The following is a 55,143-nucleotide window of genomic DNA, read 5'->3' on the forward strand; positions in this document are numbered from 1 at the left end:
AATGAAATTAGTATTGTGAAAGCGCTGTTTAGACTACGAACGTCATTTTTTTTTCGCATAAATTCCCTCCATGTTCCTTGTCAGCTTGCTCAAAGAGAAAAAAATTCGGAGTGTGAGAAGACATCACAGCATATAAGGACGATGAAATGAACATCGACTTAAATGTAAGAAACATTCACGAATCATGGCCAAAGGTGAAGATATCACAAATGGATCGATTCGACTGAACCTGATGCCACGGTGATGTATTATCGGGTCTACTTTGCAAGCAACTACGGCTTCCATAGAATCTGCTACGAAGGGCATTTACCTTTAAAGTTCCGATCTTTGGGGGGTGTCCAGCTTTGAGATGAGGTGAGTTGGGCTGATTCAATTTCTCTCTTTGGGTTCCATTTACTGTATATGTATATATAAGGGTCTGGGGTGGGCAACATCCCCTACAAGCCCAAGACACCGACCCATGTAGATTCCAACATGGACAAAGATCTTTATTTATCTTTCCAGTTCGTAATCAACTGCTAGATTCCAAATCCCCTTTTGTATAACATATGGTAAATGTTCTAGTTAACTCATTTTGAAGGGATTAGTACTGAGACATGCATAATACTTGGCCCTTTACAAGCATGATTAAGTGGTAAAGCGAGTTGAACTCTCTGCGCGATTAAGCAATAAACATATATAGGCAATTTCTAAAAATTCGAGATTAGATTAATTGCGAGCGTGCCTATTCTCTAAAGCTAACGTAAAGCATGAAGTGGCTTACAAGAACATAAAAAATCGTAGTAGATGATGTCCCTCACAATCTTACTTCCCCAAGAATTGCTACCTTCACTGGGTTGGATTAATCGCTGAGCTAGAGAGGGACAACAAAGTTAGCGGGAATGCCCAATCATGTTTAGTCTCTAATGATAGGTGATTTGGCAAGTTATTGCCAGCTAATAATCACAAGTTCGCAACCTCGAGTAATTGAAATCGATCATGCAGAAGATTAGCAGTGTAATGAACTCAAATCACAAACTTAATCATGGTTTTTGTGGCATACTGCACATGGTAACTTAAACCTAAAAGTGAGCCATGTGGTTATTTAGGAAAACCATTGTAGCGTCCCATACCGCCACACCTAAGGGTTAAGGCTTGCCAAGGTCTCTTTCTTCTTTAGTCTTTCATTATTTAGAGTAATTAGCGCATGCGGAAGCTTACATATTAGAAAATCAAGCAGAGCGGCCAGAGTGGCCATACGGGCACAAGTATATGAAATACAAAACACCAATTGGCAAGCACGCCTATAAAAGGGTTATGGCCTTTCATGGATTCAATAACTGGATAACATACATAACATTCAACTTTACAAGATCATTCAACAAATCAACTCACATAGCCTTCGTATTCACATATCATTCGATCTTTTTACATTGTTTATTCAACCTCATTGTTCACTTCTTTATTACATATTTACACAACTGCTTTATTTATTTATAACATTTACATGGGATGAGGGTTACAAGTGGTAGTCTACTTGAGAATACTTCAACTACCCACCGATTCATCACGGTTTGAACTGTTACTCATGTCCTCATCCGAATTCTCAGTCACATCCTCCATTGCAAAGAGACTAGAAGCGAACAGATCGAGAAAGAGCTCAATATGAGACAGCGGAGATGGTTAGAATTCCTATGCTTCTAGAGAGTTGAAGCCATATGAGAAAAATTATCCGACTCATGATCTAGAGTTAGTAGCGATCGTGTTTTCCTTGAAAATATGGCGTCACTATCCGTATGGCGAGGGATGTGAAGTCTTTACCGATCACAAGAGTTTAAAGTATATATTTTCTTAGAAAGAGCTCAATATGAGACAGCGTAGATGGTTAGAATTCCTAAAAGATTATGACTTGTCCATTAATTATCACCCGGGTAAGGTGAATGTAGTAAGCGATGCTTTAAGTCGTAAATCTTTTGGAAATATGGCGGTATTACTTACTTCTCAGAAGCCTATTCTCGACGACATGCGAAAACCGGACTTAGAGGTATTGATACATCATCTTGGCACCCGATTAGCTAATCTTAGAGTACAACCCACGTTGATAGAAAGAATTAAAGCAAAACAGAATGATGATCCTCAAGCGAGAAAGATTAGAGAAGGCGTCGAAGCCGAAAGGCGGGAGGGCTTCAGTATTCATGCCAATGAGTCACCGAGATTTCGTGGTCAACTTTGTGTCCCCGACGATTCGGAATTGAAAAAGGAGATATTGCGGGAAGCCCACAGCACCAGATTTTCTATTCATCCAAGAAATACTAAGATGTATATAGACCCGAGAGAAAACTTCTGGTGGATTAACATGAAAAAAGATGTCGTCAAATTTGTCGACCAGTGTCTTGTTTGCCAGCAAGTAAAGATTGAACATCAAAAGCCAGGTGGACAGCTACACCCACTTGAGATACCTAAATGCAAGTGAGAGCATATTACGATGGATTTCATCGTCGATTTACTGAGGACACCAAGTTGTAAGAATGCTATGTGGGTGATTGTCGATTGATTGACTAAGTCTGCTCACTTCTTATCATATAGATTGGGTCTCTCACTTGAAGACATGGCGAAACGGTACGTTAATGAGATAGTGAAACTTCATGGGGTTCCAGTGAGCATTGTTTTCGACAGGGATCCACGGTTCGTGTCCAACTTTTGGAAGAGTATTCAAAGAGCGTTGGGTACTAGACTTAACTTCAGTACAACATTTCATCCATAGACGGACGGCCGGTCAGATAAAACCATTCAAACTCGAGAGGATATGTTGAGAGCATGTGCTATGGATTTTGATGGCTCTTGGGACGAACACCTCAATTTGGCGGAATTCTCTTACAATAATAGCTACCATTCCATCATCAAGATGGCCCCTTTTGAAGTTTTATATAATCAAAAGTACGGGACACCGGTTTGTTGGGACGATATGAGTGAGAAAAGACTAACTGGTCCCAAGTTTATACAAGCAATCGAAGAGAAAGTCAGACTTGTTTGAGAGTGTTTGATGACAGCACAAAGCTGCCGGAAAAGTTATGTAGACCTCAAACGGCGTAAGTTAGAATTCGATGTGGGCGATCATGTATTTCTGAAGGTCTCTCTTATGCGGGGCGTTATGAGATTTGGTACACATGGCAAGCTGAGTCCTAGATATATGGGACCATTCTTGATATTGGAGAAGATTAGCGAGGTTGCTTATAGATTGGCATTGCCGCCAGCGTTATCCGGAGTGCATGGCGTGTTTCGTGTATCTCTATTGCTCAAATATGTGCCAAGTCCCGATCATGTATTGGATTATACTCCTTTGAGGTTAAGGGAAGACTTAACATATGAAGAGCAGCCTTTACGCATTGTGGATAGGAAGGATCAAGTGTTACGGTATCGTATGATTCCTTACGTGAAGATTCAATGGTAAAACCATACGGAGAGGGAGGCCACTTGGGAGCTCAAGGAAGAGGCAAGGCGCAAATATCCTCACTTGTTTGATGACTAAGGTACGTGGAAGCTCGAGGAAGAGGCAAGGCGCAAATATCCTCACTTGTTTGATGACTAAGGTACGTATAAATTTCGAGGACGAAATTTATTTTAAGGAGGGTAGGATGTAATACGTGAGTTTTTTTTTAACTAGGTCAAAATAAGTGGCGGGACCCACTAGTATTAAAAAAAAGAGAGAGCAGTTGGTTTCTCTTAAAGGGGGTTAGGAGCATTCCACGACAGAAAGAAAGGAAAAGAAAATAGAGAAAGGAGAGAAAGAAGAGAAGAAAGAAGGAGAAATGAGAAAGGGAAAAAGAGAAAGAAATAGTCACACGCATGCCACCCTCCACGAACGCCTGGCCGAAGTCATTTCATTACGTGTCACAGCGCTAGGTAAGTGCTCGCACCTCTCGTCCCTCCTATTGAAGTGATTTTTTGGATTTAGTGCTCAATTTCGGATTTTGGAAGAAACTGAGTTGCTATGTCTAATTTCTTGGGTGTTTAGCTGTGTTTTTGCTTGGAAATGAAACTTTAGGATGTTATGAAGCTATAGGATTCGACGGATCTTGATTTGACGTTGTGGTTTGCCTGGAACGAGTAATTCAAATGTGGTGTGCAGACTGTACTGTGCGAACAGTATACTTTGGGGGCTAATTTCTTCAGTTTCTGGTTGTTCTTTGAGGTTGGCCATGTTGGGACTTTTGTAGTACGTCGAATAAGCTTCGTTTTAACTATAATATTGTGTTAATCGGAGTTTGGTAGAGGGAGTTATGGCTCAAAGAAATCTCATGAGTAGGCTGCCCAATGTGCGATCAGTAGCTTTTTAGCCCATAGGTGTCGGATTATCGACGTTTATATGTCGTTTAGTCCCGTTCTTCACTAGCGTAGTATTTTTCTTGCTTTTAATGTTATTTTTCAATTAATTTTTAGGATTTCAAGCTTTGCGATTTGAGTGAGTATTATAGGTTGGATTGCGACTTTTTAACGTGAGATGTACTTTATCTTTTAAGAATTTATAAAATTCATGCTTTAAAGATGAGCACGTGTACTGTAGTTTGATTTTCTTGACAAGGTGAAGAAAGGTGACGTTTAGAGCATTATTTTTGCATAAATAGGATCGAGCTATTACTATCATTTGATTATTTGATATGGCTTGTTGACGATTGTCTTACTGAAATATTGTTTGTGAAATATGTTTTCGAGGAAGGCTATGTATTCGGTTTATAGCCTTCGGTTTGTGAAATTGGATCATTGTGATTTTTCTGGATTTGGTATTGGGGTTAATACTCATGTCCCTATAAAAAGAACCCACTAAGGTGGGGGTGGTATGTCTACTGTCGGGACGTCATTGAGCCAAACCATCGGCTAAAATGGGTGGCAGACCTAACCAATAGAGGTAAACTTGGTTGCCTTGTCACGGCGTTAAACGTGACCATAGTTAATGATGAGTATGAGATTATTCGATGGATGGACCATCGAAAGTTGGTTTAATGAGATTAATAAATGGATTAAGTCATTGATAGGTTGTTATTGCTATGAATTGCTATTTGAATCACTTTGACGATTGCATAGTCATTTCTCGATCCGCTTAGAAGATATTATATTTCTCACCGAGCTGTGGTTGCTCACTCCATTATCTCTTTTACCTTTTAGGTTCTTCGGCAAGCCGCAAGTAGGATCGAGCGTCCGTTAGTCGCAGGACTTTTGGGATAGTGGGGATATATATTTTTGGGATAAGTTGTATAAAGTTGGTGAGTTTCAAGTTGTATGTGGAAAGATATGTATGTATATCGTTTTGGTTATAGTATATGAGCTATGATTTTGTGGACATGTGACCTTTTTATCAAATATATATGGAGGTATATATTTCGATATCAGGTTTTCGTTCAAGCTATGTTTGAGGCTGTGTCCTTTGATTCAAAAGGACGGCCGTGTCATGCCCTTTTTCTCGGAGAATCGAGATGCGATAAAAATAAACATCAAATTAGACGTATGACATAACATTCACGGATCACGGCGAAAGGTGAAGATATCCACAAATGGCTGGATTCGATGATCCTGATGCCATGATGATGTATTATTGGGTTTATTTTGTCAATTGGCTCACTAATTCATTGGGAAGAGTTCCATGCCACACACACACAAAAACCCGTGAGGGTCTCGGCATTCATGCAATTCCCCCGTCCATAGTGTTCAAAAAGTCCTAAACCCATTACATTGGGGCCGATTCAGCCTTAAACTTTTTTTTTTTTGTATCAATTCTTTCTAAATCTTTTGCATTTGTGCCAATTCAGTCATAAACTTTTTATTGATACCAATTGAGTCCTAAAATTTTTAGATTTGTGCCAATTTAGTCCTAAACTTTCTGCATTTATTCAAAATCCGTCAATTTTGATCAAAACGTGGACGTCGGTTATCCTATGTGGAGCGGTTGGCGTTGATGTAGATATTTTTAAATACTATTCTAATATTTAAATAAATTTTAAAAAAGTATTAAAAATATTTAAAATAATTAAAATAATATTAAAAATATCCACGTCGGCGCCAATTGTGCCACATAAGACAATTGAAGTCCACGTTAGGGATTTCGAATCAAAATTGATCGGATTGACTCAATTAGTACAAATGCAAAAAGTTTAGGACTGAATTGGTACCAATGCAAAAAGGTTTAGAATTGAATTGGCATTAATAAAAGATTTAGGATTGAATTGCCACCAATTAAAGGTTTCAACTTGAATTTGCATCGAAAAAAGGTTTAAGACTGAATTGACACCAATGCAATAGGCTTATGACTTTTTTGACACTTTTCCCCGTTGAAATGTGAACGGAAATCCCACAAAACAATAAGAACTCACACACATCAAAACCAAAGTTGTATTATTCCTATGTTGGAAGTAGGAAAAGGCAAAATAGTCCGGATGACAAAAAAAAGAACTTAAATCAAACGGACGATGATATTTTTATTTGGTGCGGCCGGTCTGTTCACGCGAATACAACGTGGTCAAAATTCATGTCATCTAAATCAGTTTCATTTTCCCTTAGTTACCATGAACTTAGTTTGAAAATGCTAGACTTATACCGGTTTACAAAATTGATTCACCGAGAGAGTATTTAAAGGTTCTGACGGTCTAACATACCGGTTAGTAAACTAATTTGGTAAACGAGCACACAGCATATAGCGCACATAGCATGACTTATAAAATAATATAGTATATAACCAGACCAAAAAGAAAAAAGTCACAACCAGTCAACGGTGGACGCGTATTGGTAATTCTCCTGGCAAGGAACATAAGGAGAACAAATACCCACCAAGATTTATGTTTGGTATGACCTGCAGCTATTGAGTGGCAACATGAGTCGCCCCCACAAGTGACGGCAGCTTCATCTTTCCGCAGAATTTTAGCAAATTTGTTGTTACTTCTGTCATCTGTGCGTACAGCATAAGCTGTTGTTTATATGAGAATCGAGCAGCGAGATAGATACTAGTGGCCGCTTAAGAACTTTTCTGGTCCTTCTCTTTTCGATTTTTTTTTCCCGATACTAAGAGAGATTAACGGATGTGCATTGAAAGTAAAGAATTTACTTCTACTGCTTTCTGGGAAAGATGACTCGCCTTCAATTAAGAATGTAAACTAATACCCAGAAGAATTTGACTTGAGAGAATCTGTCAACCCTCCGTCTAGTTTTCCGTTTGCATATGCCTAACGTGTGATGTTTCAAGATGAAAATTATAGCACTTCTCATTTCTTCAGTCAAATTACTCTTTTGCCTCCATACTGGCAAAAAAAAAAAAAACAAATCAAAATTTTATATAACACATGCAGAAGAATCAGAAACAAACGTAATGATCACTAAACAAGATAACAACAAGAACAAGAAGGTAGCACCGGGGGATCTGAGGGTAGTGAATTCAAAGATAAAAGGATTGAAAAGTCTAGAGAACGATAATGATAATGCAAGAAATCATAAAAGCATCATACGATCTTCTGTCTCGTGATGATGGTCCTCTCCTCCAGGGGTCAACAACGGAGAAAGGGGACTGGCAGGGGCCAATATTGTTGAACCAAAAGAAATATAAGGGTGACTTTCGGATTATATGAAATGAGGCACGAAACGGATGGAGAAAATATTCTTATTGGAGAGTACTTGCTTCGGCTTCTGCTATTACAAATCTGAAGTCCCGCACTTTACAGTGAAGTGAATGGGACGTGCCCACAGAAGTCTTGTACCGTTAATAAAGGAAGAAGAGAGAGTTCACAACAAAACGAAAGTACCAAACATTCAAAAAGGACATCATGAAGAAACACGTAGCGGGCCGGAGAAATCCTTTGTCTTCTTGCTGGGAAACAGTATTGCTCATTTGACTTCTTCACTCCATAGCATTTAATGGAGGGGAAGCATCCTCGTCTTCGTTCCAATTTTAATTTCATCGGAACGTTGCTTTTCTTCACAGTTGCACGTAGAGAGCCATGGAGAGCGCCTGACATTTTCTGCACGCGAAGATTAAATGCAGAACACACGCCGACCTCATTATATGTAGCATGGACTCAGCGCATTTTTCTCCTTTTTTGTCGTTTCCAACGATCAATTTTAACAACCCCCTCAAAATTGATTTTGAAATTTAGCCACACCGAACATCTTCTTTAACTTTTCGAATGAATCTGCCTTCAGTGCTTTTGTCAAAATATCTGCAATTTGATCTTTTGATATGCATAAATTAAATTTAACTTCACCATCTTTGACTTGCTCACGAATATAGTGATACTTAATATCGATGTGCTTGCTCCTGTCATGAAATATAGGATTCTTGGCTAATGCAATACCCGACTTATTGTCACGTGTTATTTTGGTAGGATTGCTTGTTCATGCATCAATTCACGCAGCATCCATCGAAGCCAAATGGCTTGACATGTTGTTGAAGCCAACGCCATATATTATGCCTCATTTGTGGAGAGTGCGACAACTTGTCGCTTTTTCGAGGACCAAGAAATTACTCCCAATCCAAGAAATAAAGCATATCCATAAGTAATCTTTCGAGTCTTGATGTCACCTGTACCCCACTAGACTAAAATTGTCAGTACAAGAATATAGAATTCCATGATCACGAGTTCCATTGGACATACTGTAAAATTCTTTTTGCAGCCTGCAAATGTGATTGGTACGATTTTTCCATGAACCCGCTAATAATACCCACTCCATAGATAGTATCTGGCCACGTAGAAGCCAAATATCTCAAACTACCAACAATGCTTTTGAAATAAGTGGGATTTATCAGTTCACCGGTTCCTTCTTTCTTCGGCTCCAACGGTTCTACTGCGGGAGTCCGAGTTGGTTTGAGCGATTCTATTTTCAATTGCTTCAAAATATCATTCCTATTAATTCTACCCCGACAAAATGTAGACTTGCCTGAACATTCCACAATGAAAAAGGGAATATTATTTTAGAATAAATGATTGAATTGGTACCCGAATACGTTCATGTTGTCATATCTTATTGACCCGGTCGTTGGAGAAATTATGCGACTAATATCTTGACATTTAGCATAGATAAGATGTTGGGTGCGCGTAGTAAAAATCCAATATCTTCACCTATAGATATTGTTAAGAGAGAGGTCGAATATGAGCCCGTCAACATATCTAGTTAGACCTTACCTTGCTCACAAGATTAAGCTAACGAGTTCTAAAATTTCTTTCTTACGAGATTTGGGTTAACAAACCAATCTACATCCTCCAATCGGGTTGTTTGCTTAAACTTGAGACATAATTTAAAGCGCCCGAGAAGTTACATTGCGAAGCGAATAACTCTACTCAAATGATCTCAAAATTGGAAGCGGTAGAAACAAATTAGCCAGGAGTAATGCAATGTTGAGGTTCGAGTTTATTTAATTCTCAAGATGCGTCTGAATTATTAGCAATAAACGAAAGGTTTTAGATGTCAATTTTACTGCTCTATCCCCAAGCTGTCTATACTTGGAAAAAATAAAATAAAAATGGGAACAACTGAAACAACGGGCGGCGGGCGCATGTAGCATTTGCATGGCTCTGCTTTTCATGAAAGAAGATTAATTGTGCCCTCTATTCAATTTATCATATCTGTCGATCCTCCGTCTATTTTCATGGCATGTGATCTTCCAAGACGCAAAATTGTAATTCTTCTCGTTTCTTTAGTCAAACCACTCGTTTGACTCCATACAGGCTAAAAGTAAAACAACCCATATAATATAATATATGCAGAAAGTAAGGAACAAAAAGTACTGATAACTAAATAAGATCACAACAGCAACAAGATAGCAGCCCGGGGATATGAAAGTTCTTAGGTAAAAAAAAATATCGATAATGGAAGAAGTCATAAAAAGCGGCGGAGGATCTTCTTTCCCGTGACGGTGGTCTTCTAGGATCAATGACGGACCAAAGGGGACTAGCAGGGGGGCCAGCATATCCCTACGATCTACGAAACTTCAGGCAGAACCTCATCGCTGCTCATCGCCCTACCCTTGATGACATTGTAGGATTGGATGCTAAGATCATGCATCTCCCAGTGACCCTCTATCTGCCAGATAAAGGAGACTCTCGGGTTACGTTCCATCACCTCCTCATAGCACTCTTGCACAACACCCTCCCTCATTCCGCTACTGCTTTGCGGATAGAACGCAAGAGCAAATTCTTCTGGCATCCCAAAGAATTTGAGATCCTTGAGGTTCGTGAGGCTGCGGATAACAACCAGTAATGATTGCCAGTCCAAGTGCCGGCATCCGACAATGGAGAGACTCTCAAGGCAAGGCATTGCCTGACCATTCATCAACACAAAGCTCAGATTTTCCAGATCTTCAAAGTGCAACTTCTTCAGCTTTGGGAACCCTCCATCTCCAAAAACCAATGTTTCCCCATCAAAGGTATTATGTAGATAAAGATCCACCAGATTGGGCAAATTCTGGAGAGCAATTAGGGGGCTCGATTTCAATCTGCTCCATCCCAAACGCAATCCGGTCAGTTTGTTCAGCAGAGGTACCCAATGAGGCAGCTCCTTTAGACATCCTTCCATATATAGACCCCGCAGGAGCAGGGGAGGTGAAGACAGAATATCCAAATCAATAACTTCAGACTCACTTTCTGCAGTCACATCTAGCGATCGAAGATTGGTCATCTTCTCGAGGGAGTGGCATAGTTCCTTTGCATCGTCTGTCTTCAACTCCGTTACGCCCAGCCTCGTTACCTGACTTAGCTCTCCCAGCTCTTGCAAAATATTCTTGCTCCGACCACCTCCAGCTTTCACATAGCACAGTTTTTGCAGTGATTTTAGCGCTCCCATGCCCTGGGGAGCCGAAATTCCCTTTCTAGGACCGAAGGGTAGAGGAAATGTGAGCTCTGAATCACGGTACACCAACAGATTCTGTAATTTCTTGAGCTTGGTTATCTCCACAGGCAGCTCCGAGACCAACGTCTGTCTAAGATCCAGAGTATCCAGACTTTGGAGTTTCCCGATTGAACTAGGAATGATGCGCACTTTGGTCCCTCTCAAACTTAGATACTTCAAGTGGAACAGGACTAGTATTTGTCTGGGGAAGTTGTGAAGGGACGAGCCTCCCAGATCTAACACCCTCAGCAGCTTAGAGCCACTTGGGACGAGTTGCTCATCTGTGGTTGACGATTCTCCAAACTCAAAAACGAGCAGAGAGCGTAGGCGGGGGAGATTTAGCTGGTTTAGTGCATTGTTGTTGGTGGACTGGACTGACAGACGCCGCACTCTTTCGTGCAATTCTTTTTTCTGCCCAGATGCGAATGAAACAAAGTCTTCATCCCTTAACCTAGCAAGGATGCTTTCACGCATTAGGTCATGTACCCTACAACATCTTAGCCTTCCACCTCTTGTTTCTGCAATTTGCACCAAACTCCTGTTTATAAGCTGCTTCAGGTGTCTTTCAGCAACCTCGTCTTGTGTCATCCCTTCTCTTTCCTCAACAAATCCTTCTGCAATCCACAGACGGTAGAGTCTCCTACACTGAATCACATGATCCTCTGGAAATACTCCCAAGTACAAAAAGCAGCTTTTCAAGTTATCAGGCAAATCACTGTAGCTCAAGCTGAGAATTTTCCCGAAAATTTGCATCCTGTCATCGGTTTCTAGTTCTGCAGCAAGGCTGCGGGCAATCATCTCCCATTCTTGGTCATCTTTTGCAAAGAGAAGGCCACCAATTGCCACTATGGCCAGGGGCAAACCCTCACATTTTCTCAAAATCTGTCGAGAAAGGTGTTCTAGGTGAGGAGGACACGGCTTCCCACGGAAGGCTTTCTTGCAGAATAAGGACCATGATTCTTCTGGAGATAAGGGCATACGGGTATAAACTTTTGATGGGTGGGATGAGACAGTAGTAATGTCAGCTTTGCGAGTAGTGATTATTATTCGGCTACAGAAGCTGCTATTAGGCAATGCATTTTTTATAACTTCAAGTGCTTCCAAGTTCCATACATCATCTAGAACAACGACGTACCTCTTTTTCTGTAGAAAGTCTTTCACTATCTGCTTGAGGCTCGTGATATTCATGGACTCTAATCCTCGAGGAACCGGCTGCTGAATTTCTTTATGTAGTTGAGCAATTATGTCCCTCCAGATACTCTGAATATTATAAGTCTGGGAGACACTGATCCATGCATGGCTTTGAAAGTAGGCTTTCACTTGGCGATCGTCGTAGACTCTTTTTGCCAGAGTGGTCTTCCCTGAACCCCCCATCCCTAAGATCGATATAACTTCAAGTCCGGGTTCTCCATCAACAAGCCATCTAATAAGCTTTTCTCTCGGCTGGTCAATCCCCACCAGTTCACCTTCCTCGACAAGAAAAATGTCCTCCCTGAGATCGTGCCAGGAGGTGCCTCTGCTGGATGCCCTCGCACTTTGCTCTGCGTCATATGGCTTCAAATTGTGTCGCTGATACCCTTCGGCGATGGTGCGGACTCTTGACTTGATGTCATCTATCTTGGAGGAGATATGATGGCGTGCTTTCAAGTTATGTATGGATGACTTGATCTTGTGAAAGCACTTCATGAACCCATGTCCATGATCTCTTGACAAGTTGAGCGTGAATTCATCCAGAATATCCTCCACATCGTATGCAACCTCTCTGACTTGTTTCACCCGTACCTTCAACTCAGGATAATCTTCTTGCAACGACTCGGCACGTTCTAAGAAGGCCTTCATGTGCTCAAATTCATCTCTGATGAGTACGATTTCTCCACGTACCCCTTTCAATAGTTTCGCCTCTTTCTCGACGAGCGTAGAAAGCTTCCCAAGCAGAAAAGAAACTGCGGATTCTGCCATTGCTCTTGCTCACTGATCGCACGTGAGCAAAACTCAGGCCAGAAGGAAATAGCTGCAGTGTCGGTGTCGGACACGCTCCTACACGCGTTCAATGCGAGGTCAACGGCAGCGACAGGCCAGGGACACGCGTGTCGGTGAGGAAGGAGAGCAGGGATGGCACAGATCTGGAGGGTAGAGATCGTCGGAGAAGGGGAGGACTGAGGAGTTGTCTGCCTCTTAGGCCATGAAAGCGACGAGGGAGAGAGCCGGCGATCCGCGGCGAGCGCCGGAGGAGAGACGAAGCAGCCAAACCAGGGCGGTCGTTGTTCCCTTCGCGAGACAGAGAGGAGAGAGAGGTGAAGCAAAGAGTGAGACTCTGTGAGTGCGCGACCCATGACTCGTCTGCTCACTATCCAGTCAACAATGGATGCTGGAATTGTGGAACGGGGCGAGCTAAAGTGAGACTGTGAGAGTGAGCGACCCAAAAAAAAAAAAAAAAAAAAGAGGACTGGTTGTTGGTAATTCTCGTGATCATCCTAGCAATTTTCTAAGTTCCTACAAAAATACAGAGAACCAAGAAAACAAAGGAATTTATCGACCACGAAAAACTTCAGCCCAAAACGCAGCATGGTTAATGCTGTTGCTTCCTGAGGGAAGCGTCTTGGGAACCGATTTATGTGCTTCCAACCTTTTAGCCTATCATTTTCTTTTTCCATTTGATTTCATTTGGTATTAAAACATTCCAGCGCCAATGGTGTTGAAAGGTCTTTGCAACTTAAAACCTTTAAGTCTCTTTGCTAGACAAAAAGAACGAGTGGTCATCCTAGCCCAGGGAAGGATGCTCCTTTATCTTTTTGTGCCTCTTATGGTAATCCTATTGCTCTGTTGTTCTTGAGCAGGACGTCCTGGGATCTTGAGTGGCGGGGAGACTCTGGAATCGCCTGATCTGACCTAAGAAAAGCTTCATGCATCTATCAGATGCGCAAAGAGACTGTCAATGTCAAAATTTGCATCTAAAGGTTGTCTATTCATTATGCCACCGATGTGAATAATTTACTCAGAGAGAGAGAGAGAGAGAATGGCCATGACTCCAAACGCCCACCAAGCTTTATATTTGGTACGACTCTGCTGAAAAATTATCTGTGCTTATTGCATAAACTTTGGTTTGTGTGAATCTAAGACAGTAGATACTAGTGGCTTATTACCTCTTTCGATCCTTTTATTTTCGATTTTTTTTTGCTGATTTCTGGAGAGAATAAAGGATGTGAATACAAGGTAAACAATTTACTTCTACTGTTTTTACAAAAAGATTGTTTGCCTTCGATTAATAATGTAAATTAATTTGCAGAAGAGTTGGATTTAGCAACCTTCTTTTTGTGGAGAATCGGTGCCTTGGTGCTTAATGATGGATGGTTGAACGAACTAAAGAAATTGCAGTCTCCTTCACTTGCTGATAAAAGATTTGTCCTGCTTAATGCTTATCACGTGTTTTATTCATTTGCGGTGACCAAGGCAAAATACTCATCAGACCAGATGCTCTGATAGGGTATCTGACTTGTGATGACAAACCCTAATCGACAACATTTCTAGTCTTGCAGAAGTTTACACAATGCAAAAGGGAAAAATTGCAACCCAATAAAATGATTGAATTGCTAACCGAGCAATTTTTAAGTTCAAATTATCGTGACGTTTTCTTATTTAGTGAGCGACTTTAGTAGTCGATGGGAAGGCATGGACAAGACATGAGATGTTAGATCACAAAGCGAATAACATCTATTCAAATGATCGAGAAATTGTTGAGAGGGGGGAAAAAATTAGCTACTAGGAATGAATCTTGAGGTCCGAGTTAATTAAATTCTCGAGATTCATCAGAATTATTTGCTATAAACAAAAGGTTTTAGAAGTCACCTTTGCTGCTCTATCTCCACAGCTGTCTTTTACTTGTGTAAAAGAAAATAGTACAACCAAAATGGAAGGCGCATGTAGCCTTTGCCTGGCTCTGTTTTTGGTAAAAGAAAGTTTTTATGTCCTTTTATTCAACTTTGTAAAGAACGCATATTCATACTGAAATATGGCAAAATCTGAAAGAAGATATAAAAAAAAAAATCCAAATCTTGCAACCACAACACGTACGATTTGAAAATATTATCTTGAATATTTATACAAATCTAGTGAGGCCGCCCTTCGTCCAAGCTGCGCGGGTTGACCCCTCGCCGGATTCGTTGAGGGCGGCCCTTGCTTGTGGGCGGTCCCCGACCATGGCCGTGTATCAACCATTGGCCAAAGGGAAAGGAAAGGGGGAAAAATGGGAAAAGAAAGAAATGAAACAAGGAAAAGAAAAAGAAAAAAAAAAGGAAAAAAATTGCTAAAATTTTCCATGCCAACGCCATCCAGTAGCATCCACGTTAGTTATTTCCGATAAAAAATGACTGGAATGACTAAAGTGGCAAATCGTTAAAAGGTTTAGGACTAAATTGGCAATTCATAAAAAAGTTTAAGACTAAATTGACACAATTGAAATATTTAGGACTAAATATGCAAGTATTGAAAATGTTTAGGATTAAATTGGCACAATTGAAAGGCTTAGGACCGAATTAGCCGCCATACAATTGATTTATGATTTTTTTGTACAATTTTCCCTTTTTGTTTCTAGGCCTGGATTGGACAGAACACAATGCCACCAACTTCCTATGATCCTCCCCAAAACGTGAACCTTTAGGTTAATAAGTTATGTAAAGAGAACTTCTAATGAAAATAATCTGGCCTTCATAGAATCATCCGATCCCATCCTTCAATATCTCAGAATCGCATAGATAACTTACTTGGCCGAAGTATTTTTTGATACAGGAACAACAACCAAGATTTCGGCCCATCCAAGAATTTCAAGGTGGAGGACACCATCAGCCATTGTTCTCCAACTTGTCCAATCATCCACGTATGTGTTCTTTGGGATTTGTTGCATCGCAAGCAAAATCCATGGTCTCCTGGAATCATCACCAAATGCCATAGATTTCCTTGATTCACTAGCCATTGACCGGAAGTATTTGGTGGGTTTACCAAAGTTTGTCAGTTCATCTAAAGAGAGGCTCTTAAAATTCGTTAAAGACGATTCAAAACTAAATATAAGAGCATTAATTTTGAAGCATAGCTGTAAAACATCAACATTAGAGTCAGTTCTATGTCATACAATATTGGCAAAAAGACAGCTCAAGTGTTAATATTTATTTACGGCGCTCATTTTTGTGCTAATATTTTTTTTTTATCACTTAAGTGTCAACTTTTTTGGAAAACGACTATGTGAGTGCCAACTTTAGTGAGGTCATCGGAATTTCTTGCCATTGGCACTAAAGTGATCATTTTTTTCACTGATTTGGTACTAAAATGATCACTTTTTGGATTACTTAAGTGCAAATTTTTTTGGAAAAAAATTATTTAAGCGCCAACTCAAGTGAAGTAGTCGGAATTTCTCGCCGTTGGCATTAAAGTGATCGTTTTTTCTTTGATTTGATACTTAAATAATTCAAAAAAATTAGCATCAAAGTAGCCGCTTTGCACAAATATTGACACTTGAGGTGTCCTTATGCCTCCAATATCTGATTGTATCTGTGGCTGTAACATCTGAGTTCACTCACTAATCAAACATAATAGAAAGCTATGACTACCGTGCACTATTTGTTCCCACCATGTCAAAAACCGGAACTAGTGATCGAACCAACACATGTATCGGCTTCAAAGTGTGCTAAGTTTTCCCTCCTGCCAATTCATTTTGCTTAAGTCTCTCTACGTTCCCAATAGAAACAATGAATTCCAATTTTCATGCTCTGTGACATTGACTTGCTCTTTAGACCCACAAAAAAAAAAAAAAAAAAAGATTGACTTGCTCTGTCGACAGAACACTTCCACATGAAAACATAATACGAAGAGCACTTCCTTTCCGAGAAAGCAACGCGAGCACAAACGGGCTCAACTAGCTTACATATTACATACCACATATTCTGACATATCCGTTAAAACTTGAAACTCTACAGGGAATCAAACATACCATCACTGAAATCGAAACCAAGAACAATGAAATCACTTCGTGTTAGATTTGATTTTATACTTATCTTGTTGAGGATTATCCTTAGGATTGCTGGAAGAATTTAGAGAAGATGAAAATGAGAATGGTTGGAAATCTGTTGGAAAAGATGAGAAAATGGGATTAACTGTCCGAGACGTGCAAATATTGTCCTTAATGATAATTTCACCCATCGGAATGCGAAACTCGGTATGATATGCTCTACCTGTTATCCGATACAACATACTTTTTTCTTTATTACGCATGAAATAATGGAAGGAACACGAACAACTAAATTGTATGTATAACTGAGCAAAAAAAGAAAAGAGAAATGGAATGAGAGTAAAGATATTCGTACTTTTGTATATCTCTTCTCAATTATGTCCAGAATAACAATTCTTTGTACACCGAGTGTAACGGAACCCACATATATTTAATTATGATATATACTACACATAACAACAATGTGTTTATCTATGCGAACCGTTGTTTCGCGGACAATCCACATTTTGGAAAATAATTTTCAAAAAATGATTGCATGCATTGCTTGCAAAGATGTGTGAACAAACTTTTTTCTAATCATCCGTGAAAATATTCAGGCATAAACTATTGTCGATAAAAAAAACATTTCTCATTAACTAATTATTTATAACAATATAATCAATCCAAAATATTTTTCACATCGTTCATTTCCCACGAAACAAAGGGACCCTATATAGATAGAAGAATTTTTTATTCTTATATTTAGTAAACCTCTCAATATTATTTTTCAATAATTTGCGGAAGAAGTATCAACATGGAATTCTTGTACTTATTATGGATAAGGTCTTAGAAAATTATGCTAGAAATCCAGGACGACTTGTCCATTATATCAACCAGCATACACTTCAAAAATAATACTTTCGTTCTGTAAATAAATTATCTCGCGTTACATAACCAGAGGGTCTGGGGTGGGCTACATTTTGCTACAACTACAACCCCAAGACATCGACCCACATAGATCCCAACAAGCACAAAGATGTTTTTTTGTCTTTCCAGTTCCTAATCAAGTTCTAGATTTGGCATCCCTCTTTTGTATAACGTATGGTAAATGTAGTAGTTAATTCAATTTGAAGGGATTAGTACTGTGACCTGTATAATAATTGATGCTTTAAGGCATGACTAAGCGGTAAAGCGAGTCGTATTCTGTGTCTGACTAAACAATAAACATATACATGCAAGTTCTGAAAAATTGAGATTCATATCAATTGCGACCATGCCTATTCTCTAAAACTAACGTACGGCATGAAGTGGCTTATAAGAATATTACAAATCGTAGGATGATGTCTCACACAATCTTATTTCCACAAGGATTGGCTAGGCTTCACCCGGTTGGATTAATTACTGAGCTAGAGGGGGGCAGCAAAGTTAGCTGGAATGCTCAGTCATATTTAGTTCCTGATGACAGGTGATTTTGCTAGTTATTATCACCTAATAATCGCAAAGTTCGCAACCTCGCGTGATTGAAATCGACCGTGCTGAAGATTAGCAATACTCAAATCACTAACTTAATGCTGTACATGGTAACTTAAACCTAAGAGCGAGCCATGTGATTATTTAGAATAACCGTTCTTCCTAAAATGTCGCTGATTTCGACTTACGTCGCAAGCGAACGTTCTAATGAAGCGAACCTAACCATCTTGGCGGGATTACAAAGATGGGGGCGACCACATCTCACCCCCTTTCCGCAGCACGCACCCGCTTTCCCAAAGGGAACAAAAACGATATCAAATTCAGATTTGAATAACAATAACATAGGCATAATGATCGATTACAAATTTGATTGAAGAAGTAATACGCCAGACTTTTCAAATCGTGTTTATTAGGATCCCCATTTAAAATTTTTTGCAAATTGATTTTGTAAAATTGGCTTTCACGTACCTTGTATAGGGGGGTTGAAATGTGAACCTAAATCCCACAAGACAAATTATAACTCATGCACACCAAGCTAGGTCGTGAACAAGAGCCGAAAGACGTTCAAGCTCAAAGCTACTAGTTCTATGGTACTTTATTCTATTTCTTTCTAGTCTCGAGTGACTGGCTTTCCTTTCGAGCAGACTAAAAAGAGGAGACGTTTTTATTCGGTGCTGCCATTTTGTTAACTTAACCTTGTCTTAGTTGGGTCATTTAGGATTTAGTTCGATCGTGCCAAAATTGAATTGAGATATCATTCGAATACGACATGGTTAAAGTTCATGGAGAATGAACGATCTGAAAAATATTTTTGATTGCTTGAAATAATTGGTCAATGAAATATGTTTCATTATGAAAGACAAGTTACGTCTAAATATTTTTGAAGACAATAATTTTTTTTTTTTGCTCATTCGATTTTGTGAGTGGTATATGATATTATATCTAGAAAAATATTTTTCAAATCATTCATGAAGCAAACGCTCTCTAAAACCAGTTTACAAAATTGATTTACTAGGGGAGCGTTTGAATTTTAAAGGGCTTTTGACGGTCTAACATACTGCCTGGTAAAACTAATTCTGTAAATCAATGTCAGTGAGTTTGGAATTGCTTAGGAGGAGCCATTCGGGGATTCGAACCTGTCCCCTTGAGGCATTAAACCACTCGAGAGTGAAGTCTTCCGTCCCTTGTCAATTACTTTTACTAAGTTTGGAGGACAATAGTTTGGAGTCATATGCGTTTTTCAGAGCCAAAAAAGTGGCGGGCCTCTATCAAGGAGCTCCAAGATTGGAACTTTTGCGCAGTTTCGGTGAAGATTGACTCCGAAAATATCTGGTAAGCTCGAAATCCATCCACTTCCCTGGAAAACGAAACATGCCCCCGTTTCTCCAGGAATGGTAGATTTGCCACGTTGCCGTCTTCCTCGTAAGATCCATCTGCTTTTTCCCACACCGTCAAAGACTAAATTTGAGAATGATTTCAGTGGGGTTGAAACTGGATGTCTGAATTTCAAGAAAACAACATGTGAAATTGGTGATTAGGCGTGTTTGCCAATCTCTTTTTCAAATTCATAGTTTCTTCAACGTCAGTTCTAATCCTTTTTTTTTAAGCATATATGAGCAAATTGGGAAGCAAACAGAGATTCGCCAATTAAAGAGGGAGGAGAAAGGAAACAGAACGCCGAACGTAAGAATTAGCAGCTCATCGCAGAAAGTTCGCCCGGCTTCTTTTCCCTGGCTCCCGGGGAAATCTTTCCTTCGGGTTCTCGAGAAAATCACGCAGCCCCGAGAAAACCCAAAGCTTTGTTTTTTCGGAAAGACGAAGAAAAACAGCGATGCAGAGTCGGAACCAGGGGAATTACCGGAACCCGTGTCTGACGATGCACCAGCCATGGGCTTCTTTGCTCGTGTACGGGATCAAGCGCATCGAGGGCAGGTCTTGGCCTGCCCCAATTCGAGGTTTGATTATGGGACCCTTCTTCATACTTCTAATTTCGCGCCGAATTTCCAAACGTTTTTAATTTTTTTTGCTGTTACATGGTCTGAAACGAGAAAGGAGTGGATTTGTTCATGGAGCCCTTTGAGCTAGTAATTTTGATCTGTTCATGTTGTTCCCCTATCTGGGTTCTTGAAATTTTCAGTGATTGTTTAGTTTTCTTTTACCAAGTTCTTTAGTGGATTGTGGAGTTCGAAGGATGAAGTGAATGGTGAGAGAACTTGCAGAGACTGGAAGGGAGAAAAGGTTGAACATTGTTCACTCATAGAACTTGAGAAAGATAGAAGGGCCTACTGTTCGGCGCAAAATCGGTGTTTGACTTTGGTTGACCAGTTTGTGCGGGCCACTGATGTTTTCATGCTTCAGAAGTTTATAGAGAACTGCCTAATTGGTTTGCCGAGAAATAACAGCAAGAACAAATTGAAAACCAATATGTGAACTGACACAAACGAGGTTGTGTGTTTTTTGAAAATGTTTGAACACACAGGTTTTTATCACAAGCAAGTGCACATCAACTGTGTTAGAAGTTGATAAGTGGTGACTTATTGTTGCTGAAAGTTCGTGTAACTGAGAATGGAATGATGTGGCACAAATTTAATACGTAGCACCTACAGTTCGGGGCAGTGAAAGATATGAAGTACAAACGTCTCGCGCATGCATCGAGATAGCCTTGAGAAAGTTAGAATGTTACTCTCAGCTCATATAAACAATTCTTTGTTAACAACATTATGTTAAACTTTGAGTATGGAAGTTCAAAAAGTCTGTGTGCAAAGCTGGGATCTAGCGAGTACTGTCGACGTCTTGTTGAAGAAGTTTTGAATATGCTTTTCCCTTTCCCTTTCCTTTTCCTTTTCAAGGATCTCTGACTGTATAGCACATCCTTTGTGAAGGCCGCCTTTGGATCCACGCTGCTGGCAAAGTTCCAGACGAATCCACAATCAAAGCCATGGAGGAGTTCTATAGGGAGATTTATGCAGTTAATGGGATTACTGAAATTAAGTTCCCTGAGCACTATCCTGTCTCAAGACTACTAGGTATTCAAAGGGGGAGCTATCCATGCTACAATTAGCATACTCGAACATTTTTCTTTAAAGTGCATTTAAGCCTCTTATTTTGAAGTTCTTGAAAATTCAAATCATCTATCGATGGATTTCTCAAATGAATAGCAGTTTTATGTATGTCTTGATAGAAAAAAGTGTGGATATATGGATGCTTTTATCACTCCATCTCACCCGCATGAATTTCTGTTTCATCTAAGCTCTTTGTTGGACAAAGTTTCTAACAGTAGATTCTGCGTCATAGAACTGGTGTTCATCTTTTTCCAAATGTATTGACAATTGTAATTTTTTTGGCTGTGAAAAGGGTGTGTCGAAGTGGTTGGCTGTGTCCGAGGTGAAGAACTAGCCCGCTGGGATGGGGTGCCTGAAGGGGTGGGAGACACCGATCCTTCGCTTGCTTTGTTTCCTGATTACCTATCTGATTTCACAAATAAAGTTGAACATGGAAACATTTGTAATTGCAGGTAAGGCTGGAAGCGCTAACAGATTTTTGCTGGCTCTGTGAACAACCACAGGTGTGTAAATCTGCCTTACACGCAATCGGCAATGTTCTCACATACTTTTGTTCAGCATTTATGTACTTCCTACACTGATTTAACTTTGTTGATATACATTTAAGTAATACAGAAATTAGTCATTCCATTTGAGATGCGAGGGTACCAGAAGATTTACAACTTGGAAAAGAAGGTAAAGGATTTGGCTACATAAATTGTCTTCTCATGTATGAGATTGCACATATGCTGACAAAAAAACAACTTTTCACAGATATATGAAGCTGCAGCCAGAGGACTTATTAAAGTGGAAAGTCCACTGCCTGTAAAGTTTCCGCTTCCAAATCCACGTGATCATTTTTCGTTGAAGCCAGGTTCCCTGTTACTACATGCGTCTGAATCTAAACAAAGTGTACCTGGCAAATCATCGAGTCTCAGTGCCGCCATAGCTGGGGCACGAGCTGCTGCCACTCAGTTTTCAAAGAACCAAAATCACAGTACATCTTTATCACCGAGAACAAGTGCGTTGAATATCGACACCTTGCGGAAGGTTGAGACGGCACCATCTGATTTGGAAGAAGTTTCAGATGACAGTATTCCTAGGGATAATGAGAAAGAGTTTAGCGGCTACAATCAAACTTTAACAAGAGAGCGGAAGCAGCAGGCGGGGCCTTCTTCAAAGGTGCGGCGATTCTCCTTCTAAACTATTGGTACTTCCTTCTTATAAGAATTGCTAGTTTTCCATTTAGGCAGTTACTTCGAGTGGGCAATGTAGTTATTTCACAAAGGTAATGAGAAGATAGTTGACGTTTATAGGTTTGCTGCAAAATTATATAGGGGCTATGGCCATTCACACTCTGATTTTAGTGAAACCAGGACTAGCTACGAGCTTACTGATTAAATGTTGATTACAGGTGCAATTGTTTTGCAGAAAATGAATGATTTGGAAAACATTTTTCTAACCATAATTGTTTGTATTGCTTACAAAAATGAATGAATGAAAAAAAAATTCATCATCCAGGAAAATAGTTAGATATAACTTCTTATTGATAATGAATTAATTTTAGTTGACTAATTATTTCAAGCAATACAAGTGATTATTTTTAGGAAAACGTTTTTCAAATCTTTCATTTTTTGCGAAACAAACAGAGCCTACAATTTGGTCATGAGATAAGCCTGAGAGAGTAAGTCACAGCTGAGGCCGGTCAGAAGGATCTCATATTCGTTCTTGGTGCATGACTGTTGAATTGGGTTCCTGCTTTTGACGTTCATGGAGTGCATCAAACCAATTTTCAACTCCCTTGCTTTCTGTTATGAATCAACCATTTCTGCTGATTTACAGTCTTTTACTTTCTAGATTTTTGCTGAAGCTGTACGGGCATTGAAGTCTCCATGAACATACTGTTCATATTATTCCTAGTGTGTGCTCAAGGTTGAACTTCTGGATGCGGAGAACAAATGTGCATTGACACATGGTTTCGTGGGGATTCGAATACATCTTTTCGGGAAGTCATATAATAAGACTCGGATGCCCTCATGTAAGGCCGCCTCTTTGTTCAATAATCATGTACAGGTCGTCATTTTATCGACCGAGCTTGGTGTATGATAAGTGTTTTTATAGGTGATACTGACAATTGCTTCCTTGGTTGTACAATAGTGTACTAATAACCGTGTGATCGTGGTGATGGATTTCATATTCCTTCTTCGAACTCGTTTTAGATTTTATCTCGAGATGTTCCTTTTTACACTTGACTTGCTCATAAGTATGTCTTAGCATGAACATCATGGATGCCATACAGTAATTGTATGTGTCAGTCAATTACGTCTATGCAGTAATAGATTGGATTACAAAACTAGTACACAAAATGACTTTTTACAATCTATTATTGCGGGCTTATGAACAAGTCACTTTTTTCATACCATTTTATGGTCTGTTGCATCATTTTTTTTTTAATCAGTCTTCCGACACTTAGAACCTGTTTGGTAATAGATTCTGTTTCCGAGAATAATCTCTGAACAGAAATATTTTTTTTTTTTAATTCTGTTTTCAGGAACGGAGAAGTGGATTTTTTTTTTCGCTTCTTGTTTCTGTTTCAAATCTGTTCTTTGGCACTGGTTTATTTTTGGGAATAGAAAAATTAAACGGCATTATCAAATAGATTTCTGTACTTTCTGTTTTGGAGATAAAAGAACAGGAATTAGAGAAACGGGAATCATACGATATAGGCCCTTGGCATTACGACTGCTTCTATGGGTTGACCGAGCAACAACGTGATAATCCAAAGGTAGACGGGGTCAGAATTCCTGGTCTATGTGCATTTTAAAGCGTTTACATCTGCCAGCTGGCTCCGAAACACACGTTGACAATTTTGCCTCAAAGGCCTTGACCAGCTGCAGATTTGGTTCCCATCTGGTCCAGTCTTTCTTCAGACCAGCCACGCTTCTATAAAAACAGCATCATCTGTCTTACCAGTTAAACAAACTTAGGATCCACGAAAAAATGGGTCTCCTCTCAAAGTTGCTTGCTTTCATCTTGATCCACCAATTGCTTGTATCGGCGGTCTTATCGGATGGTTCGATTCGCTCACACCATCTTCCTCATGGGTTGAGGGTGTTGCCTATTAGGGTCACAAGAAGGTCTCCTCCACCACCTCCTAAGGTGAATGCTCCTATGCATTTCAAAAGTCCTCCTCCTAGACCGATGGGTCCGCCACCACCTCTGCTGCCCCCTCCGCCACCGCCACCATGCAGCTAGTCAGATTGATGCCGATCGCTGGACCGATCCCTGCAATTTTTCCTCATACTTGCTGTAGATGTTTGTGACTTGATTTCCAGATTGTTTGGTTTCTATAGTGATTCGTGTATATGAATGTAAGAGAACATTAGACGAATAAAAAGGGCTGAATACAGCAGTTCACTGCCTTGTCATTCTTCGAATTAAATACGATCCCGACATACGTGCATCTGCTTAAATTTTCGGGTACGAAGTTGTTGAAGATATACACAGTATTTTAATCGAGAACCTCTTCAATTGCAGAGCCAAACAAGATCCAAGACCAATTGCGGGTCTAAGATCCTGCATTTGTTTTCTTTTCCCCTTTTGCTGCTGAGCCTTTTGGGTTGTATCTAATTCAGGTTTGATCGATTGGTCCTCCCAAGTGACCCCCAAGAAATCTGCCAGAGGAGCATTAACTTAACTTTTTCAGAACAGTAGGTTCGTACTGAGATTGACATGCAAGACTAGATTAAAGAATGACTGGGCACATTCCTCCCATGGGCTATTTAAAACAGCAATGAATGCTGCTGCATCTGCCTTCATCTAACAGATCCCAACACCATGATCGCCATTCCAAAGCCTCTTGCTCTCATCCTGATACTCCAGTTGCTCGTATCTGCAGCTTCATCCGGTGATGGTTCGACGGATCATCATAAGTTGAATGTGGTGTTGCCAGACCGGGTCACCAGAAGATCTCCTCCACCACCTCCCAAGGTAAATGGCCCTGTCCAGTTCATAAAGCCTCGTACTCCACCAATCGGCCCACCTCCGCCTCCATCGCCGTGCAGCTAGTGATGCCACCCACATCACATTCTTGATTCCTGCTTTCTTTTTCCCCTCAGGCTTTATGTTCCTGAACGTATGAAAATCTTTGAGGGGCCAAAAGCGGAACGAAGAGAAAAAATGTTAGTGCGATGTTAACCTTGTAGTTCTGCAATTTCTTCTGCTTTTTCTCTCATTCGTCTCAAGATTTTGATTTGAGTCATTTTTATTAACTGTCTGGACACCTGTGGATTATGTTAAAAGCTTCATACTTCAGAGGACGAATAGGACTTTTATCTCAACTATCCGACTTGCCCAAATTTTTCTTTTGCTCGCAAAGCTACGCCGATTTGCCCTTCGGATAAGGCGCCACCGAGCCGGACACATGTGGACACCGACGCGATGCCCGTGAAATGAACTCTTTCCAAATTAAAACACCAGTTGGCCTTTTACCCCAATATTAAGACAGCATCAAGAACCAGAGGATTGATGAATTTCCAAAGATGTTATTACATGTCGAATTTCATACGTGTGTGTAAAAGAGGCATACCCACCTCCTGATGAATAAAGGGAAAATACTGAAGTACTACAGGGATGATCTGCCAAATGAGTCTCTCACATTTAAGACAAGAACAGAGGAAACATCAAAAGAGGATCCTCCCTCCCAGTATCCAAAATGGGGCAATTTATAAGAACCCCCACTTCAACCTGAAAAGTTCATGTTCCACCAGAGTCTCAAACCGAACTGAGTTGTAATCTTGATCCGTGTCAACATTTGTAGATCAACAAAACTTCTCATGTTCATGTTGTTGCACTTCACTCCCAATCGTCATCACTCAATCGATCCTCAATCTCTTCTTTTGGTGGCCTCACCACCAGCACCACCGTCCCTAGACTCTCCTCCACCCCCATTTCCTTCAATCTCCGCCCTCGCTCCACCTTCAACCCGTAGCCACCCCCGGCATCATCGGCATCCACCGCCACCATATAGAAGCCTTCGTCCTCGACCACCTCTTTCCTCCCCCTGTCGGCCACGACCAAGATGGCCTCCTCCTTGTACCACCTATTCACCTTCCACGGCAGCGCCCTTGCGTCCGGGAATGCCACCACTACCCCTCCGCTGGACAATCCCAACACCGGCTCCCACCCCGGCAAAACCACCCACCTCGCCCACCCTTTATCCGCCACCACCAACCCGAACTCCCCTTCGCTCTTGCACTGCCACGGAGCCTCCAAGACCTCTCTTTCCCTCTCCTCCACCCGACAGACCGGTAACACTGCCACCGAGCTCGCCTGCGCCACCTCCCCCATCTTCAGCCTCACCACTGGTACCCGAACCCCATCCTGCACTTGCCCTTCTTTTCCATTTCCTTCTCCACCTTTCCATTCCAATTCTTCCAATATCGCGCCTTTTGCTTTCTCCGTCTCTGCCACGCTCATCGCCTGCTCCAATGCCGCCGTCCTCTGCTCCGACGGGTTCCTGTGCTCTCTACTTTTCCTATAATACATGAAAGACAAGCAGTCTCCGGGCGATTTATACTCGAACTTCTCCCACCCCTTATCCCCGCGCCGCCGAGGAAAATCCTTCATGGCGCGGGCGAGATCCTGCGCGCCCCTCGCGTCGAACTTATTCCTAACTATGAATTCCGCCGCAGCAGACCGCTCTGCGGCACTCAAGAGCCGGATTTCATATAGGAGCTCGGCGCCGCCCATATCGAAGGCGGCGACAACATCTGGGTCTGTCTTCGATTGGATTAAGGAGTCCCTGACCTTGGCGGCGACGACGAGGCGGTTCTGCTCGACGCCGGAGATGCCAGTGACCTCCTCGAGGGAGGGAGGGGTGAAGCCTTCCTGGAAGAGGGAAGGGATGAGGGGAGCGTATTCGAACCAAGGGCCGAGGCGGTTGGCGAGGATGTCGAGGCGGCCAGCGATGTCGAGGGAGCGGAATTGGGAGGGAAGCGGGGAGGGGGGAGGGCGGAAGGGCTGGTAGACCCGCTGCTGCTGCGGTGGAGGGTTGAGGCTGGCGGAGATGGGCCTTGGGCCGGCTGAGTGGTGTTGGTGGTGGTGGTGGGGGTGGTGGAGGGAAGGGGAAGTGAGGGGTTTGAGGATGGTGGTGGTGGTGGGATTGAAGAATTGGTGGTGGTGGGCGTGGGTGGTGTTGATGAGGGTTAAAGAGAGCATGGTGGCGGTGGCGGTGGCGGTGGTGCGGTGAGAGTGGAGGGGGTTCACCGTGAGTCTCCCAGTGAAACCTTATCTGCACTGAAATCCAATTATGGCTTTGATTTTTTTTTTTGGAGGGGGGCATTGAAGAGGAAGATTGAAAAGTCAAACTTGATTTGATCTCAATTCTCAAATCAAAGAAACAGGCTTCTGCTTTGGAAGTTAAATGGGCCAAAGCCCAAATTGGGAATTTCCTTGTGAATTTCTCCTTTTCACATTCACTTCTCCTCTCCTTTCCTTTCCTTTCCTATTCTTCCATCCACACTTCCAACTTATTTGGAATCCTAACTTATGTTCAATTGAATCCGTTAAGAATTCAAGCATCGTTTTCACCTCGAGTAGCAAGGGCTAACCCACGGGGGTCGGAGGCCGCTGTCGCCTCATCGAGCACCTGCAGGTTTGAGGTTTAAATTGCAATAATCTTCGAATTTTCACATAAGCTTTAGAGTTCTACCGCGTTCTAGTCTATCATATTTTGTGCAATAATTCTTGCTAGGGATAACAGCGCACCTAAGCTCTTTCTGGGGCGATAGAAGCAATCTTCCTAAGATCGAAGGAATCTAAGAGCTCTTTCTTTTGGAATTATTCTGAGTTTTCTAGGATCTACGGTGTAAACCGAAATGTGATTCCTTTTGACTTGACAAGTAAAGCCCTTCGAAATGAGCTCAAGAAGTATCAAACATGTATGCGCAAGCTAAAATGAGAAATCTATGGCTTAAGTTCGGCGTTCAGACAATGGTACCTTATATTTATTTCGTAAAAAAATGGGTTTACGGAGGACTATTGTGCTCATGTAGTCCACGGGTAGTTTTGTGCCCTTTTTTTTTTTATGTTGATGACATAGGCCGTAAATGACAAGGATTATTCCACTAACACTAACCAATGCAAACTCTGATGGGGATCAAATAGTTATTCATGTACCCTTATCATTGGAGACTTAAGCGAAAGCTCGTTTACATATGTTTTCTCATATGAGTCTGTTGTCTACAACTACTGGGAATCTCAATTCTATGCCCGTGGTTGTCCCCCAATTTTGAGATGAAGACATGGGTGAAGCTAGCTATTTGTTCGGTATTAAGATTGTTAGAGATTGTTATGATTAATGTGGAAAAAATTACGAAATTAAAACTGAGGAGAAGAAACGAACATAAAGATTTATGTGGAAACCCTTGCAACAAAATCACGAGAAGAGGAGAAGCAAAATCCACTGTAGAATCAATGATTACAAAAGATGGTTCTCAAAGACAAAAGACCCTTTTCTGTCTCTGCTTCTTAACATAATAGCTTGAGAAAGAGTAATATTTATATTATTGCCCCTAAAACCTTAACTTTTGCCCAAGCACATAAAAGATTAAAGACATGCTCAAGAGAGATAGGTTTAATAAACTCCTTAATTTGTCTCAAGAGACTTACAACAAGATAGCTGCTTGAACGATATCAAATGCGTCAATTACAAATCTACGGAGGCTCCCCCAGAAAAAGAACGTGAGACTAAGCCTGGACGTGCACATGCAATTCGTATTAGGGCTTTGTGTTGGTGATGTCATTGGTGACATAAGATCCACAGAGCTACCACATGCATGCGTTTGCTCCTAAATCAAAATTTGATTCTTCTCTCCATTCAACCATATGGGGACACCGACACCAAGTGAAGTGAAGACTGTCCGTTTGAAAAAGCTCTTCAAACCCAGCTGAAAGCCCTCACTAGAGAGCTTTCTTACATCACCACCGGTGTCAGCATTGACCAATCCTCTTCTCTTTGAATGTTTGAACTTCTAAAAGACTTTCAATTGCTTCTGGAACTTTTCTGTCGAACCCACTGAAAAATATGTTTTTGGACGACCAACCCTTTTAACCGCAGACGGCCCACATCATATTATTTTTTATAAACTATGGTTTTCATTATTCTATCTAACTCTAGCTGCATAGCATCATTATTATTAGCCCAAGCCCCCACGTACTTCCCTTATTATAAGCATTTCTTTGACCAACTCTTTAGGACCTGAGCACTAGAGGATAGGATAAGAGCCAGTGATTGTCACTGGCATGGAGTTTGAGCAGCCATCATAGATAAGAATCCTTGAGCAAACAAAGTCGCTTGGTGTAATTACCACAAGGAATGTACCATATTCACCTCTTTGAATATCAATTGGGGGATTGGAAATGGATCAAATTTAGTAGTATGGCAAGTGAAAATAGCCTCACCCAAAAATTTATCGTGTGTTTTGAAGTTTCTAGATACATATATCATTTCTTTTCAGCCTTCCCATTTGGGTCCATGATGACTTTACTAGTCTTTCCTACACCTAGATATGAACATTTTAAGTCATTTTTAACTGTGTTAATGCTGTCCTAATGTTAAAAAGTCAGAGTACCAACGTGAAAAAGTAATTGTCCCAAACATGACACCTCTATGTGAAAAAAATAACGGTGGCATTGCCCTTAAATACATACAAGGATGAGCAATGAGATTCGACAAATTAGAACGATACAATATTGCTTTACTCTGGTATCATGAAAACCCGAATCGAAACGAATCGAACTATTGACATTCCTAGTCGGGATGAGTGTGAAAGGGCTTCCAACTTTGTTTGGTCTTCCAATGCGCTTCCAGGTCAAAGTTTGCCATGCATACTATAGCATCATTTGCTCATATTGTCACTATTACTAGTTGCTTTTGGTTAAAGTAGGAGAATCACTGTCTTTCAAGATTTAATAATAGCCTTGTTAGTATAATCGCCAAACGGTGTCTTGCTTGCACCACGTTTCATAAAGAAGGAAACAAAAAGATCAATCGTGATTTGAGTCATTTGATGACAGAAACGTTTGTTTTTTTTATTGCTCGTGATTAAAGAATACAAATGCCACGAGGGCTATACTTTGTAGCTGGAATGTTGAAAATTGAGTGCTTTGCTACTGAACTAATGGCCTCTTTCTATGCTTTATCACAAAAATCAGAGTGGAAAAGCTCGAGTCTAATTAGCAAAGAGATTAGGAAGCTGCTAGCATCTATCAATTATTTCTGATTACATGATCTCCCAATCAACGAGTGTTTTATGCAAAACACGCGATGATGATGAGTGGATCTACAGTTGAGATTGTGCCGTCCCTAACAATACAACTAGGAAAGCATTTCCCAATAAATTATAGTAAAATGGATAATTTCTAGTCCCTGAAAATAAAATTGAAAAAGATTACGAAATTATGTACCTCACAATCATATCTGTTTGAGGATTAATTAGTTGCACGAGATGACGCGCATAAGCTTATGCTGCGGACCTCCGAACAATTCGTGATGCATTACTTGGCTAAGAAATATCTCGCGTGAAGAGATATTCTAGCTGCCAATGTCTTGATGGAGCACTCGCCAACCTCAAATTTACGCATCGAGGGCGATATTAGACTAGTTATGTTTAAAATTGAATATTCTGTAACGGGTGTGAGACACGTATAATAACACTCAAATGAGATTATTAGCCTTGGTCGTCTATCCCCCATATCGCCAATCACAGGCATAAGCGCATGCAACTATTTGTCATGCAAAACACGAGCGCACAAGGGACAAACCGAGAAAGTTGCAATAGAGGAAAAACCTCTCATCATCAAGGGATAAAGAATTGATGGCGCAGGCCGATTCAATGTACCCTTCCGCAAGAGGGCTTAAAAGGACTTGGCCCCATCTGTTTCCCTTTCCTTGTCCTTCCTCAAAAATCTTCCCTCAATTCCTCTTTTGTTTTCCATCTCTCTTTCCCAACTTGCCATCTGTCTTTTTTTCTCTCCTTCATGGACTGCTCGATCCTCTTCAGTGGAAAATATGAGCTCTGATGGGTGATGGCCAATTTGAATATGGTCAAGCACATTTTGTGTTGGCAACAAAAGGAAGAGGCAAAGGCCAAAGGGTGTGGTCACTATTTGTCCCGCATAAACCTTAGTCATCCCTTGCAAATCCCCGAAATGATCTTCTTTTGGACGAGACCGAAGAGGTCATGTTCTTTCGATAGTTGAAATATAGCTCGAGATACCACCTGATCACGATATAGAAAAGAAATTCAAAGTTGAAAAATGAGGCACGACCGCCTATACCAATTGATTGCATAGTTTGAATGTCTAATTGGATTGCTTACAAGATTATAACGTACGGATATCGGCATTCAAATGAAGAGAAATGCTCGAAACTTTGCAACTAATGGTATTCAATCCAAGTTCTATTCAAATCAAGGCCTTTTTTTTTTGCACGAAAGTGAGAAAGAAATGCCTAAACTCAAAATAAGAATATGCCTTCCTTATCCATGTCTATAGATCTTTGACATAAGGATCCAATTCATCAAACCAAGAAAAACCTTCAAAAAGCCATGAAAGATCACAAAAGATTAGCCAAAAGGGGTGATGTCTGTTCACTTCCGAAGACCCATCAAGAGCTTGCCAACTTGTTCCAATCTAAAACTTCAGGCCACTGGCTAACCAGGACATGGCCAAGTGAGCACAGGGCAGCGTGACAAGTGGATCCGAATCCGCACAAAGGCAGAGTCCTTGTCCTAACCATCAAAACAAAATGAAATCATCAAAATGATGTCACTCTTTGAATTCTCATCTGACCAAGGCCGCCATGCCCACGAATGCCTTTGACTCACGTGTGCAAATTTTGATTTTCGGAGGAGGTGGGGTCCTATTAACGACCACACAACTTTCTAAAGAGTGCCCACCAAAGTTCATCCAACCTTGCCCACTTTCCGATTCCCCCCCTATCACCATCTCCATCGATTTTAGCTTTTCCTCCCCTTTGATCATGTGAACTCCACATTTTGTTTATTTTGAATGCCACAGTGTTCACTCCCCCCACCTTCACGCCTATATATACAAATCACACGAAGGCCACAACCTTCAACTTCATGTGACCACAGCAGCTCACTTTCTTGATCTGCTCCTCTTGATTTCTTGGTCAAAAGAACTGATAGAATTCAACGTACACTGCATCATGGATTGGGATTCTTCTCCTTTCCAGTACCCGAGTTTATCGGAGTTCTCCACTGATTGTTCTTCCTTCAATTCTTCAGAATCTCACCACTTCTCGCTCGGTTACGACCCCGGTGCTGCTCTCTTTGCCCCGTCGTCGCTTCCTTTCAACGAGAACGACTCCGAAGAAATGCTCCTCTACGGAGTCATCACCGCGGCAACGCAGGACTACTCCGTGGACACCATCTCTTCCTCGCACGCCGCTAGAGACCACGAGGAAGTGAACTCAAGGTCGGGAGACGTCATCAGCCCGGACGAGAACGAGGGCGAGCCTGCCAGGGAGGCCTCGTACCGTGGGGTGCGGCGCAGGCCGTGGGGGAAGTACGCGGCGGAGATAAGGGACTCGACCAGGAACGGGGTCCGGGTCTGGCTTGGGACGTTCGACACGCCCGAGGAGGCCGCCCTGGCCTACGACCAGGCCGCGATCGCGATGAGGGGCCCGCTGGCCGTGCTCAACTTCCCTCCGGAGGTGGTCTACAAGTCCCTCCGAGAAATGGGGGGCCACCACAACAACGACAGCGCCGTCGTCGGGCTTCAGGAGGGCGGCTCGCCGGTTCTCGCCCTCAAGAAGAGGCACTCCATGAGGAGGAAGTCCGAGATGAAGAAGAAGAAAGAGAAGGAGCTGATGCTGAAGAATGCGGTGGTGCTGGAGGATCTTGGAGCTGCTTACTTGGAGGAGCTCCTCAAGATATCCGAAGACCCTGGCCCTTGGTGATGCAAAACTCCATTCTAACTTTCACTTGCAAGAATCTACGAGTTCTGTGCTGTCAAAGTATTATAGCTGAGGAGCAATTCCTAGATTTTAATCTCTTCCCCATCTTGTAAGCTTGATTGTGAATCCGAGTTCTTCCATGGATAAAGCTGAGATGAAGCTCATGATTGAGAGAGTGGGAGGTAACTTAAAGTGGCATTTACTATTCTTGTAGGTCCTGCAATTTTTGTCGACAAAGACGAGAGTGGGCCACCTTTTCTTTTGTCTTTATATGCTATGTGTGGATGGTTTAATGATAATACAGGCTACTGCATGACATTGATTCTGACCGTTGTGACAGTTATAGGACCATTTCGAGGTGGTGGTATCCTACGATTCTCGCGAGCGGCTCTGGACCAAGGAAAGATGGCTCTGAACTATAGAAATGGATCATTTGTTGTTTAGTAACGGGTGTCACTACAACTATATTAATATGGAAAAAATAGTTCATACATCCGGTGGCGGAGATAGGAAAGCGAGCGGGTTAAAAAAAAGTGTCTTGTCGATTTTTTTTTTTATCATTGTTTGATTTTTCTTTATCAAAAACTGCTAGCTTGACAGATCTGTCAGTAATGTCAGGAATCTTTGACCACACGATCTTCCAATCAACAAGTGATTTATGCAAAACACGCGGTGATGGTACATGCATTTACGGTTAAGATTGTACCGTTCATGACAATACTTGTTAAAAAATATTTCCTTTTTTGAAAGCTGCTAGCGCGATAGTTTAACAGTCTTGTTAGTAAATCGGTTCTCATCTCATGTTCGATAAAAGCTCATTGTGAAATTAGTCGGTTCTTACATTTCACTTTTTTATCTTTCGCTACAAGTTTCGAGACTCGCATAAAAATTTTGGTTTTACTTAAATCGAAATATCTCTAATCCGTTCAATTATATATGGAACCGCATACAGGTCTTTTCTTTTCTTTTTTTTTTTCCACGTTGGGGAGGCGAATATGCCCACTGCCCAAAGCATTTTGGTCCTTTCGTTGGACCTAAAGTCACGAACTTGGACCGGTCAAATGGCTTCTCTCACGCGAGGCATGTGAAGTCAACGTCTGAATCCTCGTCGACGGGAAACATTTTGACCGAGCCGACGAAGAAACCTCAGCTTCGATTGCGAAGGTCCTAAGGCCGCTGAGGTGAAAAGCAACGTCCTTTCTTGTCCCAAGCCATCGAAACTCATCAGACGGATGACTGAAACTGAACCGAGCAAACAGGAATGGTCGAATCTTGGTCGCTCAGGCGAGGGACTAGAAACCCAGATGAAGTTAACACCAGCTGAGTTGGGAAAGAACAATCACAAGTCTTGTTTCTTCTTTTGATTCGAAGAACGATGTTCAATTGTGACAGTGAGGAAGTGTGAAGAAAAGCATTCTGGTGATAATAAAAGATGGATCTTCCATGAAAGCAGCAGCAAAGAGTTGGCTAAATTCAGGGCCGCCTCATGGAAAAAGCGGACACTTGCAGTTTCGGATCGCTCCGTCACTTCTTCAGTGTTGTTCCGCTCAAAGATCTCAGCTTTGCCACGCTCTCTTTTCCACTGTCGAAATCTCCGGCGACTCACAGGCGTACCACCCCCACGATCATTCCATTGCCCTCGACCGGACCGAGCAAGTCCACGCCTTCTGGATCAAGACCCACTTCGCTCGTATTCATAGCCACACCCGCCGTGTTTCCGCGGCAGTTCACCGACCCCAGTCGGATCCTGCGGCTCATGTCAATTTTCTCGTGACGTCTTACATCAAGAACAGCTCCCCTGAAGCTGCAATTAGCGTGTACGCACATGCGCGTGGAGCTGGTTACGAATTAGACTGTTTCACCATACCTTCAGTCCTTAAAGCCTGTGGGCACGTTTCATGCTTGCAGGTGGGAAAGGAGATTCACGGGTTCTCGACAAAATGTGGTTTTGACAGCGATGTTTTCGTGCTTAATTCAATGGTTTCCATGTATGGGGAATGCGGACATGTGGCACTCGCACGGTTTTTGTTCGATGAAATGCCCAACAGGGATGCCGTTACCTGGAGTGTGATGATCCGGTGCTACAGCCACAATGGACTTGTCGAAAAAGCGTTAGAATTGGTTAAGGAGATGCACATTGTGAATGTAAAGCCTAATGAGGCTGCCTTGGTTAATATGGCCAACCTTTTCAAAGATTTGGGTAATGTCGAGATGGCGAAAGCTATGCATGCTTATGCAATAAGAACTGCAACCAGCGGCTGTTCTGATGAGAATATGGGAGTTATGCTAAGCACTGCTTTGATTGATATGCATGCCCAATGCAGAAACTTAGCTTTTGCGCATATGCTCTTTGATAGGTTGACTCAGAAGAACATAGTTGCATGGACTGTGATGATTTCAGGCTACATCCGATGTTGCAAATTTAGAGAAGGAGCTGATCTTTTCAAAACAATGCTTGAAGAAGGCCTTCTCCCAAATGAAGTAACATTGTTGAGTTTGATCATAGAGTGTGGATCTGTTAAAGCTTTGCAACTCGGCATGCAAATACATGCCTATATCTGTAGACACTGTTTGGGCATCTCTTCAGCTGTGTCCGCTGGTCTGATTGACATGTATGGAAAGTGCAGCAACACAAAATATGCTAGGGCGCTCTTTGATCACATAGAGAACAGAGATTTCTTCACATGGTCAGCAATGGTTTCAACTTATGCTCGAGCAGCATTCCTCGATCAAGCTTTCTATTGCTTTGTCCTAATGAGGGCTGAAGGGTTAAGACCAGATAGGGAAACTGTAGTCAACATCCTACTGGCATGCGCAGGCACCGGCACATTTGCCTTGGGAAGGCGGATCCATGCGTACCTGAACAAGTGTGGCATGAATGATGTGATTCTCAAAACTGCGCTTGTCGACATGTATGCCAAGTGTGGTGACGTAGTTGTGGCCCGCATGCTGTTCGCTGCGGCAATAGATCAAGACATATGTATGTGGAATGCCATGATTGGTGGTTATGGAAAGCATGGTTGTGGAAAAGAGGCTCTGGAACTCTTTCGACAAATGGAGGAATTGTGCATGAAGCCGAATGATATGACGTATATTGTAGTTTTGCAGGCTTGCGGTCATGCCGGGTTAGTAGGAGAAGGAAAGAGGGTTTTCCATGAATTGGTCAATAGCCGCGTGTTGGTTCCCAAAATTGAGCACTATGGATGTATGGTCGACCTCCTTGGTCGAGCTGGGTTGCTTGATGAGGCATATGAAGTGATCAAAAGCATGCCAATCAAACCCAACTGTATAGTATGGGGTGCTTTATATGCTGCCTCGAAGCTGTTTAAAAATACTAAAATGGAGAAGTTGGCGTCCAAGCAAATTACGGACATGGGACATCGGAGTTCAGGTTACGAGGTTCTTTTATCGAATATGTTTGCCGCTGCAAACAGATGGAGTGATGTAGAAGAGGGAAGGAGGAGAATGACGAATTCAATAATTAAGAAAGAAGCAGGTGTGAGCATGATCGAAGTTGCCATCAGGGGTTGATCAGGGTGAAATTGGGAAGAAAAGGTGGCTCAAGTTGGGAAGTTGGAACAAACTCCCCCTGATAATAAGATCTATCCTCCAGCAAAAGTTATGGAATGGAAGCATTTGTGAAATTCTCGTTCAAACGGTAGAGTAAATATTTAACTTGTCCCTAGAGTATGAATCTCAACCTGTAAAAAGATGATTTTTGCAGTGCATTTACATAATTTGCACGTGCAGATATCCAAAATAGATACCAATAAACAAGGGAATGAATCTGTAATCTCTCTCTCTCTCTGCTTTTCCACAGTAAAATGTGCGTGCAAATATGCTGTCATGCGGACCTCGTCTTACGGGCATTCATTTCTTTCGACACCTCACCTGGGTCGCAAGCATGTTAAAAAAGGAAAATCAGTTCCGATGAGAGCTCATTGTCTATACAGGTCGCATTGCAAGAAAATTCTCAGTTTGATCAAGAAGTTCCATTCAGTCAATTCAAAGATGTCGAGTGATTTTTGTTTGACACAAGCAAATCCCTATGAACAATTGATGCCAATAATACCAGCAACCACCTTCCCCCATGAAAACTTACTACTAATGATACACAAGGAGGAAGATAGGCCAAGCTTCAACCAAGCCATTGCTGAGCTCGACGATCACCACTACCTCCAACAGCATGCCTAATGCTGATCTTCTCAGTAGCATATTTTTGCTGAAGCCACTCAAAAGCATTCACATCAAGTTTCCCAGAAACAGATTTCCCTTGCTTTCTACGAGTTTGCTGTTCTCGAATGGATGCCCAAAGTTTCGTAATGGCCTCCCTTTGCTTAGATGTGAACCTTGACACATTATCAAAGGCATGCTTTACTAATATGTCTATGACTGTCTGACACCTGCAAAAAGTTTCCGCTTTCAAAATATGGTCAATATTGAACCACAACCAACAATGAAAACATTTCTCAACACAGCTGAAAGCAATTACCATGGAGTTTTGTACCGCCGCGCAGCGATTTCTAAACAGACAATCGAGGCTTCTCTCTGCGACTTGAGAAATCTCTTATGTTCGTCCTCTTCTTCCTTCCTGATCTTGGCGGCCGCATCTTTCTTTCCCTTTGGATTTTCTTCTTTCTTCGCTTTACTCGGGATAAGCGCATCAAGCCCAAATGGGTCAAGCTCTTCCCCATTATTGGCTCCCAAACGATTATCAGGAGGCAGCTCCTGATTCCCTGGCAGGTCAGTTGATGCTTTCTCAGCTTCAAGAGCTGCAGCTTCCTCTATGTCATCAGCCTCTGTAGCAACTGGTAGATTGGATATGATGTCTTTTATTCTTCCAGCAGTTTTGGAGAACTTATGGTATGTCCCAGGAAAGAAAAGGCCATACGAATAAGATAAGATAGTCCATCAGTTTCAACCAAAAACAGACGAAATGGTTTGTCTAAAAGAATGATTTTTTCAGCAATAGCAAGGATATTGAAAGGACCTTCAAAGTTGCAACACTGTATCGAAAGAAAAGAATATTCAGGTGTCCTACGAAACATGCATGCTTACCAGGAAATGCTCTTGAACAACTTAAAAGGAGGCCATTTAAGATAGGAAATAACACCACCGGGATAAAATTATATTACAGCTCACAGTGGAACCGCATAAGAAAACTGCAGTAGTAAAATTTAACGGACCGCAGCATTCCAACATTAGAGTTTACAATGCGGGATACGCACAGGCATATACTGTTAATTTTCTTAAAAGTTACATGTAAACAAATTGGAATTACTTTCGTAATATATGAAAATAAAGTTCATAACAATTGTATTATAATGAGAAAAACTTCTTTACAGAAAGAGGATTAGTCAAATTACTAGATATTGTAAGAATAATCTAACACTGCTACTTCCTGCTATCCAATGAAAAATCAATTATATTTATGTGTTAATATGTCATGATATAATCATAACTTTTGATATTTTGATATACAACTGATAAATGACACATCACGTCATTAATTAACCAATGAAAATACGTTGAGTTAATTGGAAATTGAAGTTCTTTTTTCTGAGTATTATATGGCAAGTAATTTATACATGTATATTACATTATGTTCCCAAAGACCGAGTATTTTTTCGTACATTCAGCAAAGATGCGCATGACAGAAGTTCCATAAAAAATCACGTGATTTACACATATACATGCAAAAGTACGACCTGTTTGCTAACAAAGGGTTTTTTTTTTTTTTTTTTTTTTTTGGTCCAAGTTTGCTAACAAAGGGTTAAAAGGGGTGGAAATGAGCGATCAATGCAGCTACCAACTCTCCGCATTACCATAAGGGCGTTACCAATGATGCTAAACGAAGACAATATTAGCACTACCATAAATCGGACTACTACCATAGAGAGCCAACACAACTGGAAGATTCCTTACTATGGGAGACCATCAATAAGAGACTTAAAGTCATTCCTGAGAAAAACCGAAACTTAAATGGCCACCAACAGATGCTGCACAATTGACAATAACTTGCCTTAGATACAGTGACAAATAACAATGCAAGCATGAACTTTGAACTAGAACGAGATAAATCCAAAGGCAAAGACAAAAGTCGTACCACGAAGCTGTCATCAGTGAACAGATCATTTGCCACCACTGCCTGAATTGTCCATGTAGTCAACTGATTTTTTTGCTCATCACTTAAATGCTGGAAGAAAACAATAAGGTAGTAGCATCTTTAGGGATTTTTTGTCATAATAACCCTGAGATATCAAACTCCATTAATAATAGGAGCCATGTCCATACCTCAGCTGCATCTTGTGCCGCAGAGAACAATGCATGATAATCTGACCGCACTGATTGATCAGTACAAGCAGTTGGCGAAGACATTGCAGCTGCGAGTATTGCAAAGAAGTAATCCCTTGTTCCCGGCTTCACGCTCCCTGCCTGTATCAACTGTATGGCGAGCTTTGACGCCTTGCCGAGCTTTGTGGGATTTCGAATGTGAGATGCTATTTTCTTCATGGCATCTATGACTTGAGCTTCCGAGGCATCAGTATGGGTCTTGAACCTCAAACGTTTCCCCGACTCGGCACCTAAACATGAATGACGAGTCATTCATATCGATCCATGACAACACAAACGCCATTGTCAGCACAAGTACAAATTTTCTCAGATGAAATACCTCCAGATTTTGAAGTCCTTCCAATAACTTGATTACTTGAACAAACACAAAAGTTCTTTCAGCCGCTAGGGCTGGCAAATCAATGGGACCAACGCCAGCACAAGCCAAAACAATTTCAGTCGTGTGACAGGTTCCACCAGAAAAACAATTCACAACCCTCGAAAAGAGAGAGACCCATCAAGGATCAAACTCAAACGGAGCACTTATAATGCATCGACGACAAAATGATGAAGCCTAGAGCACTGAACAAGCGATACCCATAAAAAAAAAAAAAAGAACAACAGATAGTACCGACCATCTACAGGAAACGAGTTATGTAGTTCTTTGAACGCAGGATTTGAGTACCTGGAGGGTTGGTGGGCTCATCGGACTTGGGGCGCTTGAGGGCGCTCTTGAGAGCAGGAGGTGGAGCTGGAACAGGGGATGGGGCGCTGTCCTTTTTGCGAGGAGAAGAAGAGGGAATCTGAAGAACGCCTCGTGCTCCTCCTCCTTGCTGTTCTTGCTCTCGAGCTTGGGCTTCTTGTGGGTTCGAAGAAGGTGGCGGTAACCCTTCGAACAGATCTTCCACCATTTCTCTGCTCTCCCTGCGCGAGCCTAAGCCTGTTGCGATTCTCCGTCCCTCCGAACTGAATCAGGCAGCAATTCGACCGAAGATTGAGCTTTGTCATTAATACGACTCGATCAAGGATCCGGTTCGGGTCACATCATTTTCCATTTAGATCGGGCCGACAGACCAAGCCCGAAAAAGAAAGCCCAGGCCAAGGATTTCCATCCGAGCTCGGCCCACCCGACCCGTTTTCAGCTCATTTAGAACACTTTGAAGCGAGACTGTTCAACGGGCCGGAAGATCACGTAAGATCCGATGAACTTGGTTCTTTTGGGTCGACCCATGGCCCAATTCAATCTTTGGTGTGTCAATTTGGACGAGAATTAATTTTCTTCGGCCTTAAGTTGGACGAGGATTAAGATTGATTTCCAAACATAATTTGTCACCTAACGGATTTGAAAAGGCGTTCATTTATTTTTTTAAAAAAATTTGGAGGGAGAATCATAATTAAAAATTAGAACTTTAATCAGTTGGTATGACATAAAAAAATGAGTATATTCATCTGCACATCGGTCTAAAATTAATCAAAGATTGATTTTTATGGTCGCCATTGCCATAACTCACTTTGAATAAAAATTTCTCATTATCATTATCTATTTATTAAACAATTCATGGTATGTCAAAACTACCATCCTTAATCGACTCGAGTATTATAGTGTGGGGGAAATTACCAAATAGTCCTAAACTTATTGCACTTGTACTAACTTGGTCCTAAACATTTCAATTGTACCAATTCAGTCCTAAATATTTTGACAACTTATCAATTTAATCCTAAACATTTCAATCATGCCAATTTAGTCCTAAATCTTTTGAAATTTTGTCATTTTAGTCCTAAGCCTATTATTTGAGTAATTTGTCGAAAGGACTAAATTGATGATTCGCGAAAAAGTTTAGGACTAGTTTGATAAATCATTAGAAGACTTAGGATCAAATTGGCATAATTGAAAGGTTTAGGACTGAATTGGCAAGTTATCAAAATGTTTAGGATTGAATTGACATAGTTGAAAGGTTTAGAACCGAATTGGCACAATCGTAATAGATTTATGACTTTTTGGACAATTTTCCCTTGTAGTGTGTGTATATGTGTGTCTTGTGTTGGTCGCATTGACCAAAACTTTAGTATTTATCATTTCCATCGCCAAAGTCAACGCCAGGTTTGGTGAGCCCCCTCTGGTCTAATTGTCTCAACATAAGATTTAAAAAAAATATATATCAAAGTAAAACAAGGATTAGGGTTCCCTTACACCTCCTTGCCAGCGAAGTAATCTTGTCCACAAGTAATATATGTCGGGATTGAGACATGCATGCTGATTTATTAGAAGGATTGCATAATTGCATAATTGAATTCAATCAACTCATACCACATTGCTTGTTGAGCGGACAGTTGATTAGTCATTTCTCATGCCGACGACTTTCCGTCTCCGATAATTTGCACGTGACAAGCAGAAACGACCGAGCATTAACAATCTCCTGCTATAGCTTCACGCGTGTGTACGGAATGTTCGGTTTGAAATATAACCTGTTATGCCTCGGAAGGATGAGACCGTCACCGCAAACCACCCCCCGGGACGACACGGTACCCCCGAACCTGCCGCGCCGCAGGATGGTCAATCTTCGAGTACTCTACGAAGCTTCGTGCTTCAATAATTTCGTGCTTATCAACTCCAAAAGAAGACCCAACCATCCCCAATTAACCCCTGCCTAGGTGAACTTCTCTTAAATTAATCATGTTTATGTGTAATTAGTCAAAGTAAAAAGGAAAATTGAGTTTAGTCGTTTATAGAGGCATGGGACCATGCAAGCCCCTCCTTGAAGGCACGGGGGGCCACGGCCACCACGGTTGAACAAACGCACAAATTAACAATTATAATTAGTCCATTTCCTTGGGCAATTAACAAGCTTATCTCTTCCTCAACTTGCCCTAAATTAAGCAGGAAATGTTTCGGACAGTCCAACGCCTTGCGCTGTGTCGTGTTAACTAATCTTCTGCTTTCCGCCGGTCAAAACCTCATTTTCTTCGATTACCTGCGAGCCGGATTCATTGGTTACTTGTGACCCGGATCCATTTTTCTAATCAGGATTAGGTTTTCCCCCCCTTTTGTTTTTGTTTCTTTAATTACGTTGTTGTCCTTTCCTGCTACTATTCAAACCATGACTGATTCGAAGCTGGCATTGCTCCGAACGGTTGTGTCCCTAAAGATTTCGAATTGTGAATGAGTCTGCGATTTTCGATGAGCCAAACTCGAGATCGATCGATGTCGTTTCTTTTATCGATTTTACGGCTTGAACTAGTTGAGTTCAGTACATGTATAATTACATGGGTGATCGAAGAATAGATTGATTTGATCGAAAAAAGATGAATTGGATTTGATGCACCATAGTTGACTTAATCTCAATTCAACGGTTGGTGGCAGGTGGCGGCTCCAACGGTTGGCTAGCTGCTCGGATGAGAGGGTTGGTCTTGAACACAAAAAAGAAAAAGTTACCAAAAAAGTCTATATTATAATTGTGCAAATTCAGTCTTAAACTTTTTTTTGTGCTAATTCATCCATAAATTTTTTGCATTTATGTCAATTCAGTCATAATTTTTTGCATTTGAGCCAATTCGGTCTTAAACCTTTTACATTTGTGTCGATCCAGTCATTCCACCCAATTTTAGCCACAAATCGCTGATGTGGTGCGGCCGGCACTAATGTGGCCAATTTTTAATAATATTTTAGTATATTTTTTTAAAAAAATTCTTTTTCTTTCTTTTATTTCTTCCTCCGATCGGCCGCCGAGCCCAGTGACCGACCAAAGGCGAGATCTCCCTGGCCTTTGGCAAAGCTCTCCCCCTCTAGCTACTAGCGAGGCCGATCTCGCCATCGTAGGATGAGGTAGCGCCATGCCACATTTGGGCGAGTGTGGGCAAGGCTCGCCCTCACCATGCTCGATGGCCAGCTGGAGGAAGAAGGAACAAAAAAGAAAAAGAAAAAAGAAAGTGAAAAAAAGAAGAAGAAAAGAAATAATAAAATAAATAAATAATTCGAACAAATATTAAACTTGGCTACGTCGGTGCCGGCTGTGCCGCATCAGCGATTTTTGATCAAAATTGATTGGAATGATTGAATCGGTATAAATACAAAAGATTTAAGACTGAATTAGCAAAGAAATTGTTTAGAACTGAATTGACACAATTAATAAATTTAAGACTTTTTGGATAATTTTCCCAACACAAAAAGAAGAGGGAAATGGCTGATGGTAGTAGGAATTCTTTGGAATTAAGCATAACAAATCAACTCTAAACTATCGATTTTATGAGAAGATGAGGAAAATCGAAGGTATCAATTTACACTGGGCAGTGGATCTTAGACTCCTAGTTCCGTGCAATGTCGAATGCTCTTGTCGTAATTTTTGTTCCTATTCTAACTTGGTTTACTTATTCAGCATTGAACTTTATACTATAAAACATTACCACCTTCAATGGATGTTTTTTTATAATCTCCTTACGTTTATAATGTCATAGTTATTTTCCTTTCAGACAAGCATATCTTACGTTTTGGAAGTAAACATTATTATCAGCACTTTAGTATTAATTATGTTTAATGGTCCCCTTAGACTTTATATACAAATATAACATTATTACAAAAAACTAGAGACACACGAGTTCATGCATTTCTGGGAAAAGAACACACAAGTTGAAGTTCTCCATAAATTATTTTCCGGAATAGTTAATCCTAATTTAGCAAGAGGCTGTCATTCTTGCACATTCCTGACCATTTTTAAAAGCTTAAGGACATTTAAAAGTATTTTTGTGATGTTTAGATTACTTATTAATTTAAGAGACATGCCATTTTTAGATGTGGAAGGAAATTATCACGGCTTTTGAAGGTGATAGGTGATCATAATTTCTAAACAATCAAGCGGATCAGATCTTTCTGGCCAATGTCAATTCGATTGATCATTTAAAGGGATGGATTTTAAAACTAATGATCCTAAAGCAGTTAATCAATCAACCACTTTACACATATAGGAAAAATTGTCCAAAAAGTCATAAACCTATCATATAGTGACCAATTCAGTCCTAAACTTTTTAATTGTACCAATTTAGTCTTAAACCTTTTGAAAATTTGTCAATTCAGTGCTAAACATTTCAATTGTATCAATTTAGTCTTATACCTTTTGAAATTTTTTGAATTAAGTCCTAAACCTATTATTTAGATGATTGATTGAAAGGACTGTATTGACAAATTGTTAAAACATTCAGGACTAAATATGCAAATCTGCATTGACAAATTGTCAAAATGTTTTGGATCAAATATGCAAATCGTCAAAATGTTTAAGACTAAATTAACACAATTGAAAGGTTTAGGGATGAATTAGTCGCCGTACAATAAGTTTATGTCTTTTTGGACAATTATCCCACATGCAAAAAAAGAAGCAATTTTTGTGAATGAAAGTTCAAGTTTGATCGTCGAGCCACTAATTATTCTATGATCCATGACTAAGCCTACTATGTAGAGCTTCGAGCACATGCATTACATCTTCGAGACCGTTTGTTAATGATAATATCACCTAATTTGCTCGCACGTATCAAATTGAAGCTCGGTGATAACATGGATGAGAGCGAAGTAACATAACATGGAAACCATTAAGGAATGTTATGGCTCAGTGCTTCCAAAATACGTATTAAGCTAAGAAACATTACAATATCTAAATGTACCAATTGTGATTGTAAAACGTGTAATTAATGTTTTAGACATAAAAAGTTTCTTATAAAGTATGTTTAACAAATGTCAAGAAGGCACTCCCAAATGATGTTCAAATAATCGATATTGGTAACATGAAAATGACTAAATGACTTCTTCTACTCTCTCAAAAAAATTGTGTGTTCCTCTTAGCCTTTTAAAAGTACAAACAATTGGTTTTTTCTTTTTCTGTCCGAAAGAAACAGTTACTTCATCGCACCTAGAATTCATTGAAATTTGGACCAACATGTTTTTCAATGAAACAAAAGTGGACAATGTGCAAAATGAACTCTATTTATTTCCTCAATTGGTGAAATTCCGCGAAAAGTACCAAAAAAGTCATAAAATTATTGTATTTGTGTCAATTCAATTATAAACTTTTAATTTAATCAATTGAGTCCTAAATCTCTTCACAATTTGCCAATTGAGTCTATTTTAACCAAAAAGTGCTAACGTGGACGCCGACTGTCTTAGACATGGATATTTTTAATAATGCTTTGATTTTTTTCATATTTGTTATTATTTTAGTTTTTTTTCTATTCTTCTATGTATTTATGTATTTATTTGGGGGCTAAGGGCCGCCTACCCTTACCTAGACCTAGCGAGAGGCGTAATGCCCTCGCCGAGGTCGGCAAAGGCCTCAGCACCCTTGCTTTGATTAGAGAGGGCACCACAATCCTCACGCAATGCTAGGAGGGTCGCTCTCCCTCTCCTCTAGCCGGCCCTTAGCTACAAAATAATAATAATAATAATAATAATAATAATAATAATAAAAAGAAGAAAAGAAAAAAAAATTATAAAAATTATAAAAACTTCAAAAAATTTATTAAACTATAATTAAAAATATCAACATCGGTGCCGATCGTGTCATGTAGGATGGTCGATGTCCACGTTAGCAATTTACTGTCAAAATTGATTGGATGAACACAATTAGTAAATCCTCAAAAGGTTTATGACTCATTTAATACAATTGAAAAGTTTAGGATTGAACCGGTACAAGTGTAATAAATTTAGGACTTTTTTTAAATACTTTTCCCATGGAATAACACATCCTTTATAGTGTTGCAAGCTTGCGACTAATGGAATCCTTGGGTGTACCTCACGTCACCTAGGGGTCATCTGTTCCTAGCCCGGTCCGGTCCGATCCCAACCATAAACCGGGAACCGGACCGGGAGGATCGGTTCCCAATTTCAAGGACCGTTCCCGGGGGGTCCAATCATTGAACCGGTCATTCTTTTTTTTTTATTGTTAAATTTTTCTCATTAACGATATATTTAGCAGATTACCTCTCATTAATTACATCGGATTGTCGCTAAACCTAAAAATCATACTAAGCATCTTAGGTTTAGGTTTACGTTTATGTTTACATTTACGTTTACAATTTAGCAATTTTTTTTTAGAATATTGTTCCTTCTAGTCCAGGAGGTCCGGTTCCCTCCTAGAATCGAGAACTTGATTGACCGGAGCTGATTCCAATTTCATGGAAGTGGGAACCGAACTAGAACCCCTAGGAACCGGACCGGAACCCTCGGGAACTTAACCAAATTGGTTGGTCCGAGCGGTTCTCGATTCGGTCCTTCCATTATGTTCAGCCCGACGTTAACGAATTAGGATAAATAGTTAAAATACTCATTGAACATCTTAACCGGGTCAATACGATTTAATTGTTAGTTTTTATCTGTTCACTCAACTTATTAAACGACTGAAATTGTGTAACTTTAATTCCATAATGTTTTTCATGTTGGGATGCTCATTTAACCGGCCTTTATTATCCACATCATAGCCTTTCTCCAACCCTTAAAAGGATAATCAACATTTTGGTGACTCGAAACTCGACCACACTATAAAAAAAAAAAAAATCAATGTAGTCTTGAACAAGTACGAATAGAAACAATAATAAACGGCCCAAGACACATAATATAACGCAATTATTTTATGACCCTTTTCACTATTAACCCTATACTTGTTTGTGGAACATAGATCTCGTATCGAATTATCTACGATTAATCATAGCGGCACATAGTAAAGTTGTTTCAAGCCGCACGAGGAGAGGTAGCAAAGCGATTGAACGATATTACACAAGTTTCCTCGTTAGAAAAACATTATTAAAAGTAAGGAAAGAAGGGTTAAGATTATCCGGACCACACAATAAAACGAGCCTCCCCACCAAGACAAATAAAATAAAATAAAAAATCATAATAAACAGTCGATATATAAGACGCAGTCGCGAATCGCACGTCTGGAGCCCTAGGAAAATGACCAGAGGAAGGCGACTGGAATTGCGGTCAGGGTCGGAGCTTCCTCCCATTTTTACATTATTATAATCGAAACCCCCGACGATTATTTTTTCAATTTAATTTGGACATAAGGTTCTTGAGAAATGAAGTCAGTTTATTCATAGAATAATGTGAATAAAGATATTGCACGCACCTTTCCTCAACCCGTGTCTCGCATGTGTGTGTATGCTGATGATTTGTGTATGTCGGGACGCGAGAGGGACGAAGAAGAGAGAGAGAGAGAGAGAGAGAGGGACGTGCGACCCACCAGTTCACGCGCACGCGACCCCACAGCGCAAGGCAAACCCTAATTCCCAGCACCATCATCTTCTTCTTCTTCTTCTTCTTCTTCTTCTTCACCTTCTCTCGTAACTTTGTGGGAGAGAGAGACCAGAGGGCAAAAGAGCGGTTCAAAAAGAAAACCCAGAAAAAAAAAAAAAAGAGGGAGAGTAAGAAATTTTTGCTACTTAAGCTGTGGTTTTTCTCTCTCTCTCTCTCTCTCTCACCTTTTTTCTCGTTCTGTTTCTCTCCGTCATCTGCCTTCTTGTTAGGGATCACTAAAGGTAGTAGTCTTTTCTGGGGAGGTCATCTCTTTGTCACATCTCCCTTCCACTTGCTGCAGCGATTAGCTTCTTCTCCTTGCTGAGCTTTTTTGCTTAGAGGGAAGAAGTGAATTGACCCAGATAGATCTGGGGGTCTGTAGGGAATTCCAGTACTGATCAATCCTATAGTTTCAACCACATAGAGTTCGCACAGATTTTTTTCACGAGGAAGAGGAATCATGGCAAATCCATGGTGGACAGGGCAGGTCGGTCTCCCCGGAGTCGAGACCTCGACCAGCTCCTCCCAGGGGAAAAAGCCCGATCTGGGGATCTCCATGAAGGACAACAGTGGAGGAGGCGGGGCCGTGGAGGAAGACGAGAGAGATAACAGCGACGAGCCGAAGGAAGGAGCCATCGAGGTTGCAGCTCGGAGGCCAAGGGGCCGTCCCCCGGGCTCTAAGAACAAGCCGAAGCCGCCGATCTTTGTGACCCGAGATAGCCCTAACGCGCTTCGGAGCCACGTGATGGAGATAGCCAACGGAGCAGACATAGCCGAGAGCGTGGCCCAGTTCGCCAGACGACGACAAAGGGGCGTCTGTGTGCTCAGCGGGAGCGGCACGGTCACCAATGTCACGCTCCGGCAACCCACGGCCCCAGGGGCGGTCATGGCCCTCCACGGCCGCTTCGAGATTCTTTCCCTCACCGGGGCCTTTTTACCTGGTCCTGCCCCGCCAGGGTCAACTGGGCTGACCATATACCTAGCCGGAGGCCAAGGTCAAGTGGTCGGCGGAAGTGTCGTGGGCTCGCTCGTTGCTTCTGGGCCTGTCATGGTGATCGCGGCGACCTTTTCTAATGCTACTTACGAGAGACTGCCCTTGGAGGAGGATGAGGAACAGGGCAACGGGCAAGGGCAAGGGCAGATGGGAAGTGGCTCGCCGCCGGCAATTGGTGGCGGTGGGGGACAGCAACAAGGTGGGATGGTGGACCCTTCATCGATGCCGGTATACAATTTACCTCCGAATTTGCTTCCAAATGGTGGACAATTGAACCACGAGGCTTATGGTTGGACTCATGGCCGGCCACCTTATGGCTAGAAATGGATAATTTAGAGGAGTCATGAGGATAAGAGGAAGAGAAAAGAGACTTTCAGGTCAGCTACTTTATCTTGTATTGTGTTAGGGATATGGAGGAAAAAAAACCTTGCTCATGTCTTTTTAATGTTTTGTACATTAAACCATGATTATCATCACCTTGGTACTTGTTTATGTGCAAATCAAGGCAAGGGTTTTCATTTCAACTTCCTTCAATTATTTTAGTTTTCTTCACTACTTTTCCACTGATTTTTGTGTTTTAACTCCATAAAAAGCCTACTCCTTTCCTATGCTAATCTCTTCACACTGTTGCATAAAATTTAGAGTAGTCAGGAGCAATACTAATACTTTAAATTCAGTCTACTGAGTATCTTATTTAAAGCCTTAAATAGTGACAACTGGAATTTGTTTAGTTTCCATGTATGCAAGTTGCAAGGAGTTCCATGTAGATCTGACCAAGGCTAACTTCATTATATACTTCCAAATTTCATTTTGTTGGTAATTATAGCAAAGTTTACACAAGCGATTTCATACATCATTGAGTTGAGATAGTAGATGCTGTAACCTTCAATTCTAGGGCAGAAATAATCGCTTGTTTTAAATTTCGTTTACGCTGGCAATATGTGATCTATTATTTCTTTTTCAAAATTGTGCTAGTACTCAATTTTCAAAGAGTGTGGTATGCATTGTGACTGTATTTAGTGGTCTTAACTAGTGCCCTTAGGGCCATCATTAAGAAGACCTAAGAGAAAAATATTGAAGGCTTCTTAATAATGGAAAAAGCTTGATTAGTTATTCCAATTATTATCTTCACCTTTCCTCTTCCTCCTCTTCAATTTTTGCTGGCAGAGCTAAAATTCTCTAACATAACTTTTTTTTTTCATCTTTGCTTTTTAAAATTAATCCATCATCATGGTTTCTTGTTGTCCCTGAAGAACATGCTCTTCATGCTCCTGAATTCAACTTTTAATCGGATAGACTTGGATCTTGAAGAGAACTGCTCATATGACAGTTAGAGTGAACAGAATAGGTAATTATGGTGGATGAGTGACTTCATGCTTATATAGTTTGCTCTGTTTGTCTTCGTTGTTTCTAATGTTAAAAAGGAACCACAAATGAATTAGAGGAAACCCTCACAAGGAAGCTAGAGAGCACCCCCCCCCCATCCCTCCCACCCTCCAAAAAAAAAAAATCAAAGGGGGAACAAGCTCAAGTACAAGGATTAAATACTTCACAGAGTATTATTAACCTGAGAAAACTAGCTAATTAAGTGAAAAATCTGGAGATTAACAAAATGTCTGGTCAAGAATTCTCAAGTCCCATAACACACTGACGTTTGGTTCTAGTGGCCTTTCAGTTGCAAACGTCATTCTTCGAGGAAATTTCCCGGAGTTTGCAATTTCAGGCGATGAACTGACGATGAAGTTGCTAAAATGGATCCGAAGATTGCGACTTTTTTGGAGGAAAAAGATAACTTCAGAATAAGCAGTTCCCCATTTGCTAATTTCTGAGAAGACATTTGACGTATTTTGGGGGTTTTATCCAAGATTATATACTAATTAGCTCCTGCAGTAGGCTATTGCTGAAACATCAGCAGACCCAATTTTTCTGCACTTTTCAACGTAAAAATTAACCCGAAATTGTTCAGAAAATGTATGCTCCTTGCGCATGCTATTTTTCACTAGATGACAGCACATTAGATCAGTCCAAATACAATTTACTAGCTAGGAATTTTAACTCTTAAGACGAGGACTAGTAATGATCAAGTCAAAAGGCGAAATTTTTTTTCTTGTTAAAAAAGAGATGGACGCTTGCATTCAGCATATAAGAGCCATCTTTCTGGAGCTGATGAATTCTTTTACTAGTATAGTAGCAGGTTCTATCCATTGCAATCATTCGATTGTATATTTGATCGCTAACCTGAACTATGCTTTTTGCGCTGCGGGACAATGTGTAGCTGGAAGAATATGCGCAGACTGAATATACATGGCAATGAAATTAATCAGAAGGAGAGAACATACTCAAATCTCGGATTAGAAAGACCAACTGCATCATCGCTTGTCAATGCTTCAACCATGTTTAGCAAATTCATGTCCTCAAACTACAGATTATAAAACAGTTTTAAACTAGTTGTGCAATCACCCAAATGCAGGCAAAAAGTAAATGTGCGATCAAATAAGTCGAGTTTCATTCAGTGATGTTTCAATCATGTTTCGCATATATTTATGTGCTCATTCTGCAGATTACTGTTTTTTTACAAATAATGAGACCTAAAACAAATCGATCTTTTCTGCTGATTAGGATTCCATAATCCGTACCGTCACAGTCGACATAATATTTAAGGTTTTGTATGTTGGTCATCAAGCACCACTTTATGGCTAAGATCAGTATAGTGCCCTTAAAAAGGATGTTATTTTTCTTTTCTTGACACGCTCAAAGGATCCTAGAGTTTAGCAGCAAAGAGGACCCTCTTCACATGCCTTCACATGTCAATGTTAATCAGATATTAATTAAAAATTAACCCTAGCTCTTTTTCTTTCTTGCAACATTCCAGCGGTAAAGCACCAGTGCCCATTGAGCCCACCTAGGGTTTTAAAATATTCGGATGAGGGATTAAAATATTTAGCACCGCCGACGACGAGGAACGACAATTAATGTAGTCACCTCGGTTCCTATCAATGGCCATTTTTAATTGATTTTTTTGCCAACAACTCCAAACCCTAGATTAATGTTTGAGCCTAAACAAGCCAGTAAATGATGATACTTTGAACAGCATTCCGTGGAACCGGAGTAAACTAATGTGGACCATCGAAACGGAGCTTTTCTTGTTCATTAAAAAAGTGATGAGCGGCTAAGTTTTAAAATGTAGCCACTGATAATGGAGAATCATGCATCAGCAAAGCGGAAATTCAATGGCATTTTCTTGCTTTGCCGAGTTCTCTTGATGCCGAATAGATTTATTCGACTGGGGGGATGCACTTGCCGTGAAGTACACGTCGTCGATTTCGGCCGGATTAGGTGCAATTTGACCTAACTTTAAAAAAAAATTATGCTAATCTTCTCTTTAGTTAAAGTGTCTCTCCATTTTCGGGTCGACGGTCGATCACAACGCACGAAATTTCGGATTGTTGAGGATGTGGTGGCCATTCATTCTGCAAGTGCGAAAGCATATCAAACAATTCACCTGTACCAACACGTTCTTCAGGTAAAACATGATTAATATTCCTCAAACAACATAATTATATTAGCTAGGTGACAATCAACTCCTTTAAGTAAAATCTACTGCTAGATTCAAGGGAAGAGATGAATCAGTTAACAAATATTAGTAGGAGAAATTTTCAAAAAGAACTATCTCCCTGTTGGGTAATCATAGGTTTAGCAAAGTAAAACATTAACAAATTAGCCACTAAATAATAATCCCTTTGACAATGTTTCTACAGCTTATAATAATTACTAATTAATTGGGAATATTTAGCTTCCTAGCCGACCAAATCATGGTTTGTTACATATATAAAAGAACTATGGCAAGGCATCTTCTTGTCTCTCTGCATAGACAGCTGACTATGTTAAACAAGGAGATCGTTAATGCCAGACAAACAACATAATCCTTGTGTTCCCAGCTATCATTCTCGATTAGTTCAATCTTACAATAAAGATGATGCAGTTCTTGCATCGTCTAGGGCAAATACAACGATAATTTGAAGCTATGCAAAAAGATAACAAGTTTTGGTTTTAGGGCACACTAAATAACGATTAAACTATTTAAACTAAGGCGAATTTTCTATAAGAACGGTTAGTACTGAACATAACAGTAAGTTTCTGACATGATAAAAAGAATCCTTTTCGGCAAACTATATATATATATGAAACTGCAATACATATGCAGTTCTAATCAAATGGGAGACTACTTTTGATGAACAACCATACTTGAAAAGTTTCTTAAATGACTATTTTCGTGCATATCAATTTTGCACTCGCGTCATCTTGCTATATCTATCATAAAAAAATGGAGATGAAATGGAACTCCAATATAGCACAAAGTCAGATGGACTGCATTCAGATCATGAAGCTTAAGCGGCAGAACTTCCTTGGGTTCATATGCTCGAGAAAATGAAAAAAAAACCAAAGCATCACCAATGCATCTGCATAGTGGATCGAAAGTTACCAAGTTCCCACACCAAACGAACAGTTCTTAGATAGATGAGACTTGCATATGTCTTATTGTGAGTTAGGAACCGAGGGTCGGTCGAGCCTCGACGTCCACAATGCGACCTACGGTTCTTTCGATGCTTCCAAATCTATATACTAATTACAAGCGAAAATCTAAATGACCGGCTCATACTCAACATCAGAACCACAGTCTTATGCGCGAATCCAATCGTCGGATGATTTGCTACATGGAGTAAGACGTAGACCTGACTCGTGAGGATTAATATCACACAAAAGTTTCTGGTATCCATGAGTTTGCCTCGCTTCTTGACCATCGTTGAAGGGTTTAACTGGACTAGGGCGAAAAAAGAAAGGGCGCAGTTTCCATCTGAAGCACCACACGACCACCTCGACATTCTCAAGGTGGGGCGTTCAGGGGAACAAGGAAAATGGGAAAACGACAAGGAGAAAGACCGTGGGAAACGACAGAGCTCCGGTCGGTAAAACAAGGAAAATGTGTTGGGGGAGGGTTGACCTTTGACCTGGTGGAGGGATGAACGATGGTGATGCAGCAGCTACAGAAACCCCCCGGAGACCCGCCGGGGAGGGAGGGAGGGAGGCACATTCCTGGACCAATCGCGTCCCTTTTGGGGAATTGCGTCGTAACGTCGTCCGGTCTCCCTCGGGGACTTTGCAATTTGTCCCCCCCACCATTTTCGCTTTTTCCATGTTCGAGAAAAGTTCTCGTGATTCAGTGAACGGTCGTCAGTGGATTGGTTTTTTTAATTTCTTGGTTCTGTTCTGATGATAATTAAGGGTCTGCTCGTTGCAGTCAGGCCGATCTGATTCGGAGAGCCACCGGCCGGCTAAGAGACCGACCTAGTCGGTTCGGTTCCAGATCGATTGTCAAGGAAAGTTGGCGAACCGGCCGTCCCAAGTCTCGGTTCGAAAAGCTTGAAATTTGTTTGGCTTAGACCTGTCTGCTCCATAAAGTTGGAAAACAAAGGAAAATTCAAGTGTTGAGGTAAGAGAAAAGAACCAATCCCTCGACCTAATCCGTGAGTGCCCACTCCGACATCAGTTCCACGCAATTTAGTTCCTTTTGAAATTTATTTATCGAGTTCACAAAGATAAAAGAAAGGATTGGTCTATCGGTTTGTTTCCAAACCGATTAGGCTATGTTTGGTTCAAGATAAAAATCAGGATATGATAAAATTTTATTATATCATGTGTGTGATTTTTGCCCAAGATTGAATAAAGTCGGATAAACTTGGATAGGATTTATTTATGAATTATTTTTCTCAAATAACAAACTTCTTAATTTAAAAAGAATTAAACTAATAAAAAAACAATATTCAAAAAAACAAAAAGAATGATGGAAACTTTTTCGTTTTTAGTTTTATATTTGAATTTCTTTCTATTCAATCATATATATTTAGTGTCTATATTTATATATATTTGAGATATATCAGTATAGTTTATCATTTAATAAAAGGCATAATACTCTAAAAAACCTCCAACTCTAGGTTTTGTCCAAATTTTACCTTTTGTCTCTTAAAAAACTCCAATTTTAGGTGCAAACTCAATTCTACCCTAAACTTTTCTTTTGCCCCATAAAAACCTCGACTTGAGGTCCGGTTCCAATTTTACCCTAAAATTGTTTTGCCTCATTAAAACCCTCGACTTTAGGTCTAGTACCAATTTTATGCTGAACTTCTTTTTGTCTCATAAAAAATCCCAACTTCGTGTCAAATTTCAATCTTA

At 40.8% G+C, this 55,143-nt stretch overlaps 8 protein-coding genes across 9 annotated transcripts; 5 read left to right on the top strand and 3 right to left on the bottom strand.

Moving 5' to 3' along the window:
* The first annotated feature begins 1,960 nt into the window (after positions 1-1,960).
* On the top strand, positions 1,961-2,743 carry LOC115743869. Its single transcript, XM_048278165.1, has 2 exons — positions 1,961-2,448; positions 2,566-2,743. Exons 1-2 carry the CDS (start codon positions 1,961-1,963, stop codon positions 2,741-2,743), a joined length of 666 nt encoding a protein of 221 aa, XP_048134122.1.
* Positions 2,744-9,936: 7,193 nt separating this feature from the next.
* Positions 9,937-12,801, bottom strand: LOC115743868 (disease resistance protein RPM1-like). The gene has a single exon (XM_030678847.1). The coding sequence runs from the start codon at positions 12,799-12,801 to the stop codon at positions 9,937-9,939; it is 2,865 nt and encodes a 954-aa protein (XP_030534707.1).
* A 7,115-nt stretch (positions 12,802-19,916) lies between these two features.
* LOC115743940 lies at positions 19,917-26,058 on the top strand. Of its 2 annotated transcripts, none has more exons than XM_048280600.1 (7): positions 19,917-20,244; positions 21,172-21,315; positions 21,644-21,711; positions 21,804-21,854; positions 21,967-22,026; positions 22,105-22,512; positions 25,229-26,058. In XM_048280600.1, the coding sequence occupies exons 1-7, from the start codon at positions 20,121-20,123 to the stop codon at positions 25,265-25,267; spliced, it is 894 nt and encodes a 297-aa protein (XP_048136557.1). In that variant the 5' UTR covers positions 19,917-20,120; the 3' UTR covers positions 25,268-26,058. The 2 variants fall into 2 exon arrangements, with proteins under 2 accessions (XP_048136557.1, XP_030534822.1); XM_030678962.2 differs by lacking the exon at positions 25,229-26,058 and adding an exon at positions 23,188-23,561 and having other exon boundaries at positions 19,923-20,244.
* On the bottom strand, positions 25,844-27,624 carry LOC115743939 (rubisco accumulation factor 1.1, chloroplastic-like). The gene has a single exon (XM_030678960.2). It carries the CDS (start codon positions 27,547-27,549, stop codon positions 26,185-26,187), a length of 1,365 nt encoding a protein of 454 aa, XP_030534820.2. The 5' UTR covers positions 27,550-27,624; the 3' UTR covers positions 25,844-26,184.
* A 4,242-nt stretch (positions 27,625-31,866) lies between these two features.
* LOC115743941 (ethylene-response factor C3-like) lies at positions 31,867-33,724 on the top strand. Its single transcript, XM_030678968.2, has one exon. The coding sequence runs from the start codon at positions 32,564-32,566 to the stop codon at positions 33,314-33,316; it is 753 nt and encodes a 250-aa protein (XP_030534828.1). The 5' UTR covers positions 31,867-32,563; the 3' UTR covers positions 33,317-33,724.
* Positions 33,725-34,455: 731 nt separating this feature from the next.
* Positions 34,456-37,115, top strand: LOC115744012 (pentatricopeptide repeat-containing protein At1g11290, chloroplastic-like). Its single transcript, XM_030679086.2, has one exon. The coding sequence runs from the start codon at positions 34,757-34,759 to the stop codon at positions 36,842-36,844; it is 2,088 nt and encodes a 695-aa protein (XP_030534946.1). The 5' UTR covers positions 34,456-34,756; the 3' UTR covers positions 36,845-37,115.
* A 139-nt stretch (positions 37,116-37,254) lies between these two features.
* On the bottom strand, positions 37,255-40,631 carry LOC115744013. The gene is made up of 5 exons (XM_030679087.2): positions 40,332-40,631; positions 39,608-39,897; positions 39,420-39,509; positions 37,806-38,170; positions 37,255-37,716 (listed from the first exon to the last, which is right to left on the bottom strand). The coding sequence occupies exons 1-5, from the start codon at positions 40,555-40,557 to the stop codon at positions 37,452-37,454; spliced, it is 1,236 nt and encodes a 411-aa protein (XP_030534947.1). The 5' UTR covers positions 40,558-40,631; the 3' UTR covers positions 37,255-37,451.
* Positions 40,632-48,107: 7,476 nt separating this feature from the next.
* Positions 48,108-49,464, top strand: LOC115744014 (AT-hook motif nuclear-localized protein 20). The gene has a single exon (XM_030679088.2). The coding sequence runs from the start codon at positions 48,379-48,381 to the stop codon at positions 49,231-49,233; it is 855 nt and encodes a 284-aa protein (XP_030534948.1). The 5' UTR covers positions 48,108-48,378; the 3' UTR covers positions 49,234-49,464.
* The last annotated feature ends 5,679 nt before the right edge of the window (positions 49,465-55,143 follow it).

The sequence above is a fragment of the Rhodamnia argentea genome, chromosome 1 (assembly GCF_020921035.1).
Source record: "Rhodamnia argentea isolate NSW1041297 chromosome 1, ASM2092103v1, whole genome shotgun sequence".
Taxonomy (NCBI): domain Eukaryota; kingdom Viridiplantae; phylum Streptophyta; class Magnoliopsida; order Myrtales; family Myrtaceae; genus Rhodamnia; species Rhodamnia argentea.

Bases quoted from the DNA above. Each gene is read 5' to 3' on its own strand.
- LOC115743941 (XM_030678968.2), top strand. From the start codon at position 32,564: ATGGATTGGGATTCTTCTCCTTTCCAGTACCCGAGTTTATCGGAGTTC.
- LOC115743940 (XM_048280600.1), top strand. From the start codon at position 20,121: ATGCAGAGTCGGAACCAGGGGAATTACCGGAACCCGTGTCTGACGATG. The intron at 21,316-21,643 runs GTATTCAAAGGG...GGCTGTGAAAAG, and splicing joins TCCTGTCTCAAGACTACTAG to GGTGTGTCGAAGTGGTTGGC. The intron at 22,513-25,228 runs GTGCGGCGATTC...TCGTATCTGCAG, and splicing joins AGGCGGGGCCTTCTTCAAAG to CTTCATCCGGTGATGGTTCG.
- LOC115744012 (XM_030679086.2), top strand. From the start codon at position 34,757: ATGAAAGCAGCAGCAAAGAGTTGGCTAAATTCAGGGCCGCCTCATGGA.
- LOC115743939 (XM_030678960.2), bottom strand. From the start codon at position 27,549: ATGCTCTCTTTAACCCTCATCAACACCACCCACGCCCACCACCACCAA.
- LOC115743868 (XM_030678847.1), bottom strand. From the start codon at position 12,801: ATGGCAGAATCCGCAGTTTCTTTTCTGCTTGGGAAGCTTTCTACGCTC.
- LOC115744013 (XM_030679087.2), bottom strand. From the start codon at position 40,557: ATGGTGGAAGATCTGTTCGAAGGGTTACCGCCACCTTCTTCGAACCCA. The intron at 39,510-39,607 runs GTATGGACATGG...GTTTTCTTCCAG, and splicing joins CGGCACAAGATGCAGCTGAG to CATTTAAGTGATGAGCAAAA. The intron at 38,171-39,419 runs GTACGACTTTTG...ACATACCATAAG, and splicing joins TCACTGATGACAGCTTCGTG to TTCTCCAAAACTGCTGGAAG.
- LOC115743869 (XM_048278165.1), top strand. From the start codon at position 1,961: ATGGCGGTATTACTTACTTCTCAGAAGCCTATTCTCGACGACATGCGA. The intron at 2,449-2,565 runs GTGAGAGCATAT...CTTATCATATAG, and splicing joins CTTGAGATACCTAAATGCAA to ATTGGGTCTCTCACTTGAAG.
- LOC115744014 (XM_030679088.2), top strand. From the start codon at position 48,379: ATGGCAAATCCATGGTGGACAGGGCAGGTCGGTCTCCCCGGAGTCGAG.